Here is a 72,089-nt window from a genome sequence, read left to right on the forward strand (position 1 = left end):
AATGCCCAAATATGGCATTCAGCCCAAAACATGATAATACTTTCCAAAACACAATGATAGCAAACAGTTTTTCATCAAATACGCGGTTTAGCAGTCATACGGGAAGGACTAAGTCACAATCCGCAATGGTGAACGACCCCACACTCTTCATCAAGCGTGTACGTCACCTCAAAGAAGCACAACGATGTGAAATCCGGGGTTTCATACCCTCAGAACAGTATTTACAATCATTACTTACCTCTATCCGGTCCAAACTCAAGCCCGCGATGCCTTTACCTCTCGAATCGGCCTCTGGATGCTCCAAATCTAACCAAAAATAGATTTATACCATCAAAATATGCTAAGGGAACAACCCACTCTAAAATAACCAATTTACATAAAAAATCTCGAAATTGGCCAAACCCGACCCCGGGCCCACGTCTCAGATTCCGATAAAAATCACACCAATGGAATCCTTATCCTCCCATGAGTTCATACCTATCAAATATAACAAATCAACCCACAAATGACCCCTCAATTCCCTAATCGAAGGTCTCCAATTTCAAGCCCTAGTTCTTCAATTTTTAACCAAAAATTTCCATAATTTACAAGCCTAATCAGTGAAATAACACCATAGAAATGCGTTTTAGGTTCAACAATCTTACCTCAACGAAGATCCTTTGAATTCCCTCTTCTAAATCTCCCAAAAAGCTCCAAAACCGACGTAAAAATGGTGAAGAAAGGCTAAAAATCACGAAGTCCATAATTTATATGTTCTGCCCCAACTAAACCGCTTCTGCGGTCACAATCTCGCACCTGTGGACTTGCACATGCGGTCCTAGGTGCGCACCTGTGGACCTGCACCTGCGGTCCTAGGTGCGCACCTGTGGACCTGCACCTGCGGTCCTAGGTGCGCACCTGCGCAAATCACTTAAGCGCTCAAAACCACACCTGCGATCACGATGCCGCACCTGCGCTATCGCAGGTGCGCTCGAACAACCGCTTCTGCGATTCCATCTCCCTTGGCCCTTTCCACATCTGCGACCCTCTGGGCGCTTCTGCGAGCCCGCACTTGCGATCCCCAAGTCGCAGGTGTAGTTATGACTGGAGTTTCAGCTTTTCAGCTCCAAATTCCAACTCCAAACCTCCCATCAACCATCCGAAATCACCCCGAGGCCCCCGGGACCTCAACAAAACATGCCAACATATCCCATAACCTCATTCAAACTTGTTCCAACCTTCGAAATGCTCAAAACAATAACAAAACACCAAATTAACATCGGATTCAAGCCTAAGAATTCCAAAAACTTCCAAATTCCACTTTTGATCAAAAAGCCTATCAAACCTCATCCGAATAACTTGAAATCTTTCCCACACATCAAAAATGACACAACGGACCTACTCCCACTTTGGAATTCCATTCCGACCACTATATCAAAATCTCACCTATCAACCGAAAAACGCTGAAATTCCCATTTCGCCAATTCAAGCCTAAATCTACTCCGGACCTCCAAAACACATTTCGATTACGCTCCTAAGTCCCAAATCACCTCCCGAAGCTATCTGAACCAACGTAATTAACATCTGAGACCTTTCTCACATAAGTCAACATCCAGATGACTTTTCCAACTTAAGCTTACTCAAAAGCGACTAAGTGTCTCAAACCTTACCAAAACCATTCCGGATTCGAACCGGCTAAGCCGATACCATATAGCACAGATGAACAAAGCACAAAAAAGTAGAAATGGGGGAGACGAGGCGGTAACTCATGAAAAAACCGGCCGGGTCGTTACATCCTCCCCCTCTTAAACAAACGTTCGTCCTTGAATGAGTCAAGAAACATACTTGAAGCCTCAAATAGGTGAGGATATCTGATCTGTATCTCCCGCTCGGTCTCCCAGGTAGCCTCCTCCACGGGCCGATCTCTCCACTGCACTTTCAATGAAGCTATATCCCTTGACCTCAACTTTAGAACCTAACGCTCCAAAATGACTACTGGCTCCACAACATAAGTCAAATTATCGTCTAACTAAACCGTGCTAAAGTCCAAAACATGAGATAGATCGCTAATATACTTTCGGAGCATAGAAACATGAAATACCGGATGCACACTCGAGAAGTTGGGTGGCAAGGCAATATCATAAGCCACTTCCCCAATCCTCTGAAGTACCTCAAAAGGACCAATGAACCGAGGACTCAATTTACCTTTCTTCCCAAATCTCATAACACCGTTCATGGGCGAAACCTTCAATAGAACCTTCTCACCAACCATGTAGGACACATCCCGAACCTTCCTGTCAGCATAACTCTTTTGTCTTGACTGCGTTGTACGAAGCCACTCCTGGATCACTTTCACCTTGTCCAAAGCATCCTGCACCAAGTCTGTACCCAATAGCATAGCCTCACTCGGCTCAAACCAACCGACCGGAGATCTACACCGTCTCCCATACAAAGCCTCATATGGAGCCATTTGAATACTTGACTGATAACTGTTGTTATAAGCAAACTCTGCGAGCAGTAGAAACTGATACCATGACCCTCCAAAATCAATGACACAAGCGCGCAACATGTCCTCCAATATATGAATAGTGTGCTCGGACTGCCCGTCCGTCTGAGGGTGAAAAGTTGTGGTCAACTCAACCGGAGTACCCAACTCTCACTGTACAGCCCTCCAAAACTGTGAAGTAAACTGAGTGCCCCTATCTGAAATGATGGAAATTGAGACACCATGCAAACGAACAATCTCCCGGATATATGTCTCTACCAACTTCTCTGAATAATAGGTAGTACACACAGGAATGAAGTGCGCGGACTTGGTCAGCCGATCCACAATCACCCAAATAGCATCAAACTTCTTCAAAGTCTGTGGGAGCCCAACTACAAAGTCCATGGTGATCCGTTCCCACTTCCACTCTGGAATATCCATCTGCTGAAACAAGCCACCCGGTCTCTGATTCTCATATTTCACCTGCTGACAATTGAGACACCGAGCTACAAATCCCATAATGTCCTTCTTCATTCTCCTCCACCAATAATGTTGTCTCAGATCCTGATACATCTTCGCGGCACCCGGATGAATATAATACCGCGAGCTATGAGCCTTCTCTAGAATCAACTCCCGAAGTCCATCTATATTGGGCACGCATATCCGGCCCTGCATCCTCAATACCACATCATCACCAATAGTCATATCTTTGGCATCGTCGTGCTGAACTCTGTCCTTAAGGACAAGGAAGTGAGGATTATCATACTGGCGCTCTCTGATGCGATCAAATAAGGAAGACCAAGAAAGCACACAAGCCAATACCCAACTGTGCTCCAAAATATCTAACCTCACGAACCGATTGGCCAAGGCCTGAACATCAACTGCAAGAGGTCTCTCCCCAACAGGAATATATGTCAAACTCCCCATACTCACCGCCATCCTACTCAAGGCATCGGCTACCACATTGGCCTTCCTCGGATGGTACAAAATAGTGATATCATAATCCTTTAGCAGCTCCAACCATCTCCGTTGCCTCAAATTGATATCCTTCTGCTTGAACAAATGTTGGAGGCTACGATGATCAGTAAACACCTCACAAGACACACCATACAAATAATGCCTCCAAATCTTCAACGCATGAACAATGGCAGCCAACTCCAAATCATGAACATGGTAGTTCTTCTCATGGGGCTTCAACTGACAAGAAGCATAAGCAATAACTCTACCCTCCTGCATCAACACACACCCAATACTAACTCTTGAAGCATCACAATACACTGTATATGAACCCGAAGCTGATGGCAAAACTAACACTGGAGTTGTGGTCAAGGCAGTATTGAGCTTCTGAAAGCTCTCCTCACACTCATCCGACCACATATAAGGAGCACCCTTTTGAGTCAACTTGGTCAAGGGTGATGCTATGGATGAAAATCCCTGAACAAACTGATGGTAATAACCCGCCAAACCAAGAAAGTTGTGAAGCTCTGTGGCTGAGGATGGTCTGGGCCAACTCTGAACCGCATCTATCTTCTATGGATCAACCTGAATACCCTCACTGGACACCATGTGCCCCAAGAATGCCACTAAACTGAGCCAAAACTCACACTTGGAGAACTTTGCATCCTCCCTCAATCTCTGCAACACAACTCCCAAATGCTCTACATGCTCCTCCTAACTACGCGAGTATACCAGAATATCATCAATGAAGACTATGACAAACGAGTCGAGATAACGTCGAAACATGTTGGTCATTAGATGCATGAATGCTGCTAGGGCATTGGTCAGCCCAAAAGGCATCACCAGGAACTCATAATGACCGTATCGGGTCCTGAAAGTTGTCTTAAGAATATTCGAGTCTCTGATCTTTAACTGGTGATAACCTAAACGGAGATCAATCTTGGAGAACACTCTCGCTCCTTGAAGCTAGTCAAACAAATCATTGATACGAGGAAAATGATACTTGTTCTTGATTGTTACCTGGTTCAACTATCTGTAATCAATGCACATCCTCATCGTGCCATCTTTCTTCTTCACAAATAGAACAGGCGCACCCCAAGGTGACACACTAGGCCGAATAAACCCCTTATCAAGAAGTTCCTGAAGCTGCTCTTTCAACTCCTTCAACTCCGTTGGTACCATATGATATGGTGGAATAGAAATGGGCTGAGTTCCTGGCACCAGATCAATACCGAAATCAATATCCCTGTCCGGCGGCATACCTAGCAGGTCTGCAGGAAACACATCAGGAAAATCCCTCACTACAAAAACAGAGTCAATACTAGGAGTCTCTGCACTGACATCCCTCACAAAGGCTAAGTATGAAAGACAACCTTTACCAACCATCCGCTGGGCCTTCAAGAACGAAATCACCCTACTGGGGACAAAATTAGTCGAACCTCGCCACTCAATCCGTGGCACACCCAACATAGCCAACGTCACTATCTTAGCATGACAGTCCAAAATAGCACAACACGAGATAGCTAATCCATGCCCAATATCACATCGAAGTCCACCATACAAAGTAATAACAGGTCCACTCGGGTCTTTAGACCCCTAATAGTCACCACACACGACCAGTATATACGGTCCATAACAATAGTATCACCCACTAGAGTAGATACACACATAGATAAACAAGAGACTCATGGGGCGTATCCAAATAACGAGCAAAATATGATAACACATATGAAAAAGTGGAACCGGGATCAAATAACACAGAGGCATCTCTGTGGTAGACTGAAATAATACCTGTAATCACAGCATCTGAAGCAATAGCATCGGGTCTAGCTGGGACTGCATAGAAACAGGCCTGACCACCACCTGATCGACCTCCGCCTCTGAGGTGACCCCTAGCTGACTAACCTCCACCCCTAGCTGGCTGGGTGGGTGGTGGTGAAGTAACTGGCGCTGAAGCCAATGGATGACTCCTCTATTGAGATGAACCCCCAATATTACAAGGACATTGCCTCCATATGTGACCCAACTCTCCACACTCATAACAACTCCCTGGTGCTGGAGACGGGGACTGAAGGGAACCCCTAGCACCAGAATGACTAGCAAATGCACTTGGCATAGAAGAGCCCTAAATTGATGGAGCACAGGACAAACTCTAGGCTGGAAGGGCACTGAGTGATGAATGGCCCTGATGAGAACTGTGAAAACCATGACCCGATGACGCCCCACGATAGCCTGGGTGAGCTGACTGAGCATGTCTGAATGGACGGCCTCTGCCGTACTGAAACTAACCTCTCGAAGCAGCACCACCATAACTACCAGATCCCCAAGGCCTCTTGGCCTCCCTCTCATCACGCTCCTGGTGACGAACTGACTCAATCTCGCGAGCAATGTCAACAACCTCCTCAAAAGTAGCACCAGAAACCTTCTCCCTGGTCATGAGAATTCGAAGCTAATATGTGAGGCCATCAACAAACCTCCTGGTCCTCTCTCTATCCGTAGGAACCAACCAAACAGCATAACGAGCTAGCTCCGAGAACCTCATCTCATACTGCGTCATAGTCATATCTCCCTGACGCAACTGCTTGAACTTCCTGCGCAGCTCCTCTCTACGAGACTATGGCACATACTTCTCCAAAACGATAATGGAGAATTGCTGCTAGGTAAGGGGTGCTGCACCAACAGGCCTATGCCTCTCATAAGCCTCCCACCAAGTGAAGGCAGCTCCAGAAAACTGAAAAGTAGTAAATGCTACCCCGATGGTCTCCAGAATACCCGTTGTACGAAGAATCCTCTGACACTTGTCCAAGAAACCCTAGGCATCCTCGCTCTCTGTACCACTGAAATTCGGAGGCTAAAATCTACAAAACCTCTCCAACCTACGTTACTCGTCCTCTGGCATAACAGGAGCTACATAGTACTGAGCAGCTGCAACCGGCTGGGCTGGAGATGCCCCTAGTGTCTGAAGTCCCTACAAGACCTGCTCAGGTGTGGAAGTAGCGGGAGTTTGAGTGCCTTCCCCGACCTGAGAAGTAGTTGCGGTTGTAGTAACTGAGATCGCCTGAGCTAGGCTAGTGCATACTAATAGAATCTAGGCCAGGGCCTCCTAAAGACCTGGAATCACAATGGGCACAGCTGATGCCTGAGCTGGTGTTGCTGGAGCATCCACAACTGGGACCTGATCATGAACTGGGACGGCTGGTGGATCTGCAGGTGCTGCCCTAGCTGCTATGCGGGCTACACCTTTGCCCCTACCACGGCCTCGACCACATCCTCAGCATATAGTGGCCTCAGTTGGTGGTACTGGTGGTCGTCTATCTTGACCGGTAGCATGTGTCCTCACCATTTGTGAGAGAATAGAATAACAGAAGTTTAGTACTCGGATCAACAGATTCGCATGACAAGAATTTCAAGAATATGAAATTTTCCTAAAGGTTCTGCAACCTCCCAAGGATAAATACAAACATCTCCGTAACAATCTGCGAGACTCTACTAAACCTGCTCATGACTCGTGAGACCTATGTAACCTAGGCTCTGATACCAACTTGTCACAACCCTAAAATGGACTCGGTCGTGATGGCGCCTATTGTGAAACTAGGCCAGCCGACAAAAACCCCCAAACCCACTAAACAGTTATAATCAGTCATTTAAAGTAATTAATAAGCTATAAATCCCAAAATATATAGTAGAATAGAATAGTGCGGAAACAAACACAGCCCGACATCGGGGTGCCATCAGTCATGAGCATCTACAATACGTCTAACATTATGAAAAGACAACATAGTCTGATACAAAGCTAGTACAAAGTGAAATAAAAGATAGGAAGGAGAAGCACTGGGCTGCGAACGCCGAGCAGCTACCTAGTCAACTCTGAACAGGGCTGCTGGAAGGCAAATCAGCACTCGCTAGCGTGACCCGAGACTCCTGGATCTGCACACAGAGTGCAGGGAGTAATGTGAGTACGCCAACTCAGTAAGTAATAAAAGTAAAGGCAACTGAGTGATAAGAAAACACGTAAAACACAACATAACGCTACAACAAAACAGTATAAAACCAGAACAATGCAATAAAATAGTAAAAGCTCGTAAAAACACCTTAGTTCAGTAAAACCCTATTTAAAACATCTTTCAGTAGTTCAACGAGTGATGAAAACAGGGAGAAGAGGATAGAAACATAAATCAGTCCCTCGGACAAAATACTAACAGAACCAGCCCCTCGGGCTATCTCACAATCACTCGTATTAGCCCCTCAGGCTATAACATGAAACAACAACAACCCCTAGGGCAATATCACATCTCACACCAGGTACCCTCGCTCACTGGGGGTGTACAGACTCCTGGAGGGGCTCCTACAGCCTAAACGAAATAACAAGCCATCTCGTGGCATAATAAAATAGGCCCTCGACCTTATAACAAACCACCTCATGGCGTAACAACTCAGGCCCTCGGCCTCATAATCATGAATCAGTGCAACACTACTGCAGATCGCAGCCCGATCCCATAATATTCTCACAACACAGGCCCTCGGCCTCACTCAGTCAGAAATCTCTCAAGCCACTCGGGCAACAGTAAAACATGATGCTCATTAAAAAATTAATTAAAAAACTAAAATAGAAAAAATAGAAAGACGTAAATTGAGATAACTTATGACTATTTATACTTGAAGTAAGTTAAAATATAAAATAAAACTTACTTAAGATATTAAAGATTTATTGACTTCAAAAATTAAAAAAATTCAAGCATTAAAATAAGATCTTACATAAATTATAAAGTTATTTATCTATATTATATTAAAAGAAGAGTAGTATGCATTGTGGTTAAGCCAAGTGGCAAGCTAGAATGAAGCCACTTGGCAATTGTAGGACAACATTAATTATTAGAAATTATAAATGGAAACATAATTAAAGGAAGTAGTTTAATGAATCTTATACATAATCTAAATATATCTTAGACAAATCTAATCTCTCTCTCTTTCTCTTTATATATATATATATATTGATCCACTCATAGATTTTCTTCTAAATTAGCTAGAAATATGGAGGTAAAAAATTAATTAAAAAACTAAAATAGAAAAAAATTAAAAATATACAAAGACGTAAATTAAGATAACATATGCCTATTTATACTTTGAAGTAAGTTAAAATATAAAATAAAAATTACCTAAGATATTAAAGATTTATTGACTTCAAAAATTTAAAAAATTCTTTCAGAAAAATAAGATCTTACATAAAGTATAAAGTTATTTATAAGATAAGAAAAAACTTAAATATTATATATATATATATATATATATATATATATATATATATATATTATATTAAAAGAAATGTAGTGAGGCATGATATTAAGCCAAGTGACATATTTAGAAAATGTCACTTAGAAATAGTACATGGAGAAATAATCTAAATAGAAATATTTATACTTAATATTTTTAAGACATAATCTAAATAGATTTTTAGACAAATTTAATAAGGATTAAAACAACTTAGATTTGATCAAATTTAATTTATGGTAGAAATCAATTAAAATTGACTCACATTCTTATATTAAATAAATTTTGATAGCTTTTCAAATATAATTATTAACTAACCACTTGATCAGCTTTCTTTCGTTTCGTAATTTTATTATTTTTAGAAATAGTACATGGAGAAATAAAATGATAGTGAAAATATTCTCATTAGATATAATGTGTTCAAACAAATAAGAATTTAACTTTTATGATTAATAATAAAATGAGTATGGTAGAAATAGATATTAAATTAACCAAGCTAATGAAAGTCACATAACAATGTAATAATATTATGTATTGAATAATAGAATAGCAAAAACAAAGGAATAAATAGAGAGAAATTAATCAAAACTTTCATCATAAAGAAAAATGATAAAACTTATTCAAATTTGAGATGAGAAAGTTGTTATTTATCTATTATGATAATAAAGATGATATTGTGTATAATACCACACAACTTATGTCTAACAGATAAAATAAGAACTTAAAAATATTAAAAATAAATTAAAAATAGCGTGAAAATATTTATGCTAAGAATTAGTTTAGAAAATAAAATAAAGTGAAATAAAATACCTAAAAATATTATTGATAAATTTAAAAAACTTAAGAATTCAAGCAATATTTTTATAATAAAATAGATATTTATTTTAAGATTAAAAAATTTCTAAATTTATCTATATTATATTAAAGGATAGTAATGGATAATAATATTAAATAAAGTGGTAAATTAATTAAAAGCCATATGAAACTGTGATAATACCATATATTTGATAACATAATAGCAAACGTAAAAAAAATAATTAAAAATTAAATATTAGAAATGAAAGGAAAAGACCATTTTACTTAATATTAGAAAGTTCTTAAATTTATGATGAGAATACTCAAACTATGGATATGACCACCAAAAATTAAAGTCTTGCTAGATAAGAATTAAAATTTTAAAAATATAAAATAAATATCTAATATAAGTAATTTTATTAACTAAAATTAAAAGTTAAATTTTGTATCTTGAAACTAAAAGAGATTTTTTTATTGCATGTAATACAAAAAATAAATATAAAAAAACTTAATACCTTTGGAATATAATAATTAAGGAACTTATATATTAATATTTTATACTAATCAAAGTTACAACTTAAAGTCAAATATGATATTATTTTGATTACAGGTAAAATATTAATTAAAAATTTCTTAGTAGTGAAGAGATTGTATAAAGAAAAAAATAGATATAATGTGAGAATATATTAAATTAATTTAAAATAAAATAAATTAAATAATTGAATAATATTCCAAAATATTATTTATAGATTTAAATAGTAAAATAATTTAGAGTAAGAGTATAAAAGCGTAAAATATATTAAATTTCAAGAAAAATAATATTTACCGATAATTATTAAAAGGATAATAAGCAAAATATTAAGTCAATTAGTAAGCCGAAAAACTCACATGAAAGTATAATAATAAATAATAAATAATTTAATAATTATAAGCAAAGAACAAAAAAATTGTGTAAAATTTAAAAGAATAAGACTTATTTAATATGTTTAAAATAATATAATTTAATATGTTTAAACGAGACAAATAACCACATGACATAGTTATTTTCAATATTGATAACGAAACGAAATTCAAGTACTAAAATTAACCTATTGGATTATATAAATATAGAAAAAGAAAACAGGTTATCCAATATGAGATTTGCAAAATGGTTTCATGTCTTGCTTCTTAATTAATATCTAATGTTTATCTATAAATTTTATTTGGAAGGTTTATATTTTAAAGTTATTTATATATAATTCAAATAATCCAAATCACAATCCGACATGATTTGTGTCCGCGCATCGCACAGGTACTAATACTAGTATCATTTAAAATGTCAAAATAGAGTAAATATGGCTGAGTTATGAAAACTGTAGAATACAGCATGACTAAGTACAAATAAGAAGTCAAAACAGTGAGGAATAGTAGTAAAAATCCCTTAGGGGTCCAAACAGTTGGCACGAGGACCAAATATGGCATTCGGCCCAAAACATGATAATACTTTCCAAAAACACATAAATAGCAAACAGTTTTCAATCAAACACGTGGTTTAACAGTCATACAGGACTGACTAAGCCACAATCCCCAACGTTGCACGACCCCACGCTCGTCATCTAGCGTGTGTGTCACCTCAAAGTAGCACAACGATGTGAAATTCGGGGTTTCATACCCTCAGGACAGCATTTACAATCATTACTTACCTCTATCCAGTCCAAATTCTAGCCCGCGATGCCTTTGCCTCTCGAATCGGCCTCTGGATGCTCCAAATCTAACCAAAAATAGATTTATACCATCAAAATATGCTAAGGGAACAAAGCCCACTCGAAAATAACCAATTTACATAAAAAAAATCCCAAAATTGGCCAAACCCGACCCTCGGGCTCACGTCTCGGATTCCGATAAAAATCACATCAATAGAATCCTTATCCTCCCACGAGTTCATAAATATCAAATATACCAAAATCCAACCACAAATAACCCCTCAAATCCCTATCGAAGGTCTCGAATTTCAAGCCCTAGTTCTTTAATTTTTAACCACAAATTTCCATAATTTACAAGCCTAATCAGTGAAATAACAGGGGTTGCTCTGATGGTAAGAAACCTCCACTTCCACCCAACAGGTTGTGAGTTTGGGTCTCCCCAAGAGCAAGGTGAGAAGTTCTTGGAGGGAAGGATGTCGGGGGTCTATTTGGAAACAGCCTCTTTACCCCAGGGTAGGGGTAAAGTCTGCGTACACACTATCCTCCCCAGACCCCACTAAGTGGGATTATACTGGGTTGTTATTGTTGTTGTTGTTGTTGTTGTAATCAGTGAAATAACACCATAGAAATGAGTTTTAGGTTCAACAATCTTACCTCAACGAAGCTCCCTTAAATTCACTCTTCAAAATCTCCCTAAAAGCTCCAAAACCGACTTAAAATGGTGAAAAAAGGCTGAAAATCACGAAGTCCATAATTTATATGTTCTGCCCCAGCTAAACCGCTTCTGCGGTCACAATCTCGTACCTGGGACCGCAGACCACACCTGCGATCATAATGCCGCACCTGCACTATCGCAGGTGCGCTCGAACAACCGCTTCTGCAGTTCCAGCTCCCTTGGCCCTTTCCACATCTGCGACCCTCTGGGCACTTCTACGAGCCCGCACCTGCGGTCCCCAAGTCGCAGGTGCGGTTATGATAGGAGTTTTAGCTCTTCAGCTCCAAATTCCAACTCCAAACCTCCCGTCAATCATCCAAAATCGCCTCGAGGCCCCCGGGACCTTAACCAAACATGCCAACATATCTCATAACCTCATTCAAACTTGTTCCAACCTTCGGAACGCTCAAAACAACATCAAAACACCAAATTGACATCGGATTCAAGCCTAAGAATTCCAAAAACTTCCAAATTCCGCTTTCGATCAAAAATCCTATCAAACCTCGTCTGAATGACCTGAAATTTTGTACACACGTCACAAATGACACAAAGGACCTACTCCAACTTCCGAAATTCCATTCCGACCCTTATATCAAAATCTCACCTATCAACCGGAAAATGCCGAAATTCCCATTTTGCCAATTCAAGCCTAAATCTACTCCGGACTTCCAAAACACATTCTGATCACGCTTCTAAGTTCCAAATCACCTCCTAAAGCTATCCGAACCATCAGAATTTACATCCGATCCCTTTCTCATATAAGTCAATATCCGATTGACTTTTTCAACTTAAGCTTACTCAAAAGAGACTAAGTGTCTCAAACCTTACCAAAACCATTCCGGATTCGAACCGGCTAACCCGATACCATATAACACAGATGAACAAAGCATAAAGAAGCAGAAGTAGTGGAGACGGGGCAGTAAATCATGAAACGACCGGTCGGGTCGTTACATCTATACAATACATAATGTTCGTACAAATGCAATCAAGATGTTCAAGAAGTCTCATTTACATAACATAAAGTAATTTACAATTTCTAAACCAATTAAGAAATTAGTGAAAAAAGGTGAAGCTATTTTTTTGAAATCATTTGAGTAGAAAAAGTACCCTTTTCAATTAAAATACAACATCAAATGAATTACTACCTTTAACATGGGATTTAATAAATTAAAACTTAGTAAAAATTCCTTTTTAAGTAAGATACAACCTCAGATGGTTTAAGGAAACTTAATTGAGAAATTAATTGAATTAAAAATATAACAATTATTGAAATATATATATATATATATATATATATATATAAATACAGCGAGTTTAAATTTAAAAAGTCATACAAGGCAGCGTAGTATAAATTCCTTTATTTTGAATCGCGATATTACTAATAACTTAACTTGATAGGAGAAAAATGTTTCAACGTAGTAAATTCACTATAAAATCATTTTACCATAATAATAGTTTCAGGTAAAGAACTCAAGAAACCACAGCAAGTCAATAACTCAATGCCAATAACCCGATCTTCACGACTCCGTGAAACCCGTAAACCAAATTGTCAAATCTTAAGTAAATGAACTAGGATCTTCTCAGTATATGTAAAACCATCGGATAACTTGTACAGTCAAAGAGGAATACATAAGCATATATATACATTGATGCGGCGCGCATCCCGATCCCACCAATTCACTCTTATTCCTCCTCAACAATTGCAATAAAGTAAATAGCATATATTTATTGCGGCGTACAACCCGATCCCACCAATCCTCCCTTATTCCTCCTTATCATTTACAATAAGAGTAAATAGCATTTATATCACTATATCAATAACAACATGATCATTCTCCCTTATTCCTCATGTTGCGGCGTGCAACCCGATCCTACCAGTCCACCCTTATTACTCTTTGTTTCAGCATGCAACTAGATCTCACCGAACAACATCAATTCTCCCTTATTCCTCCTCAACATATCAACAACCAGACATAGTCTAAAATCAACAACAACAACAATTCAACAACCCAATCATAAGTATTTCTACCACCAAGAGTATGAGTATACAGTAACGAGAGAATCACGGAAAAACCAAGAAGCACAGTAACCTTAACAAAATAATAGGACATAACAAGCATGTGATAACTACATCGGCAACAACAAAAAGTTGGACATATAACATATATGCACATGGTCATAAAGGAATTCACAATTAAGAGATAACAAAACAATAAGGAGAACAATCACTTTAATTAAAGCAAATAAGGGCCAAGTAACAAGTAAGAGTTAGAGAAACACTAATAACATCATATGGAGCATATAGGGGTAAAACAAGCAATTAGGAAATCCAATCATATCAGAAAAACTTCTCACTTAATGAACATAAGGACCTAAGAACCCTAAAGGCAACTTTCCCACAAATAAGTCCGAGCACACACTCGTCACCTCGCGTGCACGGACTACAATTAGCATGAAAGATTCAAATCCTAAGGGGAAGTCCCCTACACAAGGTTAGGAAAGATACTTACCTCAATCCGACCAATTCAATACTCAATTCAGCCTTTCATTTACCAATTCAGCAACGCTCGGCTCAATCTAGCCAAAAATGACTTGAATAATGAAATTTGTTAGAGATAATACATAGACTAATATGTATCTTATATTTTGGCACATCTTCATTGGTTTTTTTCCTTTTAATGGTGGTATTAGCACCTTGTTGTGCTCATTCCATTAGGGTAAGGAAGACTAAGAAAGATATTGTCATTTTTTGTTAATGTCGTAATAATAAAAATTATAAGGCATTCCCTTGAATATTTCTTTGCAATTTTTTGTGTTTAAATTTGAATTTGAAGATTTAAGTCACAATTATATAATATAATTTACAAGAAATTGCCTTAGATAAAAAAACAATTCAAAAAAAATAGTCCAGAACACTTAGGCCTATAGGCCCAGCCCATTTAGCCCGGGACCATGTGGGCTTAGTCCCACAGTGGGCCGGTTCCACCCTCTAGGACCGTTAAGCCCAGGATCATTTGGCTCGGGACCGCTTAACCCCAGCCCGCCAGAGCCCGGGACCATTTGGCCCGGCCTGTTTAGCCCATTTAGGCTCGGGACCGAACCACAATACAGCCTTATTTTGTATGCTTATCCAAGAGATATGGGTGAATCATGCATTGCTGGTTACTGTGCCTCTATGAACATGGTTTTTTTGGAGCTACTATGAGTTGAAGGCCTGGCCTTTGCAGGTGTACTTGGGCCTGCTGCAGGCTTCCTATAGTTTTATATACTTTGTAATTCATTCATTAATTTCTGGTTTGTAATAATTATTTGTAATAACAATTGGGGTGTTAGTAGGGGTGGGCATTTGGTATTTCGATTAGGTATTTAAGAATTTTGGTTCGGTATGTCGGTATTCGATCCAACAATTATAGATACCAAATATCGTACCAAATTATTTCGGTACGATTCGGTATTTTTATTTTGGTTCGGTACAGTTTCTGTTTAATAATCGCTAAATCAGCAACACTAACGATTAAGCCCTCTTTGACAACGCTAACAGTAAGCACCAAAGTGCATATGACAACCCTCTTTCACAATTCACAATTCTCCATATAGTTTAAGGACCAAGGAGTGCAACATCACAATTCACAATTCATAACTCACAAGCCTAAGCACAATTCAAGGCAATGCTAAATTACAATTCACAGCCCAAGTTGAATTGTTTTACAGCTCCTACCCTTCTATAATTTTTCTCCAAGTGGAAGAATATAAAATCAGCTTCGATATACAACAGGGAAGAAACAGAAACTGTCTGCTTGCTAAAAAAATGATACAACGTGGATAAACGTTGAAGAAAAAGCCAACAGTTCACCCCAACCATTGAGTTTTCCATTGTAAAAGAACCCATCTACCACTTCACCACCACAACCCACACTCCAGATTTAGCCAACACTTGGGCAGAATGTAGCTTGTTAGCCAACACTTAGGTTAGATTTAGCCGTTTTTGACTTTTTGTTTCTCCCTTTCTAATTCCCTAATTGGCTAATCCTTAATTGAATGAATCAGATAAGTGAAAGACTAAAGAGTAAAGAGGTTTCTATTGGGCCTTATTGGGTTTGGCTTCGGTGTTGGGCATTAAATATACAACTACAGATTGGGTTGGGTTGGGCAGTATAGCTATAGGTCCAACTTAAAATTCTTTAAAAAATCGATATTTCGGTATACCGAAATTTCAAGATCCTAATACCAAGGACCGTACCGTTACACCGAAATACCAAAAATGTTATACCGAATTAGATCGAAATACCGAAAAAAACGAAATACCAAATTAATCCGGTCCGGTTCGGAATTCGATTTTTCGAATTTTATGCCCATACCTAGGTGTTAGTAAATTGGGAAACTGGGTATATTTTAACATTTGCATGAGAATGGGTAGAAATCCTGCCTTTAGGTATTTTCTTTGCTCATTCTGCTATTGTGCATTAGAGAACTTGCCTATAGGTATTTACTTTGCTCAAATACATTATGCTATTATGCATTAAATAACCTGCCTATATGTGTTTACTTTGCTCATTCTGCTATTGTGTATATTAGATACCATGCCTATAGGAAATAAAATTTATATTCATTGCATCATATTCATTGGGCATCATAAGGTCATTTATATTCTACAAATCTGCATCTTTAGAAATCATGCCTATAGGATTTTAATTGATTGATATGCTATTGTCATAGTTGTCCATTTAGTATGCATGCCTATAGGAACTAAAACCAGTTTTAATCATTAAGGGTAGGAATCATGTCTATATGGTGATCACCATCTGTGTTAAGCAATAAAATCAGGCTTTAAAACATTGTCTCGTTGAACGCTATTAGAAAGCATGCCTATAGGATCTAAAATCAAATCAAACCTTAGAAAGCAGGCCTATAGGTTTGAATCAATTTAATTATCGTTTCCGCCTGTTTGTTCATAAGTTTTCCAAACACTGCGCTGTCACTCTTACTAGAAAACATGCCTATAGGATTCAATAAATAATTCTAGATCTGGTTTTATGACCTGCCACTATCTACAATTGCATAAATCACCTAGCCATCATGCTTATAGGATTCAACAAATGATTCTGGATCTATTTCTGTGACTTGCCACTGTCTACTATTGCATAAATCACCTAGATATCATGCCTATAGGTTTAACCGCTTACAATGTATAAATAGTAGGTAGATGCGTAGTCTTTCAGGAATCGTATTAAAAATTGGCTTCTACATATGTGAAACGGTCCACCCTTGCAAATCCAGATTCATATAGAGATCCTGCCTATAGGTTTCTATAATCTTAACTATTTAAAATCAGCAACTACTTTTGATAATCTGACTTGCGTGCATTTGTTGTCTAAATACCAAGGCTAACTTGAACCTATACGTGTCTTATTTAAAAGTCCTAACTATTTTGTCTGTCGCTTAGTATTTTTCCCTTTAGAGCAACCTAAGTTAAGGTCTAAAACCACCCTCAAATAGAGGTCCAAAATACCCCCTGGACCATAGGCATGGGACAGGTAGTACACGCATAGGGTATAGTTCAGAATCAACTAGTGCCCTTTAGGTAACAACTTAAAGATAGTAACTGGGTAGCAGGAGATGATAGTCTGTGCCCTCTGGATAATATGAGTAACACCTTATCTCGAGGGAGTTACGAAGTATTATTTATGTTGCACGGGGTGATCCTTTAGGCTAAAAAATTTAGGACCCCCACCTTGGCTTTCATCAATTATTAGCGTTTAATGAACTTCCCGAATCCTTTGTCTCTTAGTTCTGATCACATAAGACTAATTCATATAATTGAGTTCAGTCGGTACCCATAGTTATGGACCTCGAAGAGTGCCTAACACCTTCTCTTCGAGGTAATTTCGAGCCCTTACCCGATCTTTGGTGACGAAATTTGGTTAAATAGAGTTATATGCAAATAGGTGCCCTAACGCACCTTAAAAATCATTAGGTGGCGACTCTCTCTTTTGTACTCTTTCTTAAAAGAGTTGTCAATGTCTAAACCCGATTTCGCAAGAAAAAGGGGCGCGACAGGCAGAGGTCAGTTTGGGAGGGGTAAGCCTAGCAGACCCAGATGTTCAGCACCACAACCTCCTCGGGGTGATCTGGTGCGATCCTATTTAAGCGCCATACCAGAGAGTTCTTACTGCCCACCAGCTATCCAGGGTTCTTCCAATGGGTACTCAGGCCACCAGGGTTCTTCCAGCTCCTATTTCAATGCCATGTCGAAGAGTTCATACTGCCCACTGGCTATTCAGGCTTCTTCCAGTGGTCTACAGGCCATCAGGGTCAGACATCAGGGCAGCAGATCACCCTACTGAGGGGTTGTTTTGAGTGCGGAGATCTCAGTCACATGAGGAGATTCTACCTCAAGCTTTGGGGCAAGGTAGTACAGTAGGGCCAACGGCCCATGATTACAACACCAGCTGTCTGTCTGCCCTGAGGCGGAGGGTAGGATGGTAGGGGCCTTCCTAGAGGTGGAGGCCAGGCAGGGGAGGTCAGCCAACTATTGCTTAGTCAGGTGGAGACCAGCTAGCCGGGGCTCCAGCTAGATTCTATGTTTTTCCGCCCACACCAGATGCATTGGCCTTAGATGCCGTGATCACATGTATTATCTTCATCTACGGTAGGGATGCTTTAGTGTTATTTGATCCAGGGTCTACCTACTCATATGTATCATCTTTGTTTAATCATTTCCTGGATATTTCTCGTGAGTCCTTGGGTACTCCTATTTATGTGTCCACCCCTGTAGGCAATTCTGTGGTTGGCTATCGGATCTATCGGTCATGTGTGGTCATATTCTATGGTTAAAAGACTAGAGAGAACCTTCTGTTACTTGATATGACCGACTTCAAGGTCATCTTGGGCATGGACTAGTTATCCCCATATCATGCTATTCTTGATTCATATGCCAAGATTATTACTTTAGCGATGCCAGAGTTGCCGAGATTGGAGTGGAAGGGTTCCTCCTTTAGTACAGCGAGTCAGGACATCTCTTTTCTGAAAGCTCGGAACATGGTCGGGAAGGCTTGTTTGGCTTATCTAGCTTATGTTCGGGACACTACCATAGAGTCTCCGACGATTGATTTAGTGCCAGCAATCCGGGAATTTGCAGATGTGTTTCCTTTTGACCTTCCAAGAATGCCACTAGATCGTGATATTGATTTCTGTATTGATTTGGCTCCAGGTACACAGCCAATATCTATCCCGCCACACCGTATGGCTCCAAAAGAGTTGAAGGAGCAACTTGAGAAGTTGCTAGAAAAAGAGTTTGTCAGACCAAGTGTATCGCCCTGGGGTGCGCTGGTGTTATTTGTAAAGAAGAAAGATGGGACTATGCAGATGTGCATTGATTACCGCCAGTTGAACAAAGTTACCATCAAGAACAAGTACCCGTTGCCGCGCATTGATGATTTGAGATCAGGGTATCATCAACTAAAGATTCGGGACTCAGATGTCTCGAAGACTGCTTTTTGTACTAGACATGGACATTATGAGTTTCTGGTGATGTCGTTTGGCTTGACTAATGCCCCAGCGACGTTTATGGATTTAATGAACAGGGTGTTTAGGACTTATATTGATTCATTCGTCATTTTCTTCCTTGCTGACATTTTGATCTACTCACATAGCCTGGGGGAGCATGAGTAGCATTTGAGAGTGGTACTTCAGACCTTGAGGGAATATAGCTGTATTCTAAGTTCTCCAAGTGTGAGTTTTGGCTAGAGTCTGTGGCATTCTTGGGGCATGTTGTATCAGGAGAGGATATTAAGGTGGATCCCAAAAAGATTGAGGTAGTTCAGAGTTGGCCTTATCCCACTTCGGTGCCTGAGATTAGGCGTTTCCTACGGTTAGTAGGTTATTATCGCCAGTTTGTGCATGGTTTTTCATCCATTGCAGCACCTCTGACTAGATTGGCCCAAAATGGTACACCATTCCGTTAGTTCGATGATTGTGAGGCGAGCTTTCAGAAGCTCAAGACAGACCGATTCTAGTGTTGCCTTCCGATTCGGGGATATATACGATGTATTGGGATGCTTTACGCGTTGTCTTAGGTTGTGTATTGATGCAGGAAGGGCGAGTTATTGTATATGCTTCGCGTCAACTGATGATTCATGAGAAGAATTACCTTGTGCATGACCTAGAGTTAGTCACGATTGTTCATGCTCTTAAGATCTGGAGGCATTATCTGTATGGGTGTCATGTGAGGATTACACTAATCATCGTAGCTTACAACATTTGTTCAAGCAAAGGGATCTCAATTTGAGGCAGTGTAGATGGATCGAGTTACTGAAGGATTATTATATCACCATTCTTTCTCATCCGGGCAAGGAAAATGTGGTCACAAATTCCTTACGTCGGAAGGAAGAGAGTATGGGCAGGTTGGCATTCATTTCAGCAGATGAGAGGCTACTAGCTTTGGACATTCAGTCCTTGGCTAACAGACTTGTGAGGTTGGATATTTCAGAGCCAAGCCGAGTTCTTGCATGTGTTGTTGCTCAGTCTTCAATACTAGAGCAGATCAAGGCTCGACAGTTTGATGATCCACACTTGGTAGTCCTCAGAGAGACGGTACTATAGGGTGGTGCCAAGGAGGTTTCTATTGGCGAGGATGGTGTTCTGTGACTCCAGGATCATCTATGTGTTCCTAAAGTCGATGGCTTAAGGGAGAGGAGTCTAGAAGAGGCACAAAGTTCTCAATATTCCATTCACCTGGGTGCTACAAAGATGTATCGTGACCTGAGACAACATTATTGGTGGTGGCGGATGAAGAAAGACATAGTTGAGTATGTAGCTAGGTGCCTAAATTACCAATAGGTTAAGTATGAGCACCATAGGCTAGGTGGCCTACTCTAGCAGATGACTATACTAGAGTGGAAATGGGAACGCATTACTATAGACTTCGTAATTGGGTTGTCGCGGACCTTGAGGAACTTTGATGTAGTTTGGGTCATTATCGACAGGTTGACCAAGTCGGCACACTTCATTCCGATTGTGACTACTTATACTTCAGAGAGGTTGGCCCAAATTTATATTCAGGAGATAGTTCGATTGCACGGGGTGCCTGTTTCCATCATATCAAATAGAGGCCCTCAGTTCACTTCACATTTCTAGAGAGCCATACAGAGTGAGTTGGGGACCTGTGTAGAGCTTAGCATTGCATTTCATCCATAGACTGACGAGCAGTCAAAGAGGACAGTTCAAATATTGGAGGACATGCTCAAGGCATGTATGATTGACTTTAAGGGATAGTGGGATCAGTTCTTGCCTTTGGCTCAGTTTGCTTTCAACAACAGTTATCAGTCCAGCATCGAGACAGCTCCATTTGAGGCTTTATATGGTCGGCGATATTGTTCTCCCATCGGATGGTTTAAGCCCAGCAACACTAAGTTATATGGTACTGATTTGGTGAAGGATGCCTTGAAAAAGGTAAAGTTGATTTAGGAGCGACTTCGCACAGCACAGTCTAGACAGAAGAGTTACGCGGATCAGAAGGCGCATGATGTATCATTTATGGTAGGCAATAAGGTTCTCTTGAAAGTCTCGCCAATGAAGGGTATATAAGATTCGTGAAGAAGGGCAAGCAGAGCCCAAGGTTTATAGGCCCATTTGAGGTGTTGAGGTGGGTTGGGGAGGTTACTTATGAGCTTACTTTGCCTCCCAGCCTAGGAGGGGTTCCTTCGGTTTTTTACGTGTCTATGCTCCGGAGGTATCACGCCGACTTGTCACAGGTGTTAGACTTCAGCTCTATCCAACTAGATGAGAGCTTGGGTTATGAGGAGGATCCAGTTTCCATTGTTGCTAGACAGGATCGCCAGTTGAGGTCCAAGAGGATTTTTGCGGTAAAGGTTCGTTGGAGGGGACAACCTGTCGAGAAGGCTACTTGGGATCCCGAGGAGGACATACGTAGCAGATATCCACACTTATTCAGCACTTCAGGTATGAATCTAAACCCGTTCGAGGACGAATGTTTGTTTAAGAGGTGGAGAGTGTAATGACCCAACCGGTCATTTTGCTTTCTAGAACCTCGTTCCCTAAATAAGACTTCCCATACTTGTTTTTACTGATTTATGACTTGCGAGGATGGATAGTTCAAGATTTGGAAGAGTTCGGGTTTAAATCGGAACACTTGGTTCCTTAAGTTGGCTTAAAAAGGTTAGGTTTGACTTTGGTCAACATTTGGAGTAAACGACCTCGGAATCGGGATTTGATGGTTCCAATAGGTTCATATGATGATTTTGGACTTGGGTGTATGTTCGGATCAGGTTTCGGATGACCCAGGGGCATTTCGGCGCCTAATAGTGAAAGTTGGCATTTTGAGCAAATTCCAATAGTTTGGGTTGAAATGAATTTTTACATTCTAGGTGTGCGTTTGAGATTCCAAGCCTGGGAATAGCTCCGTATGGTGATTCTAGACTGAAGAGCGTGTTCGGAAGTGGTGAGGTCCGTAGGTCGTTTCGGAGTCATTTGGCGAAAGTTAGAAATTGAAGTTTTTGAAAAGTTTGACCGAGGGTGGACTTTTTGATATCGGGTTCGGATTTCAGTCCCACAAGTTGGAGTAGGTCCGTAATGTCAATTCATACTTGCACGCAAAGTTTGGCATCATTCCAAGTTGATTTGATAGGAATCGAACACGCGAAAGGTGTTGTAGAAGTTTTTAGAGTTCATGAGTAAATTCATGCGTTTTGGCATCCAATTCATGGTTTTTGATGTTATTTTGATGTTCCGATCATGCGAGCAAGTTTGTATGATATTGTTAAACTTGTGTGAGTATTTGGTATGAAGCCCCGAGGGTTCGGGTGAGTTTCAGACATGTGGAAGGAATGGAAAACACACCATATTTCTGGTGTTCTTGGCAACAACTGCAGGTCTCGCAAATGCGAGAGATTATTTGCAAATGTAAACCTCACGTTTGCGAGGCGGCCTTCGTAATTGCGAAGGAGCCCGACCCAGGCAATGTTCGTATTTGCGACACTTATGCCGCATTTGCGAACCCAGCAGAAGTCGCATTTGCGACCCCAGCAGTTGAAGCCCAGGCTCGCATTTGCGAGGCTTTTGTTGCATTTGCGAACCTAGTGTCGCAAATGCAACATCAGAGGGTTGTGTCCAGCTCTTTTATGCAGGACTTAGGTCATTTATTTCATTTCACTTCACCTCTTAGGTGATTTTTGGAGCTTTTGGAAGAGAGTTTTCACCTAGCACTTTGAGGTAAGTATTCCACACAACATCAGTTAAATACATAGATTATGGGTAGATTAACATGCAAAAATTAGTGAAAATCAAAGGTTTAGATAAAAGCCTAGGTTTTTGATAAAAATGAAATTTGACCACGAAATTGGTTATGGAACTAAGTAAAAATTATATATTTATGTTCCTAAGGCTATGGGTTACAACTTTCTTCGAAAATTTTTGGAATTCGGGCACTTGGGCCTGGGGTTTTTAGAAATCTTGCAATTTGGGGTGAATAATCACTTTAACAGTGGAAATATGAACTTTGACCATAAATTGATTATTTTATGTAATGTTTGATTAGTTTCGAATCGTTTGGCATCGAATTTGGAGGTTTGAGCTCATTCTTGAATTGGAAAGTAGGCTTTGAAAAGAGGTAAGTCTCCTTTCTAACCTTGTAAGAGGGAATTAACCCCATAGATGAACTAAATAAATGTTTGGACCTATTTGTGGGGGCTACGTACATACGAGGTGACGAGTGTCCGTACGTAGCTACTATTATGCTATTGTCCGGGTAGTTTATCACCCGTATCATGCTATATTTGAAATGTTTGCGCCCTTACTTGCTAGTATAATCACTTAAGTCATGTTAGAAATTGAAAAAAAGGAATTGTATAAGGTTAAATTCACTTACTTGAAGATTTGAATGTGATACTTGACTGTAAATGAGAAATTGTGTTTTCTTAAAAATAATTGTTATTTGTGAATCGGGCCGAGCGCCTCGGCAATAAATAGACGCATCTATGGTTCGCGTCGTTCGACCCTCCGGTAGTGCATAGTTTAAATATTATGTTGGATCGGGCCGTACGACCTCGACATAATGCGCGCATAATAGTTCTTTGGAGCTCTCAATAATTGAAATAACTTAAATGTCTGGAAATGTAAGTTGTTCAATAATATAACTAAATTTGTAATTTATATTTGTGAAAGAATAACCCATCATTTCCTGTTATTGAGCTTTCAGTATTATTCATGAAATCCATGCCTAGTCTAATACTTTGATTATATTATTTATGCCCATAGTAAATGTCAAAGTCGACCCCTCGTCACTACTTCTTCGAGGTTAGACTGGATATTTACTAGGTACATGTTGTTTAGGTACTCATACTACACTTTTGTACTTAATTGTACAGGATCTGAGGTAGGTGTATCTAGTTACCCGTCCAGTGCGCATAGTTGATCCCCTCTTCGAGACTTCACGGTGAGCTGCCATCTGAGCCGTTCTGCAGCAGTTGGAGTCTTCCTTATATTTACTTTTCTGTCTATTTCCTTTCAGACAGTAGGCTAGTATTCTTTTGTATATTCTACTAGATTGCCCCCACACTTATGACACCAGGTCATGGCACATACACTAGTAGACTTATGATTTTAGGTTTGTATACATGTTTTCGATTAGTACTTATTGTTTCCGCTTACTTATGTTACACTTGCAAATTTCTAAAAAAATTTAACAAATAAGTAAGTGTTACTACTTAATAATTTATTTAAACGGGAAATCACTAGTTGATCGGTGTTGGCTTGCCTAGCAACGATGTTGGGTTCCATCACGGCCTATGTTGGAACTGGGCCGTGACAAATGATATGCATATCTTCAAAAAGTATAAATAGATCATTTAAGTATCTTTTGTCATTTTTCTAATACAAGATATATCATTTGTAGATCTTTAGTTGCAAAAATATTGATGTGCATATGTTCATGGAACATACTGCTATCATTAAAGTTATAAAATATTTTCTTAAATATTGAGAATTATAATTAGTAATAATCCTAGAAAATCTGCATGGCTGTTATAGAGGAGTAATTTTACAAAGAGCGTACTTTCATAAAGATGGTTGTTGCTGTTATAGGAAAAATATTGTTATAGAAAGGTAAAATATAACATAAAAAATCGGTTCTGAGAAAAATTGGGCTTTTATAATGAATGGTCGTTATATATAGATGTTGTTATAGAGAGGTAAAATATAATATAAAAAATCGGTTTTGAGAAAAACTAAGCTTTTATAATGAATGGTTGTTATATAGGGATGCTGTTATAGAGAGGTTTGGCTGTAAATAAATAGAGTTTAGTATTTTAATATAGCTCAAACTTATGTTTGTTACAGTCAAATTTGTAAAAAAAAATTGAGTTCAATAAATTATTAAATTGTAAAGGTAGAAAAATATTTTGTTAAGGTTTTGTTAGAACAAAATAAAGAGCAGTAAGGTAAACTTTGTTTGTTTGTTAACTAAATATCGCTTTTATTGCCGATTATTTTTTAGGACTTCTGTATATGTTTGAACCACTCGTATAAAAAGTCTGGGTTAACAACGAGAAATAAATTTTAGCAACGCTACTAATGCTTTTTGGGTTGATAGCCATTTGAATATAAATGTTAGCATTTGGCGGCATGTCAGTGTTAATGATGTAGGAGATAAGTTACACTGGTTTATTATGTGAGTACTACAATAACAATTAATCTTGCTAAGAGGTTCAATTTTCTTGAATTGTTTATTATACCTCTTGGGGTACGGTTCTTCCTCGAATCCTGAGTGAACGCAAGATGCTTTGTGCATCGGGTTGTCCTTTTTTTTTTGTTTATAATAACAGTACAAAAAGGAGTAGTGTATTTAGAATTTAGAGAATCTATCACTAACCTAACGTCTATTGTACAAAAACTTGGATTTAACTATAATATAGTGTCAAAGATAGCTTGTTCTTTCTTCTAAACAAATGTTGTTTAGCTTAATGTAGATGTTCAATTGCTTACAATTGCATCTGCAGATGCCAACATGCTTTAGGTATTAAACCTTGGGGGGGGGGGGGGGGGAGGGTTGTTTCCATTAAGTTCATTTTTTGTTTACTTTTATTAAGATTTTACTGTACAAGATCTTCTTCTATTTAGGTGGACAATTGATCATTTAAGGATATCATAGTAAGATGATTGCATATTTTGGCTTTCGATATGTTACTTCAAGCTTTGTTGCTTCTCTTTAGCAAGTAGAGTATGTTCATATGCTTCTCTTTTGTCTATATTTCAGATTGGATATTAATTTTAACTGAAAGATAATCCGATATAGCTTGTTCTTTCGTCGTAAATTATTTGGCTCAATATAGATATTCAGTTGCTTACGGTTGCATCTGCAGGTACAAACATGCTCCATATATTTATTCGATTTTTCTTGAGTTGCAAGCCCGAGCTACTTCCAGTGGGATACATGTTACATAAATACAATATGTAAGATGTACTATTCGTATGTAAATATTGTCCATTTTATTATTTGAAAAAATAAATAAAAAATATTAGTATAGAAAGATTCAAATAATTTCTTGGTTTATTCTGAAACGAGTTTCAGTGGTCTATTATTTTCCTTTGCTCTACCGCTGATTTGTAGGCGTGGTGTGATATGGGTCTGCTGGTCTGATTTGTAAAACAGTTTAGGATCCTCCATTCACATTTTCTGTTTGGGATAATCACCTCTAGACAAAGGTTTTCAAAAATTACTGCATTTAGAGATATCAGAAACATGTCACTAATGTTATGCAGAAAAAAATTGATTTAGGATGAAGTTGCAGAGGAGACTCGAGAGAGGAACTTTTTGTTAACTCTTGATTTGCTTTCTGCTCGATCTAATATTAATAGTGTTTGAAGATAGTATGATTATGTTGAAAGCTTAGTTTTTTATGTGGGTCAAGCGGATTGTTAGTTGGTTCCCCTTAATCATATTGTTAACAATCTTTCTATGTATTTTTTTTGTAACTACTATTTTTGTAATGATTCGATCGATTGTTTTGAGCATTTGCACTTCGCTCTATAGTTTGAGGGCACGAATATCTCCGCATGATGTATTATGACTTGTGTGAATCGTCGGTATTAGTTTTCAAGTTATTTGGAGTTGATTCGGAAGAATGAATTTCATGGTTTAAGCTTTAAGCTGGAAGAGTTGACCAAGTTTGACTTCTTAGTATTTGACCTTATATTGGAGTTTTGATAGATTTGTTAGGTCCGGATGGTGATTTAGACTCGGGCGTATACCCGAATTTGCATTTGGATGTTTCTAGTAGGATTCGACACTAATTGGCGAAAGTTGGAAATTTGAAGGTTTAGAAAGTTCATAAGTTTTACCGAGAGTTGACTTTGATGATATCGTATCTGGATCGTGGTTCCGAGAATCGGAATAGCTTTGTTATGCCATTTGGGACTTGTGTGCAAAATTTGGGTTCATTTCGGATCGATTTGCTATGTTTCTGCACGAGTTTTGGAAGTTGAAAAGTTCAAAGTTCATTAAGTTCAATTTGAGGTGCGATTTGTCGTTTCAATGTTGTTATATATGATTTGAGGCCTCGAATAGGTCTGTATTATGTTATGGGACTTATTGGGATAGTTGGACGGGGTCTTGAGTGGCCCGGATGAGTTTCAGACGAGGCTCGTATTATTTTCATTTCATGTTGAATTATTGAAGCGGATGGTTCTGGTGTGACCGCACCTGCAGAGTTATGGGCACACTTGTGGAGCCGCAAAAGTTATAGAAGAGTCGCAAGAGCGGAAGTGGAACTGGGAGAAGGTCTTCGCAGATACGGAGGAAGAGGCACACCTGTGTGTGCGCAGAAGCGGATCATTGGGCCCAGAAGTGGGGTATTGCGCAAGAGCGAAGGGGAGCTCGAACCTGCGATATCGCAGGAGCAAAAAAAATCGCAGGTGCGAGGGGTCGGCTGGTTAGTTGTGTCACAGAAGCAGGGTGTTGTCGCAGAAGCGACGCCGCAAAAGTGGGTATTTTCTGCACAGAAGCGAAGAAGACTAAGCAGAAACTTTAAGTTCGAGGGTTTTGGTCATTTTTGCATATTTGGAGCTAGGGAGCTCGGATTAGAGAAATGTTTTAGGCAATTTTTACCATTTTGATTGGGGTAAGTGTTCTCTACTCGGTTTTGATTATATTTTATGGATCTATCCTCGTTTTTGGCAATTGGTTGATGATTTCAAAAGAGAAATTGGGGAGTTTTAGCCTAATGTTTCATAGAGTGAATTTTTGAGTTTTGACATCGATTCAGAGTCGGATTTGGGTAAAACTAGTATGTTTGGACTCATAATTGAATGAGTTGTCGGATTTTGTAAGTTTTACCGGGTTCCGAGGTGCGGACTCGGGTTTTGACATTTTGGCCGATTTTGGATTTTTGATTAAAGATTCGACCTTTATTGATTGGGTTTGCTTCATTTGGCATTATTTGATGTATTTGAGTTGCTTTGTTCTAGTTTCGAGCCGTTTGGAGGTCGATACGCATAAGATGGCATTTGCGGAATATTGTTTGGCTTGCTCGGTATTGAATTTGGCTTGTTCGAGGTAAATAACACTTCTAAACTTGGTACTGAGGGTATGAAGCCCCGAATTATGTGTTATCTAATTGGTGTTGAGGTGACACACATACTAGGTGATGGGCGTGTGGGCATGCACTGTGTAAATTATGACTTCTCTATTTCTATGGTACTGTGTAGTTACCTGATCTTACCTGTAACCATGAAATTTTTATGTACTTGAGGTATTGAGATGTGATCCATGTTAGAAACCATGACTAGGCTACATGTTTATCCTGTTGGGACCCACTAAGATTATTTCTGTTGTTGAGTTATCTGCTTTTATTGTATTACATACTCAATCATACGCATTTGTATGCATATCATATCTCAGTCTCTATTACCATTTATCGATACATCATATCATTATTTTTTGGCTGATTTTTCAGGACATTGAGAGCCTAGAGTGGAGAGATTGATGACTGAGTGAGGCCGAGGGCCTATAGGTGAGGATGTTTATGGGATCGGACTGCACGTCGTAGCATGTTTTATTGATTTATGCCATGATTGGCTTGTTATAGCGCTTGGACTGAAGGAGCCCCTCCGAAGTCTATACACACCCCTAGTAAGAGCAGGTACTGAGTGCGAGTGCCGAACGATTCGGAGGATTGAGTGACTGTGAGGATTGAGTGGCTGTGAGGATTGAGTGATTGCGAGATCTGAGTGAATTGATACTCTGAGAGTATGTATATGGTTTATCACTGAGTCGCATTGTATTTGACATGCACACTTGACATACATGCATAGAGATGCATTTTCCTCATGTTATACGGTATCACGTCATTCATGACTTCTCACACATATTGGCATATAGGCATATAGATGTGTTTTCCTCATGCCATTTGAAAATGAAACATTTACTTGTTGAAAGCTTTTTGGGAAAATTTCAGTTTTCAAATTTACTCTTATTTTTGGCAATTTTAGTAAAAGATTTGGGTTTTCACTAATATACTTGAAAAGCAGGCCTATTTTCTGGAATAAGGATGATCTGAGCATTTTATCTTTAGTTACTTTTTTTATTACTTTCACTATGTTGTTATAAACTGTTGTTGGCTATTGGTATTGGACTCCGACCTTTATTCCAGCTCGTCACCACTTTCAACCTAAGATTACGTTTGTTACTTATTGAGTATATGGGGTCAGTTGTACTCATACTACACTTCTGCACCTTGCATGCAGATGTTGGCTGCTGATGTTACTATGTTCGATGGGAGCTGGATTTGAAGATATACCTGTGTTCTGGTTATAGCTGCCTCTTGTTCATGGTAGCCTTAGATTTATAAAAATCTGTTTATGTAAATTTCTAATAGATGATATTTTTACTTCATATCAGCTTTGTAAAATCAAATTCTTGGAAGTTTATGGTTTGTACTACCGGCCCTTGGGAAGAGTATAGAAGTTAAGTTATTTCATCAGTTAGTTTTTCCTAGAAAATCTCATTGAATCGAATGGGTTGGGTAAGGTGCCGTCACGACTAGTTGGATTTTGGGTCGTGACAAGTTGGTATCAGAGCTCTAGGTTCATAGGTTCTGCAAGTCATGATCAAGTGACTAGTAGGTTTTGCGGATCAGTATGATGACGTCCATACCTATCTTCGAGAGGCTACATGACATTTAGGATAATTTCCCATCTTTCTTTCCATATCGTGCTGAATTGATTCAGCTTGAAACATAACTCTTTGAATCCCTTCCATGCATTCATATGCGTATGTGAGATCTCGGTATCCGCTGTGCATCGATGGCTTGTGATTCCATGAATGGGGTGCGAGATGTGATTTTTGTGTGCTGATGATGGGCTAGTCTAGAGGACTTGAGGCCAGGTTTTGACTATAGCTTGAACATGGGGATTTCGGTTGTGTGAGCACGTGCTTTTGGACTTATAAGCCTGATAGTGTCCCTATTAGTGGAATTTGTGTCTTAATGAGTGGTTGGATGGCTATGCGATGAGTATGATGTGACTATGGGATGTGTTCAGATGGATTGAATGTGTCGAGAAGAGTTTGCTTGAGATGTAAAAAGGACTATTGGGGGCTTGATTTCTGTTTTGATGTGATGCATAGTCTCGAGTTATGAGTGTATTGGAGGATTTTTCATGTTGTTAAATTGTGGAACAAATTAGCTTCTCATGTCTTGTTGATGAGTTTAGACTCAAAAAGATTAAGTGATTGCATAGTAGTTGTGGCTGTGAAGGGATATAAAGAGATGTCAGTTTGAGGCTAAGCAGGTGGGTTGTAACCTGTAAGGTAATATACGGCTGTGTGATTTTCATAATGTTGTGTGGAGGCTTTCTTTTGTACTAGTGGGTTATGTTTGTGCGATTTGAGTTTGAATCGGTTGTAATAGTTGACCTGACCGTCACTAGGATGAATGTGAGCTTAGTAGACGATTTGAGGTATTATATGGTTTGTGTTGCATGAGCTTATGAAGGATTTAGTTGAATTTCAGTGCGGGGTTATGGCAGTAATAGAGTATGGGTATTCTGAGTTATTGACTGTTTTATTCCATAGCTTTGAGCCAAGTCGGGGAGTCATGCACCCTGGGTACTTGATGCCGAATTGTGCGTAGTTATTGATTCTGAGCATGATAGCTAAGGTATTTCATAGGGACTAGTGTTTGGATGAGGTCACGCATTGTAGCGGAGTTATGCTGAGATATGGTCTTTTGTGTTAGATTCATGTATTATGGTTCTACGGGGTGTGATGGATTTCTAGCATTGCATTGTGGCAGTACTTATTGAGCTTGTGGGATGGTTCTCTCGTTTGAGTCAGTTTCTATGTTCGAGCACATTTGAATTGTTGCGCATTGGTACACGGATTGCACAGTTTGTGGCTATAGGTGTATTGGTGTGGCATATCAATAGAATAGTTGTGCTTGATAAGGTAAGGCCATTGGACCTATTATAAGTGTTATCAGATTTGATTGTGGTATATTTGGAAGGATAATGTCGAGGATCGGCTTAGATTGCTATAGTTCTTGTCGAAGGAGAGGGAGCTCCATGACTTGTTGATCTGATGAATGGTTATGAGTTTCTGCGTGTTTTTTTCATCATCGATAGTGTACGAAGGTTTTAGAATGAGGTTTTGTTTGATATAAGGTTTATTATCAGTATCGAGTTATTTTAAGCAGCTACGATGATTAGAAGTTTTTTCTATGAGTATGTGAGTTATGTGGCATATCATGTGATTGTGTCTTGGGTTATAGTTATGGCTCGATGTAGTTTGCTCAGACTTATACAGTGTATATATGCGAGACCTGGGTCTTGTAAAAAATTCCGGATGTTGGAAAATTGGATCCTAAGGTCTATGGGATAAGATTGAATTAATGATCTTCAATATGTTGTGTTGTCGGGCCTATATGGAATAGAGTAACATGGGATCAGTCCCCGGTATGTGCATGGTAAGGTTACACGACGGTTTGGAAGCTTTGGAACAACTCTGGGCACGTTCGAGGATGAACGTATGTTTAAGTGGGGAGGATGTAATGACCTGACCGATCGTTTTGAGCATTTTCACTTTTCTCGGTAGTTTGATGGCATGAGTATCTCCATATGATGTATTATGACTTGTGTGAATCGTCGGCTTTAGTTTTCAGGTTATTCGGAGTCGATTGGGAAGAATGAATTTCATGGTTTAAGCTTTAAGCTGGAAGAGTTGACCAAGTTTGACTTTTTAGTAGTTGACCTTGGATTGGAGTTTTAATAGTTCCGTTAGGTTCGGATGGTGATTTTGGACTCAGACGTATGCACGGATTTGCAATTGGATATTTGTAGAAGGATTCAACACTAATTGGAGAAAGTTGAAAATTTGAAGGTTTAGAAAGTTCATAAGTTTGACCGAAAGTTAACTTTGATGATATTGGATTCGGGTAGTAGGTTCTGGGAATCAAAATAGCTTCATTATGTCATTTGGGACTTGTGTGCAAAATTTGGGTTCATTCCGGGTTAATTTGCTATGTTTCGACAGGAGTTTTGGAAGTTGAAAAGTTCAAAGTTCATTAAGTTCGATTTGAGGTGTGATTCATCGTTTCGATGTTGTTATGTGTGATTTGAGGCCTCGAGTAGGTCCGTATTATGTTATGGGATTTGTTGGGATAGTTGGACATGGTCCCGAGTAGCCCGGATGAGTTTCGGACGAGGCTCAGATTATTTTCGTTTCATGTTGAATTGCAGAGGTTGCTGGTTCTAGTGTGACCGCACCTGCGGAGTTATGGGCATAGGTACGGAGCCGCAAATTCGCCAGAAGAGTCGCAGGAGCGGAAGTGGAACTGGGAGAAGGTCTTTGCAGATGCAGAGGAAGAGGCGCACCTGCGTGTGCGCAGAAGCGGATCATTAGGCGCAGAAGCGGGGTCTTGCGCAGGAGTGAAGGGGAGCTCGCACCTACGATGTTGTAGAAGCAGTAACTGTTCTGCAGGTGCGAGGGGTCGGCTGGTTAGTTGTGGTCGCAGAAGCGGGGTGTTGTCGCAGAAGCGAAGAGGACTCACTGGGCAGAAGCTTTAAGTTCGAGGGTTTTGGTCATCTTTCATATTTGGAGTTAGGGAGTTCGTATTGGAGTGATTTTTAGGCGATTTTCACCATGTGGATCGGGTAAGTGTTCTCTACTCAGTTTTGATTGTATTTTATGAATCTATCCTCGTTTTGGCAATTGGTGGATGATTTCAAAAGAGAAATTTGAGGTTTTAGCCTAAAGTTTTATAGAGTGAATTTTTGAGTTTTGAACATTGATTCAGAATCGGATTTAGGTGAAACTAGCATGATTGGACTCGTAATTGAATGAGTTATCCAATTTTATGAGTTTTGTCAGGTTCCGAAGTGTGGGCTCGGGTTTTGACCTTTTGGCCGATTTTGGGCTTTTGATTAAAGATTCAACCTTTATCGATTGAGTTTGCTTCCTTTAGCATTATTTGATGTATTTGAGTTACTTTGTGCTAGTTTCGAGCCGTTCGGAGGTTGGTACATGTAGGATGACATTTGTGGAGTATCATTTAGCTTGTTCGGTATTGGATTTGGCTTTTTCGAGGTAAGTAATACTTCTAACTTGGTGTTGAGGGTATGAAACCCCGAATTACGTGTTATGTGATTGGTGTTGAGGTGACACACATGCTAGGTGATGGGCGTGTGGGCATGCACTGTGTGAATTGTGACTCTGTTATTTCTGTGGTACTGTGTAGTTACCTGATCTTACCTGTAATCATGAAATTTCTACGTACTTGAGCTATTGAGTTGTGATCAATGTTAGAAACCATGACTAGACAACTACTGTTTGCAACAAATTTTATGCAGAGAAAAATAAAACTACAATTACAAACAACTATAAAGAAAAAAGGATTTTATTGAAAAACTTTGCAGGTTACAACTCTGTTTATCCCTTGATTCTTCCCTCCGATTTATTCTACATAATTTGAGGGCCTTAGCAGCATATTTCTCGAATGTAGAATGATATGCATCTCCTTGATGTATTTGATGACCAAGAAGCATGTAGCAGCACCCCATTTGGATCTTGAATGTTGCTAGAAATTTGAGCAAGATATATTTGGCATGTCTTTGATCTCTTAATGAATATTCCAAGGGTTTCATGGAATTTCGAAGATCTCATATTTGATCTCTTTGTACATATTCCGAGAATTTATGAAATTGTTGAGATCCTTTTTGAAGGACATATGTAGCCTTATTTATAGGCATGAATTAGGGTTTGGGTAGAGTAGCTACCAAGTAACTCTAATAGACTCCTAATATTTCAAGAGTTGTCTTGAATTGAGAATTTATTTTGATTTGTTAAAATTTCAGAGTCTACAACTACATAATATAAGGGATTATCAAAAACGACAATAAGTTACCCAAAGAGCATCAATACAACCCAGAAAAAAGGTTATCCAAAAAATACAAATTACAGAACGACATAAATAACAGAAAGAAGGCACTAAAGAGAAACTCAAACTATAAAATTGTCACGAACTAAAATCTAACTAGTCATGATGGCACCTAACCCAACCCGTTAGGTAAGCCAATTAACAACAATCTGATTCAATGAGATTTTCTAGGAAAAATAACTGATAAAATAACTTAACTTCTATACATTTCCCAAGGACTCATAGTACAAAACATGAGCTTCTAAGAATTTGATTTTACAAAGCTGGTATAAAGTAAATATATCATCTGTTAGAAATATACATAAAAAGATTTTTATAAATCTAAGGCTACTATGAACAAGAAGCAGCTACAACCGGAACCCAGGTACATCTTCAAATTCAGCTCCTATGAACACAGCAACATCAATAGCCAAAATCTGTGCAGAAGTGTAGTATGAGTACAACTGACCCCATGTACTCAATAAGTAACAAACCTAACCTTAGGTTGAAAGTAGTGACGAGCTGGAATAAAGGTCGGAGTCCAACACCAAAAGCCAACAACAGTTCATAACAACATAATGAAAGTAATAAAAGAAGTAACTCAGAGATAAAATGCTCAGATCATCCTCATTTCTAGAAAAATAGGCCTGTTTTTCAAGTATATTAGTGAAAATCCAAAATTTTTACTGAAATCGCCAAAAATATGAGTAAGTTTGAAAACTGAAATTTTCCCAAAAAGCTTTCAACAGGTAAATGTTTCATTTTCAAATGGCATGAGAAAAACACATCTATATGCCTATATGCCAATATGTGTGAGAAGTCAAGAATGACGTGATACCGTATAACATGAGGAAAAATGCATCTCGATGCCTGTATGTTAAGTGTGCATGTCAAATGCGATATGACTCAGTAATAAAACCATATGCATACTCTCAAAGTATTAATTCACTCAGTCCTCATAGCCACTCCCTCCTCATAGTCCCTCAGTCCTCATAGCCACTCAATCCTCACAGTCACTCAATCCTCCCAATCACTCGGCACTCCGCAACCGCACTCGCACTCAGTAGGTACATGCGCTCACTGGGGGTGTGTACAGACTCCGTTGGGGCTCCTGCTGCCCAAGCGCTATAACAAGTCAATCATAGCATAAATCAATAAAATATATTACGGTGTGCAGCCTAATCCCATAAACATCCTCACCATAAGGACCTCGGCCTCACTTAATCATCAATCTCTCTAGTCTCTCTGGCTCTCAATGTCATGAAAAATCAGCCATAAAATAATGATGTGATGTATCGATAAATGGTAACAGAGACTGAGATATGATATGCATATAAATGAGAATATATGCTCATCCAGTAGGTATAAAACTTTTTTTGTTCATATAGGTTCTCCCAACAATGACTGAATCAAATGTAAAAAAAAACTTACGACAATAAGAATGTTCAACATGTTTAAATGGTGATGCGGACTTTGATGTTTGTTTGACTCAAAAGATATCAGAACCTTTTTAAATAAATCAATCAAAGAAAATAAAGGGGTAAATCTTAGTCAGACATAATAAATTCCAGATCAAAGAGCTAATAGTATAGATAGTATATAGGATGAAAGAGATATAGTCGATCTTATTGAAATTCAACATTTTAACTCCCATCAATCGATGGGGGAGATAGCTTTACATGTTTTTCTGCAAATTACTTCTTTCATGTGAAGATTACAAGAACAGAGCTTGGGAGAGAAAAGGGGGAGGAGACCGCCCCTTATCGAGGTTTTTCCCCACTATATATAGTCAAGGCATCCTTGTCATTTACTTGGTCCGACGCTCTCTCGCACCAAGTGTGCCTTGGTCGTTCTTTTAGACATTGCTCCTTCTGAGTCGACGGGTGTCGAGAATGGGAAGTAAAGTGGGCCATGTTATCTTTTACTGCCCAGTCACTTAGGCGGGACGTTGGTTAGCTCGATCGTGACAGTTAGATTTTGACCAATACAGTTAGTCCCTCTGTCTGTCGGGGTCATCCTCTGTCGGGCTCGGCAGATGGATCATGATTGCTACGAATTCGAGCGAAATCTGACTTCTCGTTCCTTAGTTACGTTACTTGAGTTTTAGGCGAGGTGGCGACATTCTTTCAATACCTATGAACCGTTGCGGCTGTTGGAACCGAAATGTTGTTTGGCATCAAAGCATTATTTCATTGTTACCACCATTATGACACACGTTCCTGGGGAACTGAAACGTTTCTTGCCCTATTAGGTTTGATTAGCGACTCTTGGATTTCATGCTCAGGGGATTTATGTCTCTTATAAATAGAAGGAACTTATCATTCGATTGACACACTTCTTTGCCTTTTACTCGAAAGAATTCTACAGACATACTTTCTTCCTAACACTCCAAGTTTTCGTTTGCCCTTAGTTAACTAAAAGTTTTCATCCTTTCTTTTCGTTGTCTTTTTGCCACATCTTCTAGATAAAATGGTTGGTGATTCCTCTCACACCGATCTCCCTATCACAATTCCGGCACCGGAAAGTGTTGCTCATGCCACTAGAGGGGTAGATGCAGTGGAAGACGAGGAGATCCCATCGATAGTTGAGATTTTGCCTCACCAAGGGAGAGAATTGACCAACTTCAACAGTCAGGCCGGGGCAAAGCCGGGGCCTGTCCCTTCTGTTATGAAAGAAGAAACATTGCAGAGTTGAAAACCAGGTGGGGGATCCCCGGCTACGTCGACATGCGACAGGCGGTAGGAAATGACACAGTTCATTTTGACCGTCTTGGGTACTGTGTATTTTATGCCTACCCCTTCCTTATTGGATACACACTTCCTCTCCCTCTCCTGGTAGTAGACTTCTACCGTTTTTATGAGGTATGTGTCGCCCAACTTTTGTCGTAACTGTACAAGTTATTCCAGATGTTGCTCAAGTTTGCGGAACTCACCGGTTGTGAGATCACCTTGTATCACATGCTTAGTATCTTCACCCCTCAGCTCATCCGTGGCACGATGCTTCACATGCGTCCTTAGGGGTCGAAGAGTCTGGTGGTGAAAATGGACGACAAGACTAATCGTCGTTTTTACGAGAATTATTTCTATATGCGGACTGAGCACATTGTGTTGGATCCGACGGGGTTCTTTGAGAAATGGAACTTTGCACGTACTTCTAGTCGGAGATATATCCAACCATTTTCCGTTGCAGTACTAAACCCTGTTATGTCTTTGCAGCTGAGAAATTTCCTCCTCCACCTATCGAAAATATCCGTGAATGGGTGAGCGCTATTCTCTCTCATACTGTGGGGGTCCGCACATGGGCGGCCTTCTATGACAAGTATGTGCGCAGGCCTCTTTTTGGTAAGATATCGTTTCTATTCGTCGTTTTTCTCTTTTCCCTCTTTGTATTTAATTCCTCACGTATTATTCGTCGGTGTCAGGGAAGGTGCGGAAAATGAGGGCTCCTCCATTAGCTTTCTGGTAGCCATCCTCATCTACTTGCCCTATTGCGATACCCACCGCCCGACCTTCATCGAGGGCTGCTTTAGTCGAGTCTGCGGTTGTGGTTACTCTTGCGAGGGCTGCTTCTCAGGCCGAAGTTTTGACCCATGTCGTTCGCCCGATGGGTGAATCTACGCCTACTAGGGAGGAAGAGGGGCCATCAAAAAGATAGCGAGTGGAGTTCGAGAGAGCACCCCAATAGTGATTCATCTAGACGACTCTCCTTTGATGTGATCTGGAGAGGGGGTTGTCGCGGCTCCCCCCGTAAGGACGAAACCAGTCATTACCTTAACTCAATCAGAGATTCCCACCATTGTCGGTGGTCAGCAACCTATCATGGAGGAAGGTCAGATTTTTAGGGCCACCGTTGTAGTTTCGGATGTACCCTCGTCCTCCATAGTTGGTCCTGCTTCCTTTTCAGATGCCGAAAGAGGAAAAGGCTTGGTGGTCGACGATTACAAATCCGAATCGGGCCTCGACCCTGATGATGTCAGGATGTTTGAGGAGGGCCTTACTCACTCGGTGGTTCGTGGGGGAGGCTCGACTCGTATTCTTGAGATCCCTTCAGATGTCAATCTCTTGGGGGACACGGAGGATTTGGTGCTGCAGTTCAACATGCTATGCTCCGCAGCCGAGAATGCGACCCTTCGGACCGTTCTCGATGCTGACTTGATGGACGAGGTGGCCATTATGGGCTTAAGGGTATATTACGCTTACTTTTGCTTTTCCCTCATCTTTCTTGATGATAGGATTCTAGCCCATTTTTTCATTTTTCAGACGTATATGGTAGAGGTGGAGAGCATTCGCAGGGCCAACATTAGGTCCAAGATTTTCTTGAAGATGTTGGATAAATACCGTCGCTACTGCAACAAGTGTCGCGAGATGCATGAGCGGCTGAAGGCAAACCCCAATAATCGGGCTCTTGGTGAGGAGTTGGAGAAAATGGACCATGAATTGATGCAGGCTATCCGCAACAAGAGTGTGCTTGAGTAGCAACGTCGAATAAAGGACGAGGAGATCGAGTTGGGCAAGGGGGTCACCGTAGAGTGCGAACATCTACAGGAGAAATTAAGGTCAATTCAGTCGGAGATGGATCAGAACTTGATCAAGGTCGGGGCGCTGAGCACGGAGTGGATGGGAAAATTGGTTGGGCTGGAGAACAAGGTTGCTGGGTTGGAGAGCATCGAGAGTGCTTGGTCCACGGCTTCGGCGAGGGCGGCGGCCCTGGAGAACACCATCCGCGTCCTCCAGTCCGATCAGGAGTCAGAGAGAGCGACGACCACCCTTATAGAGGCAAGTATTGAGGAGTGCATTAGTGAGATTGACCGAGAGGCATCGGTTCTGGGAGATCGGGTCACAACACTGGAGGCAGAAAATGAGCGACTGTTGGCTCAGATTGAATCTTCCTCCATCGCCTTTCCCCGCCATATGCATGAGCTTTGGGTTTACACCGAAGCCCAACGGGATATATACAAGAGTTTGTAGGAGGCAGATGATGTGACTGAGGCCGCATATGAAGAGGCGCGGGGGAAAACGCGAGAGGCTCGCGTCAATTGCGGATATGATGCGGCGATGCCAAAAACCAATAGGGGCGCGGACGCGGAAGGAGAATTTACCGGAGATGACAGTGGAGAGGGTGGCAATGATGATGCAGAGTAGAGGGATAGCGATATTGATCTGTTTTCCCTTTGTTGTTTTCTTCCCCATTTTTCGTTCGTAGTCGATGCTCGTTGTTCCTTTCTTCTTTTTCCCTTTGTTGTTTGTTTTTTTATTGTTCACTTGGGCCTTATGTAATCCGCGACCATTTGCGCGGAGACTTTGTATAAAGAAGAATTTTTCGTTGTTATTTGTCTTGTATTCTACCCTTATTTTTGTTTCGCGTGATTTCAGTGCGAGATAGATTCCCGCACGACGAGTCCCGGTCTTTTTGCACTTTTTGATGCTCCTTGTCCTTATAGGGTGTTATTTCGAACTTATCGAAATAGTAACCCGTCATCGTTCGATCGAGGCCGGACTCTTCTTTTTGGCGAAGGCCCTTGGCCTTAAAGGGTGTTATTTCAAACTTATCGAAATAGTAACCCGTCGTCGTTTGATCGAGGTCGAACTCTTATTTTTGGCAAAGGCCTTGGCTTTAAAGGGTGTTATTTTGATCTTATCGAAATAGCAACCTGTCGTCATTCAAACGGGGTCGAACTCTTCTTTTTGGTGAAGGCCCTTGGCCTTAAAGGGTGTTATTTCGAACTTATCAAAATAGTAACCCGTCGTCGTTCGATCAAGGTCGAACTCTTCTTTTTGGCGAAGGCCCCTGGCCTTAAAGGGTGTTATTTCGAACTTATCGAAATAGCAACCCATCGTCGTTCGATCGAGGTCGAACTTTTCTTTTTGGCGAAAGCCCTTGGCTTTAAAGGGTGTTATATCGATCTTATCGAAATAGTAACCTGTCGTCGTTCGATCGAGGTAGAACTCCTGTTTTTGGCAAAGGCTCATGGCCTTAGAGGGTGTTATTTCGATCTTATCAAAATAGTAACCCGTCGTCGTTCGATCGGGGTCAAACTCTTCTTTTTGGCAAAGTCCCTTGGCCTTAAAGGGTTTTATTTCAAACTTATCAAAATAGTAACTCGTCATCGTTCGATCGAGGTCGAACTCTTCTTTTTGGCGAAGGCCCCTGGCCTTAAAGGGTGTTATTTCGAACTTATCGAAATAGTAACCCGTCATCGTTCAATCGAGGTCGAACTCTTCTTTTTGGCAAAGGCCCTTGGCTTTAAAGGGTGTTCTTTCGACCTTATCGAAATAGTAACCCGTTGTCGTTCGATCAAGGTCGAACTCCTCTTTTTGGCATAGGCCTTTGGCCTTAAAGGGGTGTTATTACGAACTTATCGAAATCGTAACCCGTCGTCGTTCGATCGAGGTTGAACTCTTCTTTTTGGCAAAGGCCCTTGGATTTAAAGGGTGTTATTTCGATCTTATCAAAATAGTAACCCGTTGTCGTTCGATTGGGGTCGAACTCTTCTTTTTGGCGAAAGCTGTTGGCCTTAAAGGGTGTTATTTCGAACTTATCAAAATAGTAACCCGTCGTCGTTCGATTGAGGTCGAACTCTTCTTTTTGGCGAAGGCCCTTTGCCTTAAAGGGTGTTATTTCGAACTTATCGAAATAGTAACCCATTGTCATTCGATCAAGGTCAAATTCTTCTTTTTGGCGAAGGCCCTTGGCCTTAAAGGGTATTATTTCGAACTTATCGAAATAGTAACCCGTTGTCGTTTGATCAAGGTCGAACTCCTCTTTTTGGCGTAGGCCCTTGGCCTTAGAGGGGTGTTATTACGAACTTATCGAAATAGTAACCCGTCGTCGATCGATCGAGGTCGAACTCTTCTTTTTGGCGAAGGCCCTTGGTCTTAAAAGGTGTTATTTCGAACTTATCAAAATTGTAACATGTCGTCGTTCTATCGAGGTCAAACTCTTCTTTTTGGCAAAGGCCCTTGGCCTTAAAGGGTGTTATTTTGAACTTATCGAAATAGTAACATGTCGTTGTTTGATCGAGGTCGAACTCTTCTTTTTGGCGAAGGCCCTTGATCTTAAAGGGTGTTATTTCGAACTTATCTAAATAGTAACCTGTCGTCGTTCGTTCGAGGTCGAACTCTTCTTTTTGGCGAAGATCTCTGGGCTTAAAGGTTGTTATTTCGAACTTATCGAAATAGTAACCCGTCGCCAGTCCCAGTTTTTGGAGAATCAGACATTTTCTGGGGGAGTCCCAATTTGTTTGACATTGCTTGCATCAGAGGGTGCAACTTCGGAGAATACGAAACGTTGCTGTTTTGCTTAGGTTCGTTCTGAGCACACATTGTAGTTTCCTTGTCTGACTCCTGCCTTCCGGCTTGGAGGTGTCACCGGCGAGCGGTATTTCAGTTGTTTTGCAGTAGTTTTTCGTTCTTTAATTGAGATGTTTCTCTACTCGCTCGCCCTCGCGACCTTTGTGTTCCTACTTGAGCAAAGAGCAGAAGGTGAGTTAGAATGATACTTTCCTTGCCCCCACACGGTGGTCCGATGGAGGAGAACAGGTTGGTAACGTTGTTCGCCTTGTTTGGCATTTCGATGTTTGATGGGGCGAAGATTTCTAAATTTTGTGATTCTACTCGGCTCTACTCCCCCTACTGTGCTACGCCTTTGTCCCACGCGGGTTGGGTTTTTCCTTCGCCCTCTTTCGGTGGGTGATCGTATTTCTTGTCTTTGATATGGGAGAGACTAGGAAATTTCACTAAGAAATCCCCATAGACTGCGCCAAATTGTTTGACTCAAAAGATATCGGAACTTTTTGAATAAATCAATCAAAGAAAATGAAGGGGTAAATCTTAGTCATACATAAAAAATTCCTGATCAAAGAGCTAATAGTATAGATAGTATATAGGATGAAAGAGATATAGCCGCTCCTATTGAAATTCAACATTGTGACTCCCATCAATCGATGGGGGAGATAGCTTTACATGTTTTTCTGCAGATTACTTCTTTCCTATGAAGATTACAAGAAGAGAGCTTGGGAGAGAAAAGGGGGAGGAGACCGCCCTTTATCGAGGGTTTTCCCCCACTATATATAGTCAAGGCATCCTTGCCATTTACTTTGTCCGACGCTCTCTCGCATCAAATATGCCTTGGTCGTTCTTTTAGACATTGCTCCTTCTGACTCGACGGGTGTCGAGGGTGTCGAGAATAGGATGTAGAGCGGGCCATGTTATCTTTTACTGCCTGATCACTTAGGCGAGACGTTGGTCAGCTCGACCGTGATGGTCAGATTTTGACCAATACAATGTTAAGATTATTGCACTTCGTTGAGATTATTGGACTTTGATGTTTATTAACAATGTGTAAAAAGCTGATGCGGTCAAACTCATTTGGATTACATGGCTTCTATCAACCTATTTTGGCTATCCCAGAGGCACGGTCGGTTTAATGTTCTTTTGAGCAAAACATTATTTGGTATCGCAGACACTGCTCGATGTAATTATTACGTGTCTTGTGAGTTTATATATATCTGGAAGATCAAATAGTCTTGTACATTCTTCTATACCTGGTGTAAACTAGAATTACTATTATTAAGTGATATTAATTCATTCCTTCGTGTTTTGTTCGATTACATAGTAAATTTCGCTATGTCTATGGAGATGTGCATAGTAGCTACTTTGTATCTCAAATGACAACGGTACATATGACACGTAACCGTGGAACATTTAGTCATCTAGAGCTTTGTCTAAAGCAATTTCCAAAAAATTGAGTATATTTATTTTGGTCATGCAAATAGTAGCACTACAATTACAAAAGTCAAAGGCGCTAAATCACCAAGTAGCTTTACCAAAATACCATTTGCTCAACTGTCTCATGATTCATCGGGATATTTTATAGATACTTTCATTCTAAATTGCTCCAATCGACTTTTTTCAATTAATTGCTCCGAATAACTTTGGAGGCAAAAAAAAAAAAAGAAGAAGAAAAAACTAACTTTAAAGCGTTGGCTATGCCAATTGAGCCCAGGCTTAGCCCAGGCAGACCCTAACTAGTGTACATAATGAGCTCGGGCAGACCCTAACTAGTGTATATAATGAGCCCGGGCAGACCCTAACTAGTGTATATAATACGTAATTATTATAGTGTTTTCCTTGTGTACTCGCATTTACTTAGTACTGAAGATAAGTTTAACGCGTATGATACGCGCACGGCAATACCTATAACAACACTGGAAAAGATCACAAAAATAAAAGTAAAGGGTTTGTTGGAATCTGCTGGCCTAGTCCTCGTTGTCTCCACTTTGACTTGCCCTATAAAATCCACAAATTCACTGTATATATCTTTCTGTATAAGGAAAAACTCCCAATTTCACAATCTCTCTAGATCCAACCAAGAATTCAATCATGAGTTACTACAATCAACAACAACCCCCTGTTGGTGTCCCTCCCCCGCAAGGTAAAAATTCTTCTTCTTCTTATTTTTTTATGATCTTTTGGACTAGTTCAGTATGATATTAGTTGTGTTTTTGGTTAGATCTGATGGATTTCTGGGTTTGGTTTTTGATTGTTGGATTTGTTAAATAGGATATCCACCGGAAGGCTACCCAAAGGACGCATACCCACCACCGGGGTACCCACAACAGGGGTACCCACCACAGGGGTACCCTCAACAAGGTTACCCTCCTCAAGGGTACCCTCCCCAATATGGTGCTCCACCCCCTCAACAACAACAGCAACAATCTGGTAGCTCTGGCTTTATGGAAGGATGGTATGCACTCTAATTCTCTTTAACCCCCCCCCTCTCCCCCCACCCCCAAAAAAAAAAAAAGAGATCTATATTTCAGATCTGAAGTCGGAGACCCATGAAGATTAAACATGTGGGAGGGTTTCGAGCTTTTCATAAACTTAAATTAGAGATGCAATTGACACTCGAATTCGGGTAGCTTTTTGATTTTTCTTTTTAGCTAATTTGATTATAGTATGCTCCAATTCTTGGGATGTAATCTTTGAAAAACAAGGTTTTTATATGACATCCTTTACAAGTTAGTCTGTAGAGCCACGATTGCTGAAAAGGGAAAGTTGTATAATATACGGTTTTTGAGAAAGGAGGGGGAGGGGTTTTGGGACAAATTAATTTTAAAAATAATGAATATATGTAAAATTTTAACATTATTTAGCACTTAAAAAAGGATTGTGATATTTGCTCTTTATCCTTTTGGTTACACATGCCCGCCATGTAGTAAAAGTGGTGTGTCTTAGGCACACTTGAGTGTGTAAGGTGATTTTCTTCAAATAAAGCGTGTAATAGTGAATTGGTCCATAGCTGAGGTGGTAATTTATGCATTTGCCTACATATTTATATTATCAAAAAATAATCTACTATAGATAAAAGATGTATGTTAAGGAATTGGTCTAGTGATTAATTGTGTCCTTAAACACACCTAGTTGGGGTCCAAATTATCTGTATACCTTACAGACCTAAGGTAGGCACAATTTTTAACTTATCATAATCCTTTTTCTACGTTTGGACTAGGGTCCAACTATGCTGCTCTTCACATAGGCTGAGTTAAATGTGTGTCACATCTCAAGAGTTTAAATATGGATAATGTCAGTCATTTGGAGTTCAAGCTTAGGGGACAAAATCTCGTGATTTGGACTCCAAATGACTGACATTATCTCAAGAACTCCAATATCCTTGTACTCCAAATGACTATGACATTATCTCAAAAGTTTAATGTGGATAATGTCAGTCATTTGGATTGACATTGTCGACATTAAGCTTTCCCTATGTTGAAGTTATGTGTCATATATAAGGTGGAAATCTTCTGGTTTTTGCTATTTATGCTTGCTTCCTAGTTAGATGATAGGAGGTAAAAAATTGCTGGAATCAAGAGTGGTTGTAGAGTTTGGCCTCAAGGTTCATCCGAACTAAGTACTTTCGACGCGGCACATAAATTTATGTGTAAAAATTCATTAAAATTGCAACAAATGGTAGTTCTGAACCCATAACTTTAAAGATACAATGAGTTCAATGCTAAAAACCTTAAAAGTTGAACTCATAGAATCTAAATCATGGATCCGCATCGGATTAGAATTGTGGCGTAAAAGTCAATCCAAGAGTTTTGTTGAATGTATTTCCATGCTTCAAATTATTAAGTTTATGATTGCAATAACTTCATTTAAATTTTTCATGTATATATATTGCTATATTGTCTTGCTATCAGTGCTTCTGTCTTTTCTTTAGCCGAGGGTCTATCGGAAAGTCTCTCTGTCCTTCCAGGGTAGGGGTAAGGCTACATACATCCTACTACTCTCCGGGCCGCCCTACTTTTGTGGGATTATACTGTGTTATTGTTGTATACGTCTTAATTTAGCCTATGCATGTTTGTACTGTTTCTACACACCTGGTCTTGCCAAATTTAAGGCAGATTACTAATAGTAGCTGCTATTTTTTTAACAGTTTGGCTGCACTGTGCTGTTGCTGTCTCCTGGATGCATGCTTCTGATGATGGGTTGTGCTGTAGATGACTTGTGCGAGTGGTTATTGACGCAACCAGTATGGTTTTGTGAGGCGGCCTCATCTATATCGATTATTAGTCTAGATTTTATTTTTATTTTTCTCTTTTGTCCTTGCTGTCTCGTCCTCGATAAATAATTGGATATTCAATATGACGATGCACACCTTGATGTGGTGAACAATTCAATGCTTTCAAATGTCTATTTCTCAATTATAGGTTATGTACATTGTGAGATTCTATTTTCTTTATGTTTTGAACCTCAACTATGTGAATGAACCTTGTTTTATTTAAGAATTTAATAATTCTTCAAGTGTCTATTACCCAAATATTGGGTTATGTACGCTGCTAGATTTTCTATTCATTATGGCGGATACAACTTTAGGTTAAGCCTCATTGGTTAATCATATTATGTGTGTCATTATTGGTAAGTGTTTGAATCATTTCAGGTGTCACAAGAATGTTTTAGAATGTCTTGGGGATAAACTTACAACAACTGAGTGTAATCTCATGTAGTGGGGTCTGGGTGAGGTAGTGTGTATTCAGACCTTACTCCTATCTTATGGAGATAGAGAAATTGTTCCTGATAGACCCTCGGTTTAGTAAAGCATAAGCACAACATCAATAATACAGGAAGTACGTACTAATACTACTAGTAAGAACAAGAAAAAACCACCTGACCACTGAACCTTCTATCCTAATCCGGTATTGTTTTTACTACGGATAAAAAAATTAAGGTTTCCTTATCATTTAAGATCCGGTATTGTTTTTACTACCAATAAAAAAAATTAAGGTTTCCTTATCAGTTAAGATGAAGAGGAAATATTCTTGATTCTTTTTAAATGAAAAATATATAACAACCAGATCTCATTTGTAGGATTATACTGGGTATGTTGTTGAAAAATTTATAACAATAACAACATACCCAGTATTATCCCACATCGTGGGGTTTGGGGAGGGTAGTGTATACGCAGACCTTACCCCTACCTTGTGAGAATAGAAATGTTGTTTCCAATATACCCTCGGCTAAGGAAAGTATAAGCACCACACCAATGAAAATATAGATAAAAAGGGACAATACAAAAAAGTCATAAAACCAGAATAAAAACGCGTTTGAAATATGGGTCTTCTACTTGCATTGAAAGCAGCAACCCTGGCCGCGCTTATTTGTTTTCGTATTGTTGTGGGACTAGAAAGGGGGTTTGCGTGTTGATATCGTTGCTTAAAGCCTGCGTACCTGTTAGGTCCTCCTTTTAATTCTTTTTGCTGATGATTTGGTCTCTATTTCTTCTTCTATTGGGCATCTCTTCCGTGTTGTCTTTATACATCTGCTTTATTCAATTTTCATCATATTCTATTTTCTTTTTCTTTTAAGTGTTTGTCTGTATGCTGCTTCAACGAAAATAGCTTCTGGAACGGGGAGAACCAGCTAGTTCTGGGTGTGAGTGTCATTTTATCCTTAACCACAATTCACCCATTAATTCTTCAACATCAGTCGGTCGGACCTCCTTTTAATTTCATCCAAGCTTCATCCTGGTCATGGATAAATCACCCAAGTTCGGATCCATAAGCAGTGACAATTGCCCTATGAAGACTCGCTTTCGCTACGACAAGAGTCAATCTCGCCATGGGAAGGACCTTTTTTGTGCTTCATTTTCATTGATATATCGGGATTTGCAAATGCACCATAAAGCAGGGGCGGATCCATTATAAAGTGTGATTCACGTAAACCCGTGATTTTCGAGTTAAAGTCTATATATGATGTACATAATTTGGCAAAAATACGTATACATATTTGATGGAACCCGCGGTCAAAAGAGGTGAAGTGGTTCACTAATTTTAACTAGGGGTATACATGAATCGAGTTGGTTTTCAAAACCAAACCAAACCAACTATATCAGTTTGGATTGGTTCGGTTTTGTCGGGGTTTCAGGTTTCTTGGATTTTTTTTGTTACATGAATATTATTTTAATCTTACTTTATTAAAGGTATAAATAAAATTTTGATAAGTGAATATATGTCAAGTAAAAATTTAAAAAACTGACAAACATGTGATTTATTTAAATCTTCTTATTGGAGATATTTTTTTAGTAACACATAATAATTATTTTTCTTATTCGTCTAATAATATTCATTAATGTACACTTTCAAGGTTAACTGAATTTAACAATTAAACATACAAATCAATATGATACTTAAATAATGATATGTTCTTTAATCTTAAACTATTTAACTACCCTTTCAAATTCCAAAAAGATATAAGAAATCTTGACATATGAATATAGAAGGACATAGAGATGATTGACGCATTCAATAACACTTGATAAGAAAGTGATACAACCTATTATTTAAAGTAAATAAAAATAAATGCATTTCATAATTCTATTAAATATTACATCCCATGAGAGGATCTAAAATATTTCTAGATATTTTTTAGAGAAAATTCTATATACAATCTTTAAAGTATATATAAAAATTATATATTTATATTTCAGTTTGGTTCGGATTTTTACTCAATACCAAACCTAGTTGGGTTTTTTTAATCGGCTTGATTTGATTTTTCGGTTTGAACACCCCTAGTTTTGGCCCTTATTTCCAGCAGCCTAAGATTAAGGGATTGAATTCTCTAGACCCCTACCAAATTTTTTGTTTACTTTTTTTTCTTAAATATTTCTTTCTTTCTATTTTTTCTAACGTAACTTTTCTTTTCATTCTTTAAATCACTAAAACAATTAATTCCCAACTTTTAATTTCCTACATGCTGGAGTTTACTCGATTTCTCCATTCTAAAATGGTGCACCCAACTTCTCGAAATTCTAGATCCGTCTCTACCATAAAGTATGTAATTTTCTTTTAGCGTCGGGATGGAGGTCATTATTTCGTTTTCTTTTTTATACTTGCTTAATTACTTAGTTGATACTCGTTCTATGTTTTACTCGCTTTATTGTGCTTTAAGAAACTTACATCTAGAATTTATTTGTCATAAGTAGACATGATCACCTTTTATAAAGGAAGAGCATATCAAATATGAGATTTTTTTTTAAACTGCATTTTTTTATATTTAATTGCCATCTTTCTGCAATCTTTGGTTGAAAACTATATAAATTGATCATAAGTTTGAAAGTACGAGGAGAAGTAAATTGTAGCCTTTTTAAATTTCTAGTCGATTACTTTTCAGACCTAGTCGACTAATGCGGAGACAACTTGCACCAAAATTGTTAGTACTTCAATTTAAACAAGTACTACTTACAACAAACAGTAAAGGTCTATAATAAAATAGGAGAGCAATAAAATAAATGACACCAGAAATTTTATACTGGTTCGGAACCAATGTGGTATCATAATCTAGTTTCCTTGGGTTGCAAGGATGTTATCTCTTCAGCTCTTTGTAATTTGGGTTAAGTACAACTTGTGTGATTATCAACGTTCACCACCAACGATTACAAGGTTGGTTTTCACTCGCTCACCAACAACGAACAAGGGTTGGTTTTCACTCGCTCACCAACAACGACCCTTTGGTTTTGTCACGACCCCAAAACCAACCCGGTCGTGATGGCGCCTATCATGAAACTAGGCCAACCGACACATTTTCAAAGTAGTTTAACATTTCATTTAAAACTTAAATAACAACCTTTTTCAACTGAAATTCCATAAAAGATATAAAGTCAAAACCAAAATACGAAAATAAAAGCCCGAACTCGGGTGTCACTAAGTCATGAGCAATACTACAATTGTTCTGAAACATAACAAGACCAAAATAGTCTGAAAGTATCCAAAGTATACTAGAAGGAAGATAAAGAAGGAGAAAGGCGGGACCGCGGTCGCCAGGCAGCTACCTCGCTATCTCCGGTGATAATCCGCGACTAGAATAGTCAACAGCCGTTACTGTGACCTGAGATACATGGATCTGCGCACAAGGTGCAGGGGGTAACGTGAGTACACCAACTCAGTAAGTAACACGTCCAAACTATGTACTGATAAGTAGTGACGAACTAAACCTCAACAATTATAACACATTTAAATTGTACAGTAAAGTAGGCATGCTGGCAATTTAATTATTCATCTCAACAGTAAAGCAAAATACCAATCCGAACAATATGAAGTATAAAGCTCAGCAAATCTCTACATGGCAATGCCAGAAATGTATGAAAATACACCGTGTGCTCCCACTCTCAAGTGCTCAACCACTCGGTATCGCATATGGACATCCGGCCCAGAGAAATCCATCCTGGAATATATATAACACTGACTTCAAGTCAACTGGTGCCGAGGAACAAGGGTAATCCAACCCTGAGGAGAAATCCATCTCCAAGTATCAATACTTCGGACAAATCCATGTTCAGGGAAATCCATCCCTCAATAATTTTATCCACGCTCACTGGGTGTGTGTAGACTCCGAAGGGGCTCCTTTCAGCCCAAGTACTATAACAAGCCAATGAAGGCATAATCAATAATCTACTGCGGCGTGCAACCCGATCCCATAACTGTCACTCATAATCAAGCTCTCGGCCTCACTCAGTCATCACTCTCCAATCTCACACACACGGGCTCACAATGCCATAAAACTAGCTCAAAACAGTGATATGATGTGCCAAATAACAACAACCGAGACTGAGACATGATATGATATGCATAAACAAGACTAAGTATAGAATATCAATGAAACTAATGAGATGACAACAAAAAACGGCCACTCGGGTCTCAACAGCATTGGCATGAAGCCCTAACATGATAATTAACATGATTCACAGTTCATTTCCTTAATCATATAATCATAACACAGATATCAACAAGAAAGAGTCACTAAGCGGTGCCATGGAATGAACCAGGCCACAATTCTCACGGTGCACGTCCACACACCCGTCACTTAGCATTTGCATCACCTCAATATTTAATTATATAACACATAGTTCGGGGTTTCGAACCCTCAGAACCAAGTTTGGAAGTGTTACTTACATCAAACCAAGCTAAATCCTACTCCGCTATGCCTTTGCCTCTGGAATCGGCCTACAAATGTCCTGAATCTAACTAAAAGCAATACAACTCAATCAATATCGGCCAAGGAATCAATTCCAAACAAAAAACTATCAATTCAAACAAAAATCCCGAAATTCACCCAAACCTGGCCCCGGGGCTCACGTCTCGGAATCCGACAAAAATTGCAAAATTAGAAACTCCTTCCACTCACCAGTCCATACATACAAGATCTATCAAAATCCGACTCCATTTGACCCCTCAAACCCTCAATCAAAACTCTCCAAAATCCCAAGCCCTAACCCCTCATTTCACCATTAATCACCACTAATTACATGATTAAACCATAGAAAACGACCATAATCACGAGTATTAGGGCTCAAGTTACTCACCTCAGTGAAAAGCCCCTTGAATCCCTCTTCAAATTGCTCCCAAAAGCTCCAAATCCGGATGAAAAATAGTGAAGAATGACCAAACATAGCGAAGGGGCCTTTTTATACATTCTGCCCAGCACTTCCGCATCTGCGGCCAAATTCACGCACCTGCGGTCCAAACGCTGCATCTGCACATTTTGCTTAAATTCCCAGCTTCCGCACCTGCGCCCCAGGCCTCGCACCTCCGGGCTCGCAGATGCGGTCCAACTTCTGCTCTGCAGTCCTTCTCCGCTTCTGCGGTCCAAATTTTGCTTTTGTGGACCTCACACCTGCGGTCCCCAATCCGCAGGTGTGGAAATGACAGAAGCAGCAGCTTCAGCTGCCCAAACCAATTTCCAAGCCTTCAGTTAACCATTCGAATTCATCCCGAGGCCCTTGGGACATCAACCAAAAAAAACCAACACGTCATATACCATTATTCAAACTTATTCGAACTTTCAAAACACTCCCAACAACATCAAAATACCAAATCACCGTCAGATCTAGCCTAAGAACCTCTAATCTTTTGAATTCCGCAAACGATGTCAAAACCTATCAAACCTCGTCCGAATGAGCTGAAACTTTGCACACACGTCAAAAATGACACTACGGACCTACTCCAATTTCCAAAATTTCATTCCGACCCGATATCGAAATTTCCACTACTGACCGAGAAACACTAAATTTCCAATTTTGCCAATTCAAGCCTAATTCTACCATGGACCTCCAAATTACATTCCGAACGCGCTTCTAAGTCCAAAATTTCCTAACAGAGCTAACCGAACCATCAAAATTCACATCCGAGATCATCTACTCATAATTCAATATTTGGTTGACTTTTTCCAACTTAACTTCAAAATAGGAGACTAAGTTTCTCATTTCTCTCCAAAATCACTCCGAATCCGAACCAACCAACTCGATACCATAAAATACAGCTGAAAAACACATAAAGAAGCAGAAATGGGGAAAACAGGGCTATAACTCATGAAATGATCCGCCTGGTCGTTACATTCTCCCCCCTTAAATAAACGTTCGTCCTCGAACAAGTCTAGAAACATACCTTAAGCCTCAAACAGGTGTGGATATCTGCTCCGCATCTCCCACTCGGTCTCCCAAGTAGCCTCCTCCACGAGCCGACCTTTTCACTGCACTTTTACTGAAGCTATATCCTTTGATCTCAACTTTCGGACCTGCCGCTCCAAAATAGCCACTTGCTCCACGTCATAAGTCAAATCACCACTAATTGAACCATGCTAAAATCCAAAACATGAGACGGATCACCTATATACTTCTGGAGCATAGAAACATGAAATACCGGATGCACCCCTGACAACCTAGGTGGCAAAGCGAGCTCATAGCCACCTTCCCAATCCTCCGAAGCACCTCAAAAGTCCCAATTAACCGAGGATTCAACTTGCCCTTCTTCCCAAATCTCATAACACCCTTCATGGGTGAAACCTTCAGTAGAACCTTCTCCCCGACCATGTAAGATACATCACGAACCTTTCTGTCAGCATAACTCTTTTGTCTTGACTGCGTTGTATGAAGCCGCTCTTGAATCATTTTCACCTTGTCCAAAGCATCCCGTACCAAGTCTGTACCCAAAAGCCTAGACTCGCCCAGATCGAACCACCCTACTGGAGATCTACACTATTTCCCATATAAAGCCTCATATGGAGCCATCTGAATACTCGACTGATAACTATTGTTGTAAGAAAACTCCATGAGCGATAGAAACTAGTCCCATGAACCCCTAAAATAAATGACACAAGCGAGCAACATGTCCTCCAATATCTGAATAGTGTGCTCAGACTGCCCATCCGTCTGAGGGTGAAAAACTGTGCTCAACTCAACCTGAGTACCCAACTCTCGTTTCATGGCCCTCAAAAACTACAATGTAAACTAAGTACCTCTATCTGAAATGATGGAAACTGGGACACCATGCAGGCGAACAATCTCTCGAATATAAATCTCAACTAACCGCTTTGAAGAATAGGTAGTACACATAGGAATGAATGAAGTGGACTTGGTTAGCCGATCCACAATCATCCAAATAGCATCGAACTTCCTCAAAGTTCGTAGGAGTCCAACTACGAAATCTATGGTGATCCGCTCCCACTTCTACTCTGGAATATCCATCTGCTGAAATAAGCCACCCGGTTTCTGATGCTCATATTTCACCTGCTAACAATTGAGACACCGAGCTACAAATCTCACTATATCCTTCTTCATTCTCCTCCACCAATAGTGCTATCTCAAATCCTGGTACATCTTCGCAACACCCAGATGGATGGAATACCGCGAGCTATGGGACTCCTCAAGAATCAACTCCCGAAGCCCATCTATATTGGACATACATATCCAGTCGTACATCCTCAATACCTCGTCATCACCAATAGTCACATCTTTGGCATCGTTGTGCTGAAATATGTCCTTGAGGAAAAATAAGGATCATCATATTGGCGCTCTCTGATACGATCAAATAAGGAAGACCGAGAAACCACACAAACTAAGATCCGACTGGGCTCCGAAATATCAAACCTCACAAACCAATTGGCCAAGGCCTAGACATCAATTGCAAGAGGTCTCTCCCCAACAGGAATAAATGCCAAACTACCCATACTCACCGCCTTCCTACTCAAGGCATCAACCACCACATTGGCCTTTCCCGGATGATACTAGATAGTAATACTATAGTCCTTTAGCAGCTCCAACCATCTCCGCTGCCTCAAAATTGAGATCCTTCTATTTGAACAAGTGCTGGAGGCTATGATGATCAGTAAATACCTCACAAAACACACATAGAGATAATGCCTCCAAATCTTCAACGCGTGAACGATAGCGGCCAACTCCAAATCATGAACAAAGTAGCTCTTCTCATGGGGCTTCAACTGACGAGAAGCATAAGCAATCACTCTACCCTTCTGCATCAATACACACCCAATACCAACTCTAAAAGCATCACAATATAATGTATATGAACCTAACACTGGAGCTGTGGTCAAGGCAGTCTTGAGCTTCTGAAATCTCGCCTCATACTCATCTGACCACCTGAAAGGAGCACCCTTTTGAGTCAACTTAGTTAAGGGTGATTCAATAGATGAAAATCCCTGAATGAACTGACGGTAATAACCCGCCAAACCAAGAAAAATACGAATCTCTGTGGCCGAGGACGGTCTGGGCCAACTCTGAACTACCTCTATCTTTTTTGGATCAACCTGAATACCCTCACTGGACACCATGTGCCCCAGGAACAACACTGAACTGAGCCAAAACTCACAATTGGAGAACTTTGCATAAAACTTCTCCTCCCTTAACCGCTGCAATACAACTCTCAAATGCTCAGCGTGCTCCTCCTGACTACGTGAGTATACCAGAATATCATTAATGGATAAAATAACAAATGAGTCGAGATAAGGCCAAAACACGATGTTCATCAAATGCATGAACACTGTTGGGGCATTGGTCAGCCCAAAAAACATCACAAGGAACTCATAATGACCATATCGGGTCCTGAAAGCTATCTTAAGGATGTCCGAATCCCTGATCTTCAACTGGTCATACCCTGACCGGATATCAATCTTGGAGAACACTCTCGCTCCCTGAAGCTGGTCAAATAAATCATCAATACGAGGCAAAAGATACTTGTTCTTGATTGTAACATTGTTAAACTACCTTTAATTAATGCACATGCTCATTGTGCCATCCTTATTCTTCTTCACAAATAGGCCAGACGCACCCCTTGGTGACACACTAGGCCGAATAAACCCCTTATCAAGGAGTTCCTAAAGTTGCTCCTTCAACTCCGTCGGTGCCATACGACACGGTGGAATAGAAATGGGGTGAGTGCCCGACACCAAATCAATACCAAAGTCAATATCCCTATACGATAGCATGCCCGACAGGTCTGCAGAAAACATATATGGGAAGTCCCTCACTACCGGAACTGAATCGATACTACGAGTCTCTACACTGACATCCCTCACAAAGGCAAAATAAGAAAGAAAACCCTTCCCAACCATCCGCTGGGCCTTCAAGTAAGAAATCACCTTACTAGGGACATAATCCATTAAACCTCGTCACTCAATCCGTGGCGCTCCCGGCATAGCCAACGTCACTGTCTTAGCATGACAGTCCAAAATAGCATGACACAGAGATAACCAATTTATGCCCAATATCACATCAAAATCAACCATACTAAGTAACAAGAGGTCCAATCGGGTATCCAAACCCCCAATATTTATCACACACGATCGATATACGCGGTCCACAACAATAGTATCGCCCATCGGAGTAGATACATGAACATACTAAATAAGAGACTCATGGGGCGTATCCAAATAATGAGCAAAATATGATGACACATATGAAAAAGTGGAACCAGGGTCAAATAATACAGAGGCATCTCTGTGGCAAACTAAGACAATACCCGTAATCACAGCATCTGAAGCAATAGTAACTGGTCTGGCTGGGAGTGCATAGAAATGGGCCTGACCACCATCTGATCGGCCTCCCCCTTTAGGGCGACCCCAAGCTGACTGACGTCCACCTCGAGCTGGTTGGGCGGGTGGGGAAGTAACTGGTGCTAAAGCCGAAGGCTGACTCCTCTGCTGGGATGAACCTCCCGTAAGACGGGGACAAAACCTCTTGATATGACCCAAATCTCCACACTCGAAACAACCTCTACCGGCCATGGCAATGAAGACTGAAGGGAGCCCCGAGCATCGGGATACCCACTAGAAGAACCAGACATAGATAAACCCTGAACCGATGGTGCATGAGTCAAACTCTAAGTTGGAAGGGCAGAGTAACCCTGATGTGAATTGTGAGAACCATGGCTAGATGATCCAGCATGGTGACCTGAACGAGCTGGTTGAGCATTTCTAAATGGATGGCCTCTACCGTGCTGGAATTGACCTCCAAAAGGAATACCACCAAAACTACCAGATCCCCGAGGCCTCTTGGCCTCCCTCTCAACTCGCTCCTAGCGGCGAACTGACTCTATATCTCTGTCAATGTCAACCACCTCCTCAAAAGAAGCGCCAGATACCTTCTCTTTAGACAGAAAAATCCATAGCTGATAAGTGAGGCCATCAACGAATCTCCTGATCCTCTCCCTATCCGTGGGAACTAGCCAGATAGTATGACGGGCCAAATCAGAGAATCTCATCTCATACTACATCACAGTCATATCTTCTTAACGCAACTGCTCGAATTGCCTATGCAACTCCTCTTTACGAGATTGCAGTACATACTTCTCTAGGAAGAAATGGAGAACAGATGCCAGGTAAGGAGCGCTGCACCAAAAAGCGTACACCTCTCATAAGACTCCCACCAAGTAAAGAAAGCTCCAGAAAACTGAAAGGAAGTAAATGAGACCCCACTAGTCTCCAAAATACTCGTTGTACGTAGAATCCTCTAACATTTGTCCAAAAAATACTGGGCATCCTCGCCCTCTACACCATTGAAAGTCGGAGGCTGAAGTCTATCAAATCTCTCCAATCGATGCTGCTCGTCATCAGGCATGACTGGTACCACAAACTCCTGAGCAGGTGCAACCGGCTGGGCTAGTGGTGTCTTCAGTGTCTGCAGTACCTAAGCAACCTGCTCAGGGGTACGAGCGGCGAGAGTCTGAGTGCCTCCCCCGGCCGATGTAGCAGAAATGGCGACCTCCTAAGCAAGATTGGTGCACATGGTCAAAATCTGAGCTAAGGTCTCCTGAAGACTTGGAATAACAATAGGCACAGCCAGTGCCTGAGCTGGTCCTGCTGGAATGTCCAAAACTAGGATCTGGTCATGAACTGGGGCGGTTGGTGGATCTGCAGGTGCTTCCCTAGCTGCTGTGCGGGCTACACCTCTGCCCCTACCATATCCTCGACCGCGACCGTGACCTATAACGGCCATAACTGGTGGTACTGGTGATCGTCCGTATTGACTGGTAGCATGTGTCCTCACCATCTGTGAGAGAATAGAATAACAGAAGTTTAGTTACCAGAATCAACAGATTTGCACGACAAGAATTCAAAAATGTGAAGTTTTTCCTAAAGGTTCTGCAGCCTCTCGAAGATAAGTACAGAATTCTCCGTACCGATCTGTGAGACTCTACTAAACCCGTTCATGACCCGTGAGACCTATGTAACCTAGGCTCTGATACCAACTTGTCACGACCCCAAAACCAACCCGGTTGTGATGGCGCTTGTCATGAAACTAGTCTAGCCGACACATTCCCAAAGTAGTTTAGCATTTCATTTAAAACTTGAATAACAACCTTTTTCAACTGAAATTCCATAAAAAATATAAAGTCAAAACCAAAATGCAGAAATAAAAGCCCGACCTCGGGTGTCACTAAGTCATGAACAATACTACAATTATTTCGAAACATAACAAGACCAAAATAGTGTGAAAGTAGCCAAAGTATACTAGAAGGAAGATAAAGAAGGAGAAAGGCGGGACTACGATCGCCAGACAACTACCTCGCTATCTCCGGTGATAATCCGTGACTGGAATAGTCAACAGCTACTACTGTGACCTGAGATACCTGGATCTGCACACAAGGTACAGGCAGTAACGTGAGTATACCGACTCTGTAAATGACAAGTTCAAAATATGGACTGACGAGCTAAACCTCAACAATTACAACACATTTAAATTGTACAGTAAAGTAGGCATGCTGGCAATTTAATTATTCCACTCAACAGTAAAGCAAAATACCAATCCGAACAATGTGAAGTATAAAGCTCAGCAAATCTCTACATGTCAATGCCAGAAATGTTTAAAAATACACCGTGTGCTCCCACTCTCAAGTGCTCAACCACTCGGTACCGCATATGGTCATCCGGCCCAGGGAAATCCATCCTGGAATATATACAACACTGACTTCAAGTCAACCGATACCAAGGAACAAGGGTAATCCAACCCTGAGGAGAAATCCATCTCCAGGAATCAATACTTCGGACAAAACCATGTTCGGGGAAAGCCATCCCTCAATAATATCATTCGCGCTCACTGGGGTGTGTAGACTCCGGAGGAGCTCCTTTTAGCCCAAGCGCTATAACAAGCCAATAAAGGCATAATCATTAATCTGTTGTGGCATGCAGCCCGATCCATTAATTGTCACTCATAATCAGGCTCTCGGCCTCACTCAGTCATCACTCTCCAGTATCACACACACAGGCTCACAATGCCATAAAACTATCCGGAAATAATGATATGATGTGCCAAATAACAACAACCGAGACTGAGACATGATATGATATGAATGAACAAGACTAAGTACAGAATATTAATAAAACTAATGAGATGACAGAAAGAAACGACCACTCGGGTCTCAACAGCATTGGCATGAAACCCTAACATAATAATTAGCATGATTCACAGTTCATTTCTTTAATCATGTAATCACAACACAGATATCAAATAGAAAGAGTCACTAAGTGGTGCCATGGAATGAACTATGCCACAATTCTCACAGTGCATGACCACACGCCCTTCACTTAGCATTTGCGTCACCTCAATATTTAATTATATAACACATAGTTTGGGGTTTCGAACCCTCAAAACCAAGTTTGGAAGCGTTACTTACCTCAAACCAAGCCAAATCCTACTCCGCTATGCCTTTGCCTCTGGAATCAGCCTCCAAATGTCCGAATCTAACTAAAAGCAATACAACACAATCTATATAGGCCAAGGAATCAATTCTAAACGAAAAACTATCAATTCAAACCAAAATCCCAAAAATTCACCCAAACCTGACCCCGGGCCCACATCTCGAAATCCGACAAAAATCGCAAAACTAGAAACCCCTTCCACTTACCAGTCCATACATACAAGATCTATCAAAATCCGACTCCATTTGACCCCTCAAACCCTCAATCAAAACTCTCCAAAATCCCAAGCCCTAACCCCTCATTTCACCATTAATCACCACTAATTACATGATTAAACCATAGAAAACGACCATAATCACGAGTATTAGGGCTCAAGTTACTCACCTCAGTGAAAAGCCCCTTGAATCCCTCTTCAAATTGCTCCCAAAAACTCCAAATCCAGATGAAAAATGGTGAAGAATGACCAAAATTTGTGAAGCGGCGTTTTTATACATTTTGCCCATCACTTCCGCATCTACGGCTAAATTCACGCACCTGCGAGACCGCACATACGGTACAAATGCCGCATCTGTGCATTTCACTTAAATTCCCAGCTTCCGCACCTGCGCCCCAGGCCTCACACCTGCGGGCTCGCAGATGCGGTCCAACCTTCGCTCATGCGATCCTTCTCCCCTTCTGCGGTCCAAATTCTGCTTTTGTAGACCTCGCACCTGCGGTCCCCAATCCGCAAGTGCAGAAATGACAGAAGCAGCAACTTCAGCTGCTCAAACCAATTTCCAACCCATCCGTTAACCATCTGAATTCATCCCGAGGCCCTCGAGACCTCAACCAAAAATACCAACAAGTCATATACCACTATTCAAACTTATTCAAACCTTTGGAACACTCCCAACAATATCAAAACACCAAATCACCCTCGGATTCAAGGCTAAAAACCTCTAAACTTCCGAATTCCGCAAACGATACCTAAACCTATCAAACCTCGTCCGAATGACCTGAAACTTTGCACACATATCACAAATGACACTATGGACCTTCTCCAATTTTTAGAATTTCATTCTGACCCCGATATTGAAATTTCCACTACCGATCGAGAAACGTCAAATTTCTAATTTTACCAATTCAAGCCTAAATCTACCACGGACCTCCAAAACATTCTGAACACGCTCCTAAGTCCAAAATCACCTAATAGAGCTAACCGAACCATCAAAATTCACATACGAGATTATCTACTCATACGTCAACATTCGATTGATTTTTTTTCCAACTTAACTTCAATATAGGAGACTAAGTGTTTCATTTCTCTCCAAAACTACTCCGAATCCGAACCAACCAACCTGATGCCACAAAATACATCTGAACAACACATAAAGAAGCAGTAATAGAGAAAACAAGGCTATAACTCATGAAACGACTGGTCGGGTCGTTATAGATTTTTACTCACTCACCAAAGAAACGAACAACGACACAACTTCTCAGGACATACTGCCTTTCTAATATTTTTCTGTCTCTATTCTCTCTTTTGTGTACATAGTAAATCTACTAAAAGTGAATTACAATGCTTGTTAAGAGTAGAATATAGAACTTTTAGTTGGATAGACAATTGTATAAAAGGTTGTGTGCCTTTCTTCTTCCCGAGCTGCTCCTATTTATAGTGCCTTCAATTTTGACCGTTGCTAATAGCAAATATCGATCCCTTTGAATATTCCTTTAAGCTTTGTAAGTAAGATCATTTTTGCCTTATTGGATGGATATTTTCGTTATTGAAGATCTTCAATCAATTCAAGTTTATTGACTTCAATTGTATCCCAAAAGATTTGAATGACATAGGAATCATATTGATGGAGCCTAAAATATATCTTGCCATAACTGAACTTCCTTGATTCCTTATTTAAAAGAAGATGGCTTTCCATGTACCCACGTTGGAGATAGTAAAGGATTACTATTTGTTTCTTCGATTCACAACAGACTCTTTTCTCGACTAAATGTGGGGCTTCTTTTATTTGTTACCTTGATAACTTCTTTTTCTAGTTCTTCTTTTTCCTTGGTTATGCGATCTTGAATTGACCCTTCCTTTAATAGCCTTGTGTAAGAATCTTCTTGGTCTTCAAATTATTTCCCTCAGATAGTAAATAATTTTCCTTGAACAAATAATTTTCCTTGAACAAAGATATTTCTTTGATAGCCTTGAACTCTGTAGTATCGATCCTTGTGTATTTTCTTTCTATTTGAGTATCCAAAATATAATTCTTCAGCATCTCATATTTCCATACTTTTGCCGCCTTTCCTTGTTGATAACTCATAACACTAGTCTTCTAGCTGTAACTCCTTATTATGGAATAATCTTGGATAATCCTTTTTAATCTTTGATGAACTTGGACCTTTTCATGTGCACTGCATGAATTTGGTATTCTCTTAATTTAAGGGTAATTTTCTTTCCTTTAGAGTAGGTACTGAAAAAAAATTCAAGTCTTCTTTAGCCTTACTATTAATTCCCTCCATATGGTATATATGGTGATGCCTTGTATCACTAGTAAATATTCTCCATCCTTTTGATAGTTACAATATTCCTTGATCAACATAGCACATTTTCTTACTGAAATATTTCATGTTATCTTTTTCAATCTTCTGATTTCTTTCCTTTTATTTTTCTTGTACCTATCTTCTAAAGATCTTCTATAATTCTTTTCCACATCTTCTTTAATATATTTTGAAACTTTCTTCCAGCAAGGTAAATCATGCCAATAAATCTCAATAATATCCTATATAAAAGAGTGTGCATTTTAGATATCTTCTTCCTCAGCTTTATAGTAAATCAACCATCATTCTTCAATCTGCTTTCCATAATAAACCTGTACCAATAAAATAAATTTATCACAAGTAAATATTCTTTAATTAAACCTTATGTTGGTTTGGTATCATTAAAAATTAGTGTATTAAACCTTGGGGCTAACAATCTCCCTCTTTTTGATGATGGCAAACCATTGAGTACAAAACATGAAAATTTAATTAAAGAATATCAAATGAAACACACTAAAGAGATAGGTAAGATAAACTGGTTACTTCCCTAAAGTTATCTCTTTAATGTATGAATGATGGAACAAGTAAAGGCTTCCCCTCACTTTATGCGTTCCTCAGTTATGGTCCCCCTATCTTCATGCATCTTATCTTTAACATTTGCTTGGAAGGTTTTGTACCATCTATTCTCTCCCCCTTTTATCGTCATTAAAAGGGTGAAACCATCATATAGGATATATACGAGCTAATATTTACAATAAAAGTGTAGATACATATAATTAATCTAGAATACTTACTTCTACGTATCTAAAGAGTTATACAAAGAATCATGTAATAATAATCACCTTTAAAAAGTTTAAATGGAAAGAGAAGTTAAAGCTAATTGAAAGATCTTAAACCAACAAATCATTCAAAGTACACATAGATACTCTGTTATTTTGAATTAGCCAAAGAATAATTTTTCAAAACATTTGAGGAAAAAATTTCAAACTAAAAAGAACATATAGTGGTAGAAAATATTTTGAAACATTTCGATTAGATCCTCATATATGCTACATATATTGGAAACACATGTGATAAGCATAAAAGAGTGAAGAGAGTAACATATCATTTCCACCATGAAAGGATACACGATTCTATCTCATTACCATACTAAATCCTTTCCTTAACGTGAGAAAATATCTGAAAGCTGATATTCTTCGTCCTCAAGGCATAGATTACATCATCTTCTGTCGCAAGACATCTAATGACATAATTTTATGAAATGTGTTCTAGTGATATTCCATCAAATAAATTATCTGTAACAGCTTTGTCACGATCCAAATCGATGGGCCGCGACGGATGCCTGAGTCCTACCTGTCAAACATCCCTAAGCATGCGTCTAAGATATGAATCTGAATAATATCTGCTGAATTATGAAAATAGCATATATGAAGGAAATCTACCAACACGGCATATGTATGTATACATGCAGGATAGAGTGGGTGAGCAGGCAAGGCTGCTATAGACAAATATACATTCAAAACTGAAGGCCGACAAGGCCACATACAGCTCAACTAGACATACTGTCCATAGACCTCTAATAGAAATGTAACTGTACAAAGATGGGACTAAACAACGTCAATATATATATATATATATATACATACAAACGTATTGTACCAAAATCAAAAGCAGCTCCGAATCAAGTAGAGCACGTCAACTCTTGCTGATCAGTGATCCTAAGAAGGGGGACCGTCAACTTGCCCATCTGCACCTGCGGGTATGAAACGCATGCCACGTGAAATAGGGCGTTAGTACGAAAAATGTACTGAGTATGTAAGGCATGAAAATTAGTACGTAAAAGACATAAATGAAACATGGAATAAGGAAACACATCTTTAAATCTGAATAATTTTGTAAATTCTGAAACGTTTATAATATCATGCATGTGCGTATAAATGTCGTGCCATGCATAGATATAGGTGTACATAATATCATCAAGCCACTGAGGGCATCCCATCATATCATCTCGGCCACTATGGACAACATCATCAACATATACGAGTTGATCAGGTGGTGGTGCGTATATAACGCCGTAACCTTTTCCCATGTCCCATATACATATATTTACATATATACGCGTATATAACACCATCTGGTCATGGGTCAATGCACATGTATAATTGAGTGGAATGCATGAAAAATACGTAATAATCTCAATATTCCTTCCGGATAAATTTTTTCAACTATGTATTATTCTGAGACCCATGAACAGAAGATAATAATATTTTTCATGGGGAATCAAGAATATAGACACCCCTACTTTTTTTATGAATAGAGTAATTTATGAAAACGGTGTGTTTGCTCGTTTTTTCAGTATGATTTGAACCATGCCAAAAGAAAGAAGGGAGAGTCTTAATATACTTGGAGTAGGAAAAACTCCGTATAATATTCTTGGCGAAGACTACACCATATTCTTTTAGAACTGCAAAATTTGAACGGAATTAAGCTTCTGCTCGTTGAAGTGTTTGAACGAGTGAGCTTCTGTTCTTGGCGTTACATTGTTGAACGGTTGCCTATGTTCTGTCCAAAAATTATCAACATGACTACACTTCTTTCCAAGCAAGCTCTGGTTGACCAGAAATTCTCACCAACTTAAACATAAAAACCATCTTACCCTTTGGCCCTTGTTCTGTTTCTTTGTCCAAAATGGAATGGACAAGGTTTTGTTTTAAACCTTACTTGATTGAATTAATTGCTCAAAATAAGACACCTATACATGTATTAATTAGTCATCCTTCCTAATTAGTGGTCTTGTGCTACTTTTGTTTGGGCACAATTAGTTATGTTTTGACCGCTTATTATTTAACTGGGTAATGTTCTGTTACCAAGTAATTAATCAATTACCCGTATAATTTAAAAATTACTATATATTACTTAAAATTCTATTTATTTTTAAAATACTTCATATATACTTTATATATTATACTACCGTGGTCTTATGGTACTTTGCATGGTACTAGTTCATTATTATCGGACATTATCGTTCGACCCATATTTTATCCCAAATTATCCACTTTCAACGAAACTTGTTTTCTTTAATCCGTGTACCCTTTTATCCTTCATAACACTTATTTATCGCTTGTTATAAATAGCGCAAGTACGTTAACGTCAAAATAATCTCATCTCCGAGTCTGACGCCGGTTAACTGAAAACGAAATTTTAACGTACGAAAACGCGAGATATAACATCCTTCTCCACTTAGAAACATTCGTCTTCGAATGTTCAACTCCCCGTGATCTATATAACTTTGGCAAGGTCGCTTCTGTAACAACACCACTACCAATTCTCCCCATAAAAGCTTAATAACCCAACGCCACACAAGACCACAATTATCAATAACGACTATGACCTCACACGACCAACGACAATAACCAATAAAAGAATTTGTACACGTACCTTATGGTTATGATGTCTCCGTCGGAACATTTTCTGGAAAGAAATAAGTAGGGATATCTAGACTTCATATTTTCCTCGGCCTCCAAAGTCATTTCTTCCACATTGTTGTTCCTCCAAAGTACTTTCACAGAGACTACCTCCTTATTCCGCAACTTACGGATTTGTCGATCTAGGATGGCGACCGGTATTTCCTTGTATGATAAGTTTTCTGTAATATGTACATCATTCGTGGGCACCACTCTGGTAGGATCGCCAATACACTTTCATAACATAGATACGTGAAAAACCGGATGGACAAACTCCAATTCCGAGGGCAATTCTAACTCATAAGCTACTCGGCCCACTCTCCGAATGATCCTATAAGGCCCAATATACTGTGGGCTAAGTTTACCTTTCTTGCCAAACCTCATCACACCCTTCATAGGCGACACCTTTAAGAATACCCAGTCATCAACCCTGAACTCTAAGTCTCGTCGTCGCACGTTAGAATATGACTTCTGACGACTCTGAGCTGTCAATAGTTGATCCCGAATCAACTTTACTTTTTCTATGGCTCGCTGAACCAGGTTTGACCTGTGTAATCCAGATTCTCCAACGTCAAACCACCCTATAGGCGACCTACACTTCCGTCTGTAAAGAGCTTTGTATGGAGCCATCTGAATACTGGAATGGTAACTATTATTATATGCGAACTCAATAAGCAGCATATGATCATCCCAGATAACTTTGAAGTCTATTACACAAACCCTTAACATATCCTCCAGTGTTTGAATAGTACGCTCAGCTTGTCCGTTTGTCTGGGGATGAAATGTTGTACTAAGACTTACTTGAGTCCCTAATCCCTTTTGGAGGACCTCCAGAAGTTAGCTGTGAATTGAGCTCCTCTATCCGAGATAATAGATACAGGGACACCATGCAGTCGTACTATTTCCTTAATATAAAGTCTTGCATAATCCCCTGAGGAATATGTAGTCCTAATGGGCTGAAAATGGGCTGACTTTGTAAGCCTATCAACAATCACCCATATCGAATCGAACTTAGCTAGGTACAAGGTAAGCCTATGATGAAGTCCATATTGATTACTTCCCATTTCCAAGTCGGAATCTCTATAGCCTGCAACAGTCCACCAGGTTTTTGATGCTCGATCTTAACCTGCTGACAGTTAGGACATTGAGCAACAAATTCTGCTATATCCTTTTTCATTCCGTCCCACCAATATACTTCCCTGATGTCATGATACATCTTTGTCGTTCCTGGATGGCTAGAATAACAAGAATAGTGAGTTTCTCCCATAACCTGCTGACGCAGCCCTGCAACATTAGGCACACATAATCGTTCTCGATATCTGAGGACCCCATTTTCTGTAATTTCAAACGGTACCTTCTCCTTCTGAAGGGTGGTATCCCTATAATGAACTAACACAGGATCCTCGTATTGGCGTTCCTTTACTTCAATTACTAAAGAGGATGTTACCGTATCCTGAAGAGTAATTCCAACGTCACCTGAGTCCAGTAACCGAACTCCAAGACTAGCTTGTTGATGAATCTCATGGGCTATTCCCCTCTTTTCTGGCTGCTAATATGACAGGCTAACCATAGATTTACGGTTGAGGGCGTCGGCTACTATGTTCGCCTTTCTCGGATGGTATAAAATATCAATGTCATAGTCTTTAAGTAGCTCCAACCATCTCCTTTGACGTAGATTCAATTCCTTTTGCTTGAAGATGTACTGGAGGCTCTTATGATCCGTATAGATATCAACATGAATGCCATATAAGTAGTTCCTCCACATCTTTAGTGCATGAATCACTGCGGCTAACTCTAAATCGTGGGTCGGGTAGTTCTTCTCGTGCTTTCTTAGTTGTCTAAAAGCATAAGCCACAACTTTACCATGCTGCATCAGCACACAACCCAATCCAATGCCTGAAGCATCGCAATAAATAACATAACCATCAATCCCTTCTGGGAGCGTTAGAACCGGTGTTGAAGTTAATCTGTCCTTTATTGCCTGGAAACTCCGTTCGCAAGCGTCAGTCCATTGAAACTTTGCTCCCTTCTGAGTCAACTTTGTTAAGGGTGCTGAAAGGGAAGAAAATCCTTCCACAAATCTCCTTTAATAAAAACTGCCAAACCGAGAAAGCTACGAACCTCCGTCGGTGTTATGGGTCTAGGCCAGGTCTTTACTGCCTCAATATTTTGTGTATCCACCCGGATACCTTCACCCGAAATAACATGCCCAAGGAAAGCTACAGAGTTCAACCAGAATTCACATTTAGAAAATTTTGCATACAACTTCCCTTCTTGTAGAACTCAGAGCACAGTACGCAGATGATCTACATGCTTAGCCTCTGAACGCGAATATACCAATATATCATCAATAAATACAATTACGAACAAATCTAAAAAAGGCTTGAACACACGGTTCATTAAATCCATGAATACTGTTGGGGCATTGGTCAGGCCGAACGACATAACCCAAAACTCAAAGTTCCCATATCTAGTCCTGAATGTTGTCTTCGGAATACTTCATCCTTAACCCTTACCTGATTGATGGTACCCAGACCTCAAGTCTATCTTTGAAAAATACTTGGCACCTTGCAACTGATCAAATAAATCATCAATCCTCAGGAGCGGGTACTTATTCTTGATCGTCACCTTATTCAACTACCTATAATCAATACACATTCGTAAGGAACCATCTTTCTTTCTCACAAACAACACAGGTGCTCCCCACGGTGACGTACTAGGTCTGATAAAAACTTTTTCAAGCAAGTCCATTAGTTGTTCCTTTAACTCTTTCATCTCTGCGGGGGTATTCTATAGGGAGGAATAGATATTGGGTGAGTATCTGGTAGTAGGTCAATAGAAAACTCAATTTCTTGCTCTAGCGGGAGACCCGAAAGCTCATCGGGGAAAACATCGGGAAATTCATTCACCACAGGGATGGACTGAATGGTTGGTGACTCCACTTCCACATCGTGAACCCGAACTAAGTGATAAATACATCCCTTTCTGATCATCTTCCTTGCCTTGAGATAGGAAATAAATCTACCTCTCGGTGATGCCGTGTTACCTTTCCACTCCAAAACAGGATCCCCTGGAAATTGAAATCGGACTATCTTTGATCTACAATCAACGTTGGCATGACAAGAAGCAAACCAATCCATACCCATTATAACATAAAATTCTACCATATCTAACTCGATTAAGTCTGCTATGGTAGGTCGACTATGAACTATTATTATACAACCCCTATATACTTGTTTAGCTACCACCGAGTCCCCAACATGTGTAGACACCTCAAAAGGTTTAACCAATTTAGGTTTTATTTCAAACTTACCAGCAACCAACCGAGTAACATATGATAAGGTGGAACCTAGGTCAATCAGTTCATATACATCATAGGAGGAGACTGATAATATACCTGTAACAATATCAGGTGATGACTTTTGGTCCTGTCGTCCTGCCAATGCATAAATGCGGCTCTGAGGACTGCTCGAGCTAGATGCTCCGCCTCTTCCTCTACCATGACTCATTGGTGCTTGGGGACCTTGCCTAGGGGGGCGTACTGATGATGACGAACCAGCTGCAGATCCCGACGGTTGAGCTATGCTTGCATCACCTCTCATCGGACAATCCCTCATAATGTGGCCCGGACACTGCTCGGTATGCTGCTTATCATATTGAGTACATCGTGGAAAGGGCGGCCTCATCTGATTTGACTCACCCATATACTGAGAACCTGAGGCCTTGAAATTCTGACCAGACCCTGAATATGTGGAACAGTCGAATCTCTTACCGACAAACTGAGAGGGCGCGCTAGCCGAGGTTTGGGATGGATACCTTGAGTACTGCTGCCTCTGACCACCTCGAAACTCACTAGAAGGACCCGAAGACCTCGCTCTCTTATTTTGGGCCCTATCATGCTTACAATCGGCCCTCTATTTCTGTTTATGCTCCTTTACACCCCGAGCTTATTCCTGAATACGAGAAATATCCATGTCTGGCTGAAGTGAGACTGACATACAATCGTTAAGAAAGTGAGACTCTAATCCCATCACGAACCGGTGAACCCGATCCTCCATCTTAGATATAGTAGTGGATCATACCTAGCCAACGAATCAAACTGAAGAGTGTACTCCCGAACACTCATGTTACCATGCCTAAGGGTCAAGAACCTATCAACTCTGGCCTGTCTAAGCTCTGGTGGTAGATAATGACGAAGAAAGGCTTTTATAAACTCCTGCCATACCGCTGGAGAGGCATCCTCACCTCTGGAAAATTCCCAAGACTCGTACCAATTAACTGCAACATCTCGGAGTCTATAGGAAGCTAGCTCAACTGACTCAGTCACAGTGGCCTTCATTACTCGTAACGTCCTCTGCAATCTATCAATAAATATCTGAGGGTCCTCGTTTGGATCTGCTTCAGTGAATACCGAGGGTTCTAAATTAATAAATTCACGAACCCTCGCACTCACAGACCTCCTACATGACCAATACCTACTTCTTGACACTGAGCCTGTGCGGCTATTAATCGGGTCAATAATTTAATAACATCTCTCATCTCCTGACCCGGTTATCCGGCTGGGGTGCTGAATGTACAAGGGCGGGCACTGGAGCTGGTGCCCCTCGTAGCTCTTCTAGAAAGGGCGGGGTATGTGAAATCTGAGATGGAACCTCACCATGAGACTCTCCCCGAGCCCCGGTAACTCGTGGCGCTCGACTAGTAGTTTCACCGGCCAAAGACTTTCCCTTCTAGGTGGCTGTACTCTTTGGAGGCATTGCTGAAAATATAGCATATTATTAGGTACATGAATTCTTGTATCGCACGATATGAGTTAAAAAGAGAGGATAACATCCTATATGTCATGTAGCCTCCTGTCTATAAGTGTGGTGCACGACACACCCATAAATAAGATACTACTAGACATGGTCTGTAGAAAACCCTTGGACAAAACTGCTCTAATACCACTTTTGTCATGACCTAAACCGATGGGCTGCGACTGATGCCTGAATACTACCTGTCAAACACCCCTAAGCATGCGTCTAAGATATGAATCTGAATAACAACTGTTGAATTACGAAAATAACATATATGAAGGAAACTTGCCAACAAGGTATATGTACGTATACATGCAGGATACAGTGGGTGAACCGGCAAGGCTGCTATAGACAACTATACATTCAAAACTGAAGGCCGACAAGGCCACTTAAAGCCCTACTAGACATACTGTCCACAGACCTCTAATAGAAACATAATTGTACAAAGACGGGATTGAGCCATGTCATACCCATATACATACATACATACATACATACATATATATATATACATACATACATACATACATACATACATACATACATACATATATATACATGAACATATCGTACCAAAATCAAAAGCATCTCCGAATCAAGTGGAGCACGCCAACTCTTGCTGATCAGGGATCCTACGAAGGGGGACTGTCAGCTTGCCTATCTGCACCTGCGGGCGTGAAACGCAGGCCCCGTAAAATAGGGTGTCACTACGAAAAATGTACTGAGTATGTAAGGCATAAAAATTAGTACGTAAAAGACTTAGAACATGGAATAAGGAAACACATCTTTAAATCTGAATAATTTTGTAAATTCTGAAACGTTTATAATATCATGCACGTGCGTATAAATGTCGTGCCATGCATAGGTATGTGTGTACATAATATCATCAAGCCACTGAGGGCATCCCATTACATCATCTCGGCCATTGTGGGCAATATCATCAATATATACCAGTTGATTAGGTGGTGGTGCGTATACAACGCCGTAACCTTTTTCCATATCCCATATACATATATTTACATATATACGCGTATATAACACCATCTGGTCATGGGCCGATGCACATGTATAATTGAGTGGAATGCATGAAAAATACATAATAATCTCAATATTCCAAAAAAACTTTTTCAACTGTGTATTATTATGAGGCCCATGAACAGAAAATAATAATATTTTTCATGGAGAATCAAGAATATAGACACCCCTATTATTTCTATGAATAGAGTAATTTATGGAAACTGTGTGTTTGCTCGTTTTTTCAATATAATTTGGACCATGCCAAAATAAAGAAAGGAGGTCCTTAACATATCTGGAGTAGAGAAAATCCCGTATAATATTCTTGGCGAAGATTAAACCGTACTCTTTTAGAACCGCAAAATTTGGACGGAATTAAGCTTCTGCTCGTTGAAGTGTTTGAACGAGTGAGCTTCTGTTCTTGGCGTTACAGTGTGAAACAATTGCCTATGTTCTGTCCAAAAATTATCAACATGACTTCACTTCTTTCCAAGCAAGCTCTGGTTGACCAGGAATTCTCACCAACTTAAACATAAAAACCATCTTACCCTTTGGCCCTTGTTCTGTTTCTTTGTCTTAAATGGAATGGACAAGGTTTTGTTTTAAACCTTACTTGATTGATTTAATTGCTCAAAATAAGACACCTATATATGTATTAATGAGTCATCCTTCTTAATTAGTGGCTTTGTGCCAGCGTTTTTTTCGGCACAATTAGTTAAGTTTTGTTCGCTTTTTAATTAACGGGGTAATGTTCTGTTACTCAGTAATTAATTAATTACCCGCATAATTTAAAAATTATCACAAATTACTTAAAATTCTATTTATTTTTAAAATACTTCGTATATATTTTATATATTATACTACCGTGGTTTTATGGTACCTTGCATGGTACTAATTCATAATTATCGGACATTATCGTTCGACCCGTATTTTATCCCAAATTGGCCACTTTCAACGAAACTCGTTTTCTTTAATCTGTGTATCCCTTTATCCTTCATAACACTTATTTATCGCTTGTTATAAATAGCGTAAGTACGTTAACGTCAAAATGATCTCATCCCCGAGTCTATGTTGGTTAACTGAAAACGAAATTTTAACGTACGAAAACGCAAGATATAATAAGCTTCTTATGGAGAGGTGTTTTCTCTTGGATAGATAAAACTATTGAGCCTTGCCCTTTCCCTTTTTTTTTCATGACACGAGCATTTAAAATCTCTATGCCAGCTTTCAATCCACTTTGTTACCTGCAAGGATTGTAACTGAGAGTATCCTACTAGATCAAGATAATTAGTTCTTGGATGAAATAGGCCATAATCCTGAATGTCAATCCAGTATCTCAATATACTTTCTTGGCAATATATAGTAAAACGGGATCAGGCATACTAAAGTATCTGTAATGATCAGGATACAATAGAGTCGGTCATATCTCGGAAACGTTCACCTTCCATAATCTTAAGAAATACTTAACACACTTTTCATTAGAATTACCAATAATGCTATTATTATCA

At 39.8% G+C, this 72,089-nt stretch overlaps 2 protein-coding genes across 2 annotated transcripts; both read left to right on the forward strand.

Annotated features, from left to right (window-relative positions):
* Positions 1–18,835: 18,835 nt before the first annotated feature.
* On the forward strand, positions 18,836–36,996 carry LOC138878571 (uncharacterized). The gene is made up of 7 exons (XM_070158261.1): positions 18,836–19,276; positions 19,974–20,047; positions 20,131–20,473; positions 20,534–20,688; positions 21,199–21,331; positions 21,634–21,841; positions 36,767–36,996. The coding sequence occupies exons 1-7, from the start codon at positions 18,836–18,838 to the stop codon at positions 36,994–36,996; spliced, it is 1,584 nt and encodes a 527-aa protein (XP_070014362.1).
* Positions 36,997–43,398: 6,402 nt separating this feature from the next.
* Positions 43,399–46,106, forward strand: LOC104243169 (cysteine-rich and transmembrane domain-containing protein WIH2-like). The gene is made up of 3 exons (XM_009798324.2): positions 43,399–43,734; positions 43,863–44,046; positions 45,739–46,106. The coding sequence occupies exons 1-3, from the start codon at positions 43,683–43,685 to the stop codon at positions 45,782–45,784; spliced, it is 282 nt and encodes a 93-aa protein (XP_009796626.1). The 5' UTR covers positions 43,399–43,682; the 3' UTR covers positions 45,785–46,106.
* Positions 46,107–72,089: the final 25,983 nt, after the last annotated feature.

Source organism: Nicotiana sylvestris, chromosome 9 (assembly GCF_000393655.2).
Source record: "Nicotiana sylvestris chromosome 9, ASM39365v2, whole genome shotgun sequence".
NCBI lineage: Eukaryota > Viridiplantae > Streptophyta > Magnoliopsida > Solanales > Solanaceae > Nicotiana > Nicotiana sylvestris.

Coding starts and splice junctions, on each gene's coding strand:
- LOC138878571 (XM_070158261.1), top strand. CDS start 18,836: ATGCCAGAGTTGCCGAGATTGGAGTGGAAGGGTTCCTCCTTTAGTACA. Junction 19,277..19,973: donor ATTACCGCCAGTTGAACAAA/GTTACCATCAAG, acceptor GTATTGATGCAG/GAAGGGCGAGTTATTGTATA. Junction 20,474..20,533: donor TGGTAGTCCTCAGAGAGACG/GTACTATAGGGT, acceptor CTGTGACTCCAG/GATCATCTATGTGTTCCTAA.
- LOC104243169 (XM_009798324.2), top strand. CDS start 43,683: ATGAGTTACTACAATCAACAACAACCCCCTGTTGGTGTCCCTCCCCCG. Junction 43,735..43,862: donor TGGTGTCCCTCCCCCGCAAG/GTAAAAATTCTT, acceptor TTTGTTAAATAG/GATATCCACCGGAAGGCTAC. Junction 44,047..45,738: donor TCTGGCTTTATGGAAGGATG/GTATGCACTCTA, acceptor TTTTTTTAACAG/TTTGGCTGCACTGTGCTGTT.